The sequence below is a fragment of the Trichosurus vulpecula genome, chromosome 2, assembly GCF_011100635.1.
Source record: "Trichosurus vulpecula isolate mTriVul1 chromosome 2, mTriVul1.pri, whole genome shotgun sequence".
In the NCBI taxonomy this organism is placed as follows: Eukaryota; Metazoa; Chordata; class Mammalia; order Diprotodontia; family Phalangeridae; genus Trichosurus; species Trichosurus vulpecula.
This window is the reverse complement of record NC_050574.1, coordinates 136,431,600-136,503,688: the sequence shown is the minus strand read 5'-3', so window position 1 is coordinate 136,503,688 and position 72,089 is coordinate 136,431,600. Positions and strand designations below refer to the sequence as shown.

The 72,089-nt window shown below is 38.9% G+C and overlaps 1 protein-coding gene, 1 long non-coding RNA gene and 1 pseudogene across 2 annotated transcripts; 2 read left to right on the top strand and 1 right to left on the bottom strand.

The window, feature by feature from the left end:
• Positions 1–3,948: 3,948 nt before the first annotated feature.
• Positions 3,949–7,709, bottom strand: LOC118835404. Its single transcript, XR_005009501.1, has 3 exons — positions 7,632–7,709; positions 4,577–4,689; positions 3,949–4,048 (listed from the first exon to the last, which is right to left on the bottom strand). It is a non-coding gene; the product is annotated as an uncharacterized LOC118835404 (long non-coding RNA).
• A 12,367-nt stretch (positions 7,710–20,076) lies between these two features.
• FDX1 (ferredoxin 1) lies at positions 20,077–65,451 on the top strand. The gene is made up of 4 exons (XM_036744241.1): positions 20,077–20,469; positions 42,570–42,694; positions 59,688–59,817; positions 60,687–65,451. The coding sequence occupies exons 1-4, from the start codon at positions 20,273–20,275 to the stop codon at positions 60,799–60,801; spliced, it is 567 nt and encodes a 188-aa protein (XP_036600136.1). The 5' UTR covers positions 20,077–20,272; the 3' UTR covers positions 60,802–65,451.
• LOC118837386 lies at positions 26,450–27,869 on the top strand (annotated as a pseudogene).
• Positions 65,452–72,089: the final 6,638 nt, after the last annotated feature.

Here is a 72,089-nt window from a genome sequence, read left to right as displayed (position 1 = left end):
GAACTTTCTGAACTTTCCAACTTCCCCTAAGTTCTTCTTCACAGTCTCATTGCAATCACTTACCAAAAGGCATGTTGGTAGAAGACTGCCCCCTTGAATCAAATCTTTCATCTCAAAGGTAAGACTCTTTCAATTTACTACCACTATATCCTGCTTCCTGGGTAGTTCCTCAACATGAATTCATAGAAAGTCATTTAACCTTTCAATATCCTAAGACTATAAATTAAAAATGATTTGCCAGTCTGCATTGATGATGCACAATAAGAATTCCCTATACTAATGAGATCACAGGTCTATACAAAAAATAATTTCCTGTGAGCAAGAGAGAAATTAAGGATTTTTAAAATGCTTCTGTGGCTGATTTAAGACAAATTCCATAACCAGGACTTGATATTCTAGTAGGAAAGAAAACACATAAGCACATTTCAGTGTTGGCTCAAAGTTCTGTTGGCAAATGTTAGGGAAATTTGGCAGTCACTGTCACATTGCTCAATCTTGATTCAAAGAAGGTCAAGATGTGTTACATTCCTCAGGAAGGCAAGCTTTTAATAGTTGCACACCTTGGCTTAATTGAATTTTTAAAAATTAGGTCCTAGTTTGCCATTTTTATTAGAGAGAAAGAGACAGAGAGAGAGAGAGAGAAAGAGAGAGAGAGGGAGAGAGAGAGAGAAGAATGAGAGATTGCAGAGATGGTAGAGATAGATAGATGGTAGATAATAGATATATGATAGACAAATAGGGCATTTATTAAGCACTTACTATGTGCCAAGTTCTGAGGATACAAATATAAGAAAACAAGAGCGTCCACAAATATTATGCATTGAAAAGGAGAGATATTACTCTACTGATACTTTTAAAAGACATTCAAAGGCAAAGATACATGAAAGAAAATTAAAAGTAGAGCTCAATAGGTGATTGTTTCCACAATCCAGCTAGCAGCTGCTGTGGGGGTGTAAGATCCACCAACAGCCAGCACCCAGAAAGCTGCCAGCATGCTGCGAAAGCACAGGTTCTTTTGATCTGCTTTAATAAGAAAAGCAAGGTGAAGTGGTTGACAAGCTTACTTTAATTCGGCACTCAAATATCATTCACTTAGTTCAGAGGAAGAAACCAGCACACTGAACTTCAGAGCAAATTACAAACAAATTACAAACATCAACAGACAGACCAAATACAGATTCATGGTTACCAACATCTAGGTTCAGCCCACATCTAGGTTCAGCCCGGGAGCTCAGAACAAGGGCTGTCCCAGAGTCACGCACCACCACAGCTGTAGGTAGGAGCTCCAAGGAAGAGGAGGCCAACCCCTGGTTTTATATCTTTTTCAGCGTCAGGGGTGAGTCACACATGCGACTCACCCACGTGACCTAGAATCATCACAAAGAGGCAACTTAAACCCACGTGGTCTAAATGCCTCTGCTGTCCCAGACATGTAAACTAGGCCCTCCCTGGAGTTAGCCCCACCTTGGGCCCCACCTTAGTTGCCAATCCACACCTACATTGGTTTTACACCTAATAGGGGTTTGGGCCTGGGGCTTAGCACTTAGTAAGACTCAATGAAATACACTGAATTACTCAAAGCAAACAAAAGCCAAACTCTTCAAGGGCACTTGTTGAACTAAGTGCTAAGGGGCCCATTTTGCTTACCAACACAGTGATGAATCTGTCAAACTGAGATTTATATCAGAATGGTATTCAATAGATGCTTTGGAACCATTCACTTCAAAAACAGAGAAATATAAAGGTCTCAGCTCTGTTTTATACCACCCTCAATATCCCTTCTGAAATACTTCTTTGTGTTAGATCACAATTTGAAATCTCCATTGTATTTGCCTAGGTTTTCCAAAGTTCTCATTACAATAAGATAATGTAGAGTGAAGTATTAGAATTTCTGTTGATAATTTCCTAAAACTTCATGTTGTTTAAATATAGCACTCCAATTATCCAAAACTCAAGGCTGCTTTATCTATCAGACAAAATGGGAAGCCAGCCAAAACCCATCATTGTGAGGAGATTGCCTAGTTTGTGACTCATTGCTCCTTCCTGCTTCTCTTGCTAGCCTTCCAAAGAGCTACCAGTTGGGTATACCCAGAGCTTCAGTTCAATTCAATGAACATTTATTAAGTACCTAGTATATGTCAACCACCATACTAAGTGTAAGGGTTACAAAAATGGAATTGAAAATAGTTAATGTTCTAAAGCAACTTACTTTCTACTGGGGAGAAACTACATGTATGTCGCTATAGCAAAGCAAAATATATATAAAACAAGTATAAAGTAATCACTGAGGGTGAGGAAAGTAGTCACACTCTGAGGGAAATGTTTTGCCTCAGTTTCCTCATCTGTCAAATAAGCCAGAGAAGGAAAAGGAAAACCATTCCAGTATCTTTGCCAAGGTGAGGAATCAAGAAAGACCCTCTGTAGGAGGTCGAATCTTGAATGGAGCTACGGATTCCAAAAGATGAAGGAGGAAAAATACTGTAGGCAGAAGGAGAAAAATAAAAATGTTTTCTACACAGATGGCAAATAAGATAGTTCAACTGAACCATACAATGCATAACATGGTAGCAAATATAGAGGAAAATGCCCTGCCTGATAAAACACAGTCCTCCAGTTAGGTCCCGTTAACAAAGCCTTGGAAACTTTCTGGCTTTCCCTGCTCTAACAGTGACCATTGCAGGACCTTCCACAGAACTGTTTTAATCTGTACAGGCTATTTAAGTACGACGCAAAAGATTTTTGAGAGTACAAACTACATACAGAAGAGATATGATATAAGATCCCAGTCTCATATTTTTGAATTAGCTTCACTTGATTTAAAATATTCATCCGGCACTTTCAACCCCTTTCTACGCATTTCACCTCTTTGATATCGACTAGCTCCTCCTCTAACCCTGACTCTTGCTAGTTTACCCATATTTCTTCCTCTGGTCCAAGGCTGTTAGTGATTTCATCACGGCATGTCCAACACAGTTAATAATTCTTCATTACGTATCAGGGTCATCTGTGGTAAAGTGGCTAAAAGGTCACAAGCCTGTTGCATGCAACCTGTCCTAACACCTAAGTTGATCCTGAGGGTCTCTGCATGCTGTTATTTCCTCAATATTTCCTGACCCATGCACCAAAACCTCTCCATTTTTGGGAACCCCAGAAGGCCCTTTGGAGGCCTTTGCCAAAGCACTGACTCCTTCTTTTGCAGGGATCCAGGGACACAGGGTCGCCACTACGTTGGCTAAGGTATCTCCTTTCTTCCATGCACATTCACAATCACCATAGTTATTTAGTGACAGTTTTACCTTGCCTTGTGCTATTAAGAAAGCAAATCACCTCCCAACATAGTACCCTGTAGTCTACCAAGTAGTTTCTAGCAAGTAGTTTCCCAGAGTTTCTCCAGAGTGTACAGAGAGCCCCTGTCCACATAGGGTATTATATATACCCTTACCTGACCATGCTCAGCCCAAAGGAATGTAAATTTTGATTGCTTAAACCAGTTTGTTTGCTAAGGACCACACCTTAAACTCAAATCACTCTGGCTCTCACTGATTCGACAACCATAGGTCCCAGGCCAAGCCCCATTTCGTGGTAATTGTTTGGGCTCTGATTGGCTCAGAGTGAATGTAAATAGCAATTGTTTCTGTTCTGGGCAGAAACTCTGAGCCTCTTCCCCTCCCAGACTGATTTGTTTTTTAAACTAGGTAAAGAAGCCAGTCTCTACTTCATTTCTTACCTCGCCTTAACCACTGCATGGACATTGCCTCAGTCAAACTGCAACCTGTTAACAATCTTACCTTAAAAAGGCCAAGGTCTCCCACTGCATCCTGCACCATCTCCGGTTGTCCTGATTTGTATCTATCTGGCTACTGGACCCAGATGAGAGAAAGTGGGGCTTGTGATTTTGCACAGCCCTGCTTCACTTAAATCCAATTCATGTGCCTGTCATGGCATCACCTCTCTGATGTCATGATCCTCTTCTAGAATGATGGACAAACAACAACAACAACAGAGCCCTTGGTGAGAGCAGGGATCTTGAGGCCCAGTCAGTTCTGTACTGAGGAAGGAATCAGGAAAGGTCAGACAGGATCAGCCAGAACAATGTACAAAAACCAGTTCATTTTCTATCAGGTAAATCTTCCTAGAGACCGGATCCAAGAAACCACTGGACCAGAAAGTCCTTCTCCTTTCTGAGGTGGTGTTGATTTATCACACAAATGACACAAGGAGCCTAGTTAGGCGGGAATAGCTCCCTCATTTTTTTTTTTTTTGCTGTTTTTTGTTTTTTTGGCAGGGCAATTGGGGTTAAGTGACTTGCCCAAGGTCACAGAGCTAGTAAGTATGTCAAGTGTGTCTGAGGCTGGATTTGAACTCAGGTCCTCCTGACTCCAGGGACAGTGTTCTATTCACTGCGCCACCTAGCTGCCTCCTCCCTCATTTTTAATTAGGGAGATCACATGGTCCCATATTCAGCACAAAATGGCATTGCCACCTCCACGTCCAGATTGCCAGTGAAACCACTTCCCAGCCTCTACTGTTTTTCTAACACCTCCAACCTAGTTGTTTAATTCAGTGTAGAACATACCTTCAGTTCTCTGTAGTCTACTATGGTCTTCCAGGACTTCTTCACAGGTTACACAAGGTTGTTGTAAGGGGAGCAGGCATAACAATGTATTCCAGTTTCCTTCATCTCTATCACTAGAGAAGAAATATCTTTCACTCCCATGAGGACCCAATATCGGTTTGTATTAATTATGTGGATAAATGGTTGAGGAAATACCAGTGGTTTCCATTTGGCCCTACCTACAATAAATTGCAGAGGCTGCTGAAAGGGTCCATACAGATATTGACTGCAAAGAGCTCATGATACCCTCCTCCCTCAGTGGTATGACCTCTCTAGCCCCCAGCCCCACCCCCAACATACACACACATAATCAATGATCCAAATAAGTGTAGAGGTTTAGAAGATACCTTAGTCTTGTCAGGGGCTGAAGGGTGTCTATTGCCCTGGTGCTGGATTTCACTAAATATAGTTTTTATAGCACTCCCATTGGCTGGCCATCAATTGATTTTCTTATCAAACGCATGTTTCAGGAGACACACCCAAAGCTCCCTTTGGGTAATAATGTCATCACCTTATACATATCTGCAAGGATGATGGGCTCTGTGCTTCATTCCCTTATTCCCAGAATGTCTATTTATACTGACAGCAGTATTTACCCAATGCATAACATTCTGCTCAAATTTCACCAGCTAATCAGCCTGTATAGCTGTGTGGCAGGGAAGAATCAAAGTTAAAGTCTAAGACTAGTTGGGGTTCTATCCAGAGGCAGAAACTAATTGTCCCTGAGGTGGCTTGGTCATATAATGTGGCAGACCATGGAGGATTGCCTAGATTTGGTCTATCAAACCTATTTCCTATAGGAACTTCACTCCCTGCTTTGCAGACTCCCAATGGGGAACTGACTATAATGAGAATTCATCTTTATGGAGTCAGGTACATGTAACCACCCATATGAGCCATCTAAAAAAGCAGAACAAAGGGAAGTCTCCATGTGGAGCATGTAACTGATTCTACTGTCCCTGCAATGGTAAATCCTTAGAGAGCTCCCCAAGTCTCTGGAACTCTACATTAGCATTATATTTTATGAGGACATAAAATTGACAAGTTTTCATGCAAACAAAAACAATACAATTAGAATTAGAAGGGAAACAATTGGGGAGAATTTTTTGCAGTCAATTTTACTGATTATGATCTGAAGTCTAGTAAGTGTCAAGTGTCTTGAGATTGGATTTGAACTAAAGTCCTCAACTCCAGGGCCAGTGCTCTATCCACTGTGCAACCTAGCTGCCCCTATACATATTAATACTGTTAAGAAAATCTTAATGAGTGAGGTGTGAAAGTAGGAGAAAACATAAATGATGTAATCACTGGTTGTGTGTCTGCTGTGTAAGTATGCATAGAAAGGCCAAGAGTTTCTGGGTGTGGATCCACAGAGTTCTTCCTATAGACTCCCTAGGAGTAGCCAGGAGGTACTAAGTATGGATCCTTAAGCTGATTTTATGTTGGGAAACGAGTTTTAGATGGATTAAGGCAGGGGTTAAGGGCCCTACCTTGGGCACTGCCCGAAAGTAAAGAGTTTTAGACCTTGAGTTCCATTGCTGATTCTAATGTAGTGATAACAGGTTGTCAATTCTAAAAGATTTGACAATAGCTCAGTTCAGCAACTCCAGGTCCTATACAGAGCTCAAGGCATACCCTATCCCCACCAAGATCTTTGAGCTCAAATAAACCAGGTTTGATCCTGAGGGCCTGACCGCAAAGGGTGTAAGTGTTCCACCAGGTTCAACATTCTCACTTGGATTTCTCCTAAAAAGCCTCTAAGATAAAGATTTGTTATGATTCTGTTTAGGGTTTCCCAAAATGTGGGTAAACTAAGATCCTTCCACAAAGGTACACAATAGGTAGTGGGCAGAGGGCTGCTTTTTATTTCCTTCGCCATAGAAACTGTGTAAGATACAAAGGATTCACAGGCATGTATAAACAAATTCAGGGGGAAAATCCCTTTAATTCTAGTGCCTCCCCTCTATTGATTATCTCCAATTTACAAACATATACATGCAATATAGATATGTACCTAGGCACCATATATATTTACCTATACATGTATGACATAATATTTTTTGTATATATGTGGGTATATATATATGTGTGTGTGCATAGGTGTATATATGTGTGTGTGTACTATATAGAAAGAACACATAGTTATTTGCATCTTGTCTACTCCACTGTCTTTTTGCCTTTCTTTGTATCCTCAGCACTTAGCACAGTGCCTGGTACAGAGTAGGCACTTAATAAATATTTTTGACAGACTAATCAAGAAGTACAAAACAGTCCATTATACTACCACTGGAAGACCCTCTGTGAGTCTCACCTTAGACATGCTCTGTCCAAGCAACTCACAGTAAGGTCCAGAAATCCTGCTCAGCTATGACTTGGCATTAATGCTTTGACTACAGAATCCTCCTACTGGTGTTTTTCCTTTCCTTCAAAAAGCATATGCTGTTACAGAAGTATTCTTCCTCTGACCAGCTGGTGACTGATTCTTGAGTTTAAACACTCTCAAACTCCGAATTATCCCTAAAGCTGGAAATGTCCATTTTTCAGGTTTGGCTGTCACTGACTTATGCTTATAAAAGGAAACAAATAGCAGCCAAAAGAGGGAGGTGTAGGGATTTCAATTTTAGGTGTGCCCAGGAGAGCACATGTTTCCTACAGCCATGTACTTTTGATGTTACTATTGCTGCGAGAGGGAAGGGGAGAAAATTCCTTTCCACCTCTCATTCTGGTCTAGAAATCCAAGGGAGAGAAAATAGTAGTGAAGTGTCCAAAGGGATAGAGCCACTTAGATAGGTGGGGAAAGTTCCTCTGACTAGAGTCTGTTCTTTCTGACTTTCTGTCACAGACTGTCTTTGATTCAACCTAGCTTAACTCTATAGGAGGTTGTCTTTTCCAAAAAAGATCTGTGTTCTGCAGTCTAATTAAGTGGGAGCTCTCTGACCATTGTTGCTATACACATAGGCCAATTCCTTCCACATCCTAGAACATAGATCATCTAAATTTGGTGACTTGAACTCACCGAGGACATCAGAGTGATTTTTGCCGTCTCTTCACTTCTCTGGAGCTTCAGCAAATGGTCAGAATGTTGAAATCTATCCTTCCTAGTTCAAAGCTTGTTCTCCTTGGCAGAGAAAAAAGAAGCAAGATAAAAAAAATTTTGTTTGCCTTCATTCTGTCATCCATTATCATGGTTTGACTGTGCCAAGTAAGAGGTCATGTTCCTTCTTTGATCTTCATCGCTGCTAACATGGTTTTAAAAGCCTTGGTTTTGTTCTTAGTATTCATCACCAGCTCCAATTCATTCTAAGATTTAGCAGTTCGGAAACTAATCAAAAAAGCCTGGGCAACTCTTGTATCTTCAGCATCTTTCTTTTTAAATGCTATCAGTAGCTTTTGTTTTTATATTATTTTCATTTCCTAACATATTGCTTCTCCTTCTCTACCCAGAGAGTCAATCAATTCTTATAACAAAGTGCAATGTACAAACTCCATGAGCTTGCTAAGATGGTGTCATCCTTTTAGAGGATATCAAAGAACAGTTGTTTCTAGGAGAATTGTGAGGACTGGAACATTTGTAGACATTCTGTTACTGGTTCTGACTGGCCTACCACAAGGTCCTAAGTCATCTCTGATCATGTCTCTCTTTGCTGCATTCTCCTCTGAGGGATTGAGGACTCTCCTTCACATATGGGTTTCAGTGAGAAAATCATGCTGTAAAAGGCAGAGTTGCGGGGCCTTCTCTCCTGAGGCCATAAGGTGCCTAAGAATTGGGCCTGGATCCTTGTTCTTTTTGTTTGTTCTTTCCCATTCTAGGTGAAGAAAGTGGAATCTCCAAAGTCAAGGAATCCAGGTCAGGTGTTGAAGCCAGCCCAGCATAGATGCTCTGAAGAGCATGAGTCCAGGAGTACCCTTCCGAGAACTGGAATCAATGGAGGCTTTAAACATGAACTTGGTGGGACCAGTGCTATGTAGGGACTGGGCTAAATTGTGAGTCTAATCACCTCTTCCCCTTTTTACCTCGTCCCAGACCAAGGTTTTAAAGGTGGAGTAATACCCCTAAAGTGTTGGGGGAAAATGTTTATGTATTTATTCCTGCTATATCTATCTATGAAACATTCTTTTGTAACATCTAATCAATGTTGGGCAATTGAATAGAAGTGGGATGCTAGTCACTAGCCCCCTAAAAATTGGGAAAAACCCAGCCAGTAGGGCCCTGAGACAATGGCAGTAGAGGAAAAAGCCACCATATACCCCTCAGAGCACATTGGAACCCAGAGAAACAAAGTAGCAGCGTGACCCTAAGAGAGTTAGGTCATAGTATAACATGCTACAAAAGAAAAATAAAGGAAGCTTAAAAAGCTATTCAGCAAAACCAATCAATAAAATAGTTCTTTATTACATGTTTGTGTTAGTTCCCTACCTATCTTGAATATCAGACCCTTTCTCTGAGATATTTGATAAAAAGATTTTTGGACATTCTGTTCCTAGTTGTATTGATTTTAATCATTCATAAGCTTTTTATTTTCACATATTTGAAATTATCTCTTTTATTTGTTGCTATCATCTCTATCACTTGTTTGGTAAAAGATTACCCCCTAGCCATAGCTGTGAAAGGTATCTGATCTGATTTTCTTCTCATTTTTAGTGGTGTGAATTTTATTACTTAGGTTATTTATCCCAAGTTAGCTATCTTCTATAAATGTCTTTATAAAAAGAAATCTCATTTAGTAAATGAATTATCTGTGCACTCACATTAGTCTCATAAGATAGCTCCCTTTTTTCTTCCACATTAGTATGATGAGAATCTTTCATTTTCCTTTTATTCAGTTTTACCATGCCATTCCTCCTAGGATATTTGGTTAACTGATGTCTATTTTCTGTTAATATTAATCTCATCTGCTGCTGTTGTTTGTCCTTCATTTTTGAAGAGGACCAATGACATTACAGATTGTGGATATCTTGACTGGTCCTTGAATTGATTTAAGTAAGTCAGAGTTGCATAAAGTAATCAGCTTCACTCTCCCTGAGTTACAAAATTCCAGAAGCAAGACAAAAGTCAAGATGACCAGTCATGGCCCAGGATGCAGTGGATAACCTTGATGTCTTTGGGGCCTGACCAAACTCTAACCACTCCACAGCACCTGCTTCAGCCACCTTCAAGGCTATTGGAACAAACTGTTCTCATTTGCCTATTCTGCTGGGGAAAATCTTCATCTGCTTGAGGCAGATGCCCTCCTAACTCACCCACAGGTTTGAGGCCTGTCAGTGCCCTTAGAGTTCTAAGTAACAAAGAAGGCCAACTCTTCTTTCCTTCCCCATCCAATATAAAGACCTGAATGAATTTTTCAACATACTCTTACCACAATCACTTGTTTCTCTTTCCATTGTTTCTCTCCTAAATGCTTTCCATAATACTTTCTACATCTAGCTCCTCATGTAAGTATACCATTTTTAATATACAATGCTACTCTATTTCCCGTTTTATTTCACCTATACCTTTTTGAATAATATTTCATATCCATTAAACATCACAGCAAGTCCTAGTGATGCTTATGTTCTTGCTTCAAATAGGCCTCACTCCTGGACTGTTGCAATAGCCTTTGGAAAAATTTCAACATCTCAAATCTCTCTGAGTTACAATCAATCCTCCACTCAACTGCCAAAGTGACCAAATCTAACCATGTCACACCACTATAAAATAAAAAACAAACTCCAGTGGCTCCCTATTGCTTCACAGATCAAATTTGAAGTGCTCCATTTGGCATGTAAAGTCCTTCATAGACTAGCCTCTTCTTGCCTTTCCAGTCTTCTAATGATTTATTCCCCTCCACTGATTCTATGATCCAGCTACATTGTTCTACTTGAATTTTCCCCATAGGGTGGTATATCTCCTTTCTCTGTACCCCTTCACTGGCTGTCCCTCCATGCCTAGAATGCTCTCCTTTCTTACATTCACCTTTTGGCCTCTCAACCTCTTACAAGACTGTTTAAACCCCACATTTTGCAAGAGGCCTTTCTTGGCACCTTACCCCCTTGCCTTCCCCTCCTCTGAAATTAACTTCCATTTACACACACACACACACAATATGTGTATATAACATTATATGTAATAATTATAATGTGTAATATTTGCACACTGTCTCCCCCATCAGAATGTGAGTTCCTTGAAGGCAAGACCATGTTTTTCTCTTTTTTGTATCCCTAGGTCTTAGCGTAGTGTTTAGTCCACAGTAAATGCTTAGTAAATGCTACTGAGTAACTCATTCATCATAGATTTCTGATTATGGGGGTGCCAAGAGTAATAGACCTGTTCCAAAGTGGACTTCACTCCATCCTAGATACCAAGACTTGAGGCACCAAAGGTACTATCAATAAATAAGCATCTGTAAGTATCTACCACGTGTCAGATAGACTCTCTAAGACTACAAATTGCAGGGCAAATGTTGATTTAAACTGGCATAAGGCATTTACTCAAAAGAAGAGTTCTCAATACTATTGAAACTGAAGATCTGATTCTTTCTCCTCACTCCCAACCCCATCCTCCCAAATTGCCCAGCAATGTGGTAGATGGTGGATATACAAAGAGAAAAATAAAATAATCCCAGCCAAAAGGAGCTTACAAGTGCATATAAGTATCAGGAGAGAAGACATATATATCTATGAGTATATATGAAACATAAAGATACGTATAGTAACGTGTATTACTTTGCATGACCACTTATCAGGGTAGAGGCAACCTGGCGTAGTGAATAAAAATGTGGCCTCAGAGTCAGGAAGAAGGGGGTTCAAGTCCCATGTGACACATAATGGCTGTGTAACACTGAGTACGTCATGTAACCTCTGAGTGCTCAAGACAACTCTCTAAAACCATAATCAGTCATCAATAAATAAAAAAAAGTATTTATTAAATACCTGCTCCATACTAGGCAATGTAAGGTGCTGAAGATAGAAATCCAAATGAATGAAACAATTCTTGCTTACAAGGATCCTACGTTCAAGTAGGAGAGACAAAAAGTATCTAATGTATGCAGGTATTTGCAGAATAAATATAAAGGGTATAAATAAACAATAATTGAATCCAAGGTAGTTCGAGAGGGATCACAGTAGCAGCTGGGAGGCTCAGAAAAGGCTTCACCTAAAAGGTGGTACTTGAGCCATGTCTTAAAGGAAGAGAGGAATTCTATGAGGTGGAAGTGAAGAGGAAATGCATTCCAGGCATGGGGGCCAGCTGGTATAAAGGTATGGAGAGTGAAGAGGAACAGAAAGAATGCTGGTTTGGCTGGATCTGAAAGTGTGGGGAGGTAAAATTGTGTGATGAATCTGGAAAGATAAGTTGGGGCCAGGTTGTGAAAGGATTTAAAAGCTACACAGATTAGTTTATATTTTATACTAGTGGCAATAAGGGAGCACTTGAATTAATTGAATAGGGGAGTGACATAGTGAGATGTGTACTTAACAAAATTGCTTTGATAGCAGCATGGAGGATGGATAGGGAGGGAAGAGACTTGAGAAAGGGAAATCAACTAAGGAGCCATTGTGATATGTTCTGTGAGAGGCGATGAAGGTCTGAATGAGGGTAGAACCAATATGATTAAGAACAGGGGTTAGATGAAAGAGATGTGAAAGTAAAAACTGGAAGATCTGGCAACTGATTGCATATGTAGAGTGAAGGAGGGTGAGGCATTGAGGATAACACCAAAGTTTCAAACTTAGAAGACTGAAAAATTGGTGGCAGCTTTGACAGAAATAGGGAAAATTGGAAGAGAGAAAAGAAGGAATGAAAGAAATGAGGGAGGGAAGGAAATAAGCATTAATTAAGCACCTTCTATGTGCCAGGCACCATGCTAAGCACTTTGGAAATATTATCTCATTTGATCTTCACAACAACTTTGTTGGGTAGAAGCTATTATTATCCCTATTTTATAGTTGAAGAAACTGAGGCAAACAGAAGTTGAGTAGCTTACCCAGGGTCACAGAGCTAATAATTCTATGAAGCTGGATCTCTAGGCCCAATACTCTATCCACTGCACCACCTAGCTACAGGAAGGGGGGGAAATTTGTGGGGTTTTTTTTGGAAAATGTGGCATCTGAGAAATCTTTTAGACATCTAGTTGGAAATGTCCATTCAACAGGCAATTGGTAATTTAGGATTAAATCTCAGGAGAAAAACTGGGGCTGAGAGAGAGAGAGAGATAGAGAGAGAGAGAGAGAGAGTATACCATTAAGGCAGAATTCATGATTTCAAAGAAAATCATGAATATGCCTGAATGGTTCAGAATCGCAAGATATAAGGAATTCTCTAAGTAGAAGGCAAAGGAGTTAAAGCTTTTATTCAAGCTCCAAAATAGCAGACCCAGAGACCAGTGTCCCCAGTTCGATATCCTGGCAAGAACCTTCCAAAACCAATATGCCCATCTCACAATAGTGACCAGGAGGTTACAGAAAAATATTATGGCAGCAAGCCAAGCCATATTGGTGCTTTCCCCCAGTGCTAGGGCCCTCCAGTAAGAAGATTACCTACTGGCCTCAAGTCCTTGCTCAGCACTCTCCTGTCTGCACGAGGGTCACTCCTGCTTTCAGTAGCACCTGCTACTGCTTCCTCCATTGCTGCCACCACCACTGCTTCTCCTTCTCCTGCTTCCACTACGTCTCAATTTCCAAGCTGTGTTCTCTCCTTTTATATAGTCACCAGACATCATTCCATCAAATAGAACATCATCTGAGTGACCAGAACTCAGGTGTCTACCATTGGCTCTGATCTTAGCCACTCCCCCGGGACCCTGAGAGCCCCCCTGAAGCCTATTCAAATGGGCGGGAAAGATCTTCTCATTTACTGATTGCCTTTATGAGAGATAAGGTAAAGAAGATGCCATAAAGCTGATAGGGTCAGAGAGAGTGTGTAGAGAAAAGAGTAAGTGAATGAGAACCAAACCTCGGGGAGCGACAACATTGGCAGGATCTGATATGGATGATGAGCAAAGAAAGGGGACTGAGAGGGTGTTTAATTTTACAGGTAGGAAAAGAAAAAGGAGAGTACCCTCATAAAAGCCCATAGAGACAATATCCAGAAGAGGTTGGTGAACAGTGTCAAATGCAAATGACTTTAAATAGTGTTAAGGAGAATGGGGGACTTTGGGAGCTCCCATTGCATTCCCTCAATTTTTTCAGTAAAGATGCAAGATCCTTGGCTGAAAAAATGTGGGGAGCAGTAGGTATGGGAAGTGTGAAGAAAGAAGAAGTTTAGAAAACCTTTTGTGGAAAGTGAAATAAAGAATTAATTAGGAATGAATAAAAAAAATTGCTTTGTCATAATGAAGGCCCAATTGAGGCTAGAAAGCATGGATTCATAGCCATACTCAGGCAGTAGAGTTGTTTGAGTTGCACTAATATATAACATGCGTAAGACTGCAGGAAGTGGACTGTGGGAGAAATCCAGGGCTAAAGTTTGGCAAAGAATGGTCACTGATAGGATGAAGAGGAAAGGGACTTGATAGTGGAGAGCTGTGTCATGTTGAATTGGGTCAAGACTCAAAAGGGAGGGAAGTCAGAGCAAGAGTAATAACCAGAAAAAGCAGAGAAAGAACTAAGGTTTGGAGGGATTAGAGGTACGGATGAGGGTGAAAAAAAGGCTGAGGAGGGATGAGGCACAGGGAGAGACAGAATGCCAGCAGGAAATGACTGGAAGTTGCTCATTTGCTTCACTTAAGGAAGTTCCCCACTAGGAGCTTCCTACACCGACAAAATCCCAGGTCTAGCCAGAAATAAAAATATATGTTGAGTTTGTTATAGTTTAGATTTCTTCTGCTATGGATTGCAGGAGATGGCCATGAAATCACATCCAACACTTGTAACAACAATGATACTAGCTGCTGCTGTGGGGGTGTAAAACCAATAACACCAGCACACAGGAGGGCTACTAGCACAGGTTCTTTGGTATGCTTTTCTAAGGAAAGCAACTTAAGAGATTAACAATCTTACTTTAATTAAACATACATATATCATTTACTTAGTTCAGGGGGGAGAGCCAGCACCTTGAACTTCAGAGAAAACATAAACATAAATTATATAAACAGAACAAATAAACACCAATCAACAGACAGGCTTCTGTCTGACCATAGCAAACATACATAGTTACCAGAGAGAGAGAAGCACCAACATCTGGGTTTTCAAACCTGGGGGGCTTCTTAACAGCTACCGAGAGTCTCATATGGCCAAATCACATAAACGCTCTTCCAATGAGTGAGCTCCCCCAAAGCAAAATGCTAACCTCAGTATATATACACTTCTTCAGGGTCAGAGGGTGCCACAACCATGTGGCTTAAACCCCATGTGACGTAGGCTTTCTTATGACTTAAAGAGGTCATCAAAGACTCTCGATTCAATCAGAGATTCTTGAATGAAACAAAGACAAGACTCAAAGGCACTTGATTGCCTTAGTGCTGAGAAGCACTCCAAAACAAAAAACAGCAAAAAGTCCCACCCTGCTTGTCATTACAACACTCAAATTTTGTGATTCTGTAAAATATAAGGTAATTCGCAGTAGGGTGGGGGAGTGAGATGTTAAAATCACTAGCAGCTAAGAATATCAGGAAAGGCCTCATTTACAAAGCGGTACTTGAGTTGAACCTTGAAGGAAACAGGATTCTAAGAAGAGATTAGGAAGGAATACATTTTAGGAAGGAATACATTATAGGAATGTTCAATGACACTGACATGGACCATGGAGTATCATATGTGAAAAACAGTAACAACAAAAAAAAGCTAGTCTGGCTCGATCACAGTGATCATGAATGAATGAATGAAGTATATGTAGCACAATATCTGGGTAGTTCCCTGTAATATCAATTAAGTTGGGGCTTTCTTACTGTTTTAAAATGATTGTCTTTGAGTCTTACTAGGTGCTAAGCCCCCAGACCAAACCCTTATTAGGTGCTAAACCTATGTGGGTGTGTATTGGTAACTAAGGTGGGGCTAACTAAGGGAGGCCTGATTAGATCTTTGCTCCTAAGTTTGCCCCAAACCCCTAATTACTAGGTGCTAAGCTGATGTGGGTGTGAAGCTCCCAGGGTCCTAAGGGGAGGTGCTAACTCCAGAGCCAATCATAGGAGCCTAAGTTCTGGTTGCTCAGATGGTGTTTGATAACGTCTGAAAATGTATAAATAAAGGGAAGACAGAGCCATTTGCTCAGGGCTCTCACTCTTGGTGGTGCACTGATGTGGAGACTCTGGGCAGCTGTAGTTAAGAGCCCTCCAGCTTGCTGGGACATCCGGACTTGGTTTTTTTGGTAACTATGAATTGTATTTGGTCTGTTCGTAATTTGTTTGTATTTGCTCTGAAGTTCAGGGTGCTGGCTTTTCCCCCTGAACTAAGTGAGTGATATTTGTATGCTGGATTAAAATAAGCTTGTTAACCCCTTAATGTTGCTTTCCTTAGTAAAGCCGATCAAAAGAACCTATGCTGGCACCATTCTTGTTGTTGTGCTTGTGTTGGTTTTTCACTCCCACAACAGCTGCTAGCCAGATTGTTGAAACATTCCCTCCCAACTTATATTTGCAGGTTGGGTTCCTAGGAGTTGACAACCCCAGTTTTAAGGTACTTTGGGGGTCTACACTTCTAAACTACAGCTCAAGAGTCAACACTGATGCACTTAACTCTAAAGGCTAGTTAACACAGTGATCTCAAAGCAAAGTCTTTACTGAGGTGGTATCATTAGAATAATATATCAAAGAATTCCCTTTCTCATACTTTCTCACAAGCTCAAACAGCATCAGTGGGAAGAATGGACCCTTACATATAGTACACCAATAGAAAGATGTACACAGAAGGAACTCACGTGGCCCATGGAACTGGCACCTCTAGAAGTGCAGAGCCCTGATGTGCTTTCTCCTCATGCTTTCTTCATGTTGTTCCCCTTCTCTGTAGTTTGAATACTGATGGCTAGGTTTAACTTTCTTTTGACGCACGAAACTCTTCCTGTCTTGTGCCTGTTTCCTGTTGGATGCAGTGTTGTCTTTTGGGCAAGTATCTCTGCTGCAAGAATTCAGGGATGATGAAAAAATTTTCCCCTGTCCTCTCCTGCCATTGCCATCTAATGAAGGGTAAAGTCAAAGGGCAAGTCCTTCTTAAGAACTGAGTTCTTCCTCCATATCTGGCTTGATCTTCTGCTGTCAGAAGTCACACTCCTAGTAACTGTTACCTACCTCAGTTTACTCCCTAGAGAATATGTCCTGCTTTTTCAAGGTTCATCAGGGGTGTAGTAGATTCTTTGGCCATTCAATGGCTGGTTCCATCAAGTGTGACTGAACAATTTCTTCACATTCTCATCTCTATGTTGATGATTCCTACATCCATCCATCCATGCATCTATCTATCTATCCATCTACCTATCTATCCATCTACTCAGTCACAGTCTCCTGAACTTCAGTCCCACAACACTAACTTTGTACTGGACATTTGGATGTCTTGTAGACATCTCAAATTTAAGAGAACTTATATTTTCACCAAAATCTATTCCTCTTTTCAGCTTTATAATGGTTTTTGATAGAATCTTCATTCTTCCAGTTACTGAGGTTTGCAACCTCAGTCTTATACTTGATTCCTGACTTTACTTGCCCTACATAGCCATTCAATTGCCAAATCTTGTCATTTCTTTCTCTACAACATCTCTCAGATGTCTCCCCTTCCCTCTCACTTACACAAACACCACCGGGGTTCAGGTTCTCATCATTTCTTTCATGGATTATTGCAACAGTTTCTCAACTGGTCCCTCTGCCTTGGATCTTTTCTCACTCTAATCCAAACTTCACAAAGTCACCAAATCTATCTTCCAAAAATGTAGGTCTGACCATGTATCTCCTCTTCTCCCCCTCCTCAGGGGTGTTCTGGTCAATGTTTAACAACTGTTTATACAGGAAAAAAAATGTACACAAAACACACTTTTAAATTTAATCATTATTATTTTCTCTACCACTTTCTTAAGTCTAGACAATCAATGGAACAATAAATCAAACACTGATTGATAATGTTTGTTGATTGCCAGGGTATAAATGCTGCACCTAAACACTTAACAATGGGCTCTTGGAAGCCAGTTTGTGCTGGCTTCAGTTTGTGTGTGCCTTTCACATTCAATAAACTCCAGTGAAACTCTATTACTTCTCAGGTTATATATAAGCTCTATTTGATCCATAAGCAGGGGAACTATTCATTCATTGGTTATGCAATCCCCAGAAGTGAATGTGGTTGTAGTAGTTGAGGGAGGAGAGTAAGTTTGTTGCTGTTGTTTTTCAGTCATGTCCAACTCTTTGTTGAACTCATTTGGGATTTTCTTGGCAAAGATACTAGAGTGGTTTGCCATTTCCTTCTCTCTGAGGCAAACAGGGTTAAGTGACTTGCCCAGGGTCACACAGCTTATGTCTGAGGTCACATTTGAACTCAGGTCTTCCTTATGACTCACTGCCTAGGGAGTAAGTTTAGCATCAGGTAAACATTAAGTTTGATTGTACTCCGCTCAGAATGAGGTGAGAGAAGAGAGTATACTCCCAGTTTGGGAGGTTTTTCTACTTTAGGTTTTGCTCTGTCTTCTCAGTAAATATCTTTTTGTAAAAGACAATTGATGTTAAGTGGCTATAAGTGACATCAAGGAAATTTCATATGGGCAAAATAATATTGGGGTGATAATCATTGGCAATTGATATAAGGGAAAATACATTAGATTTGTGACAGTACTATAGAGAGACACTTCTCAAACTCTCAGTTATCCCTAGAACCTTCAGGGGACCTATAGTTAGTGTTTTCTGGGGACTGTTAGTCCCCATATGAGTTGGGATAGGAGCTTCAGAGTCTCTGGGCAGCATATACATATATATGTATGTAGGTATATGTGTATGTATATTTATGTATATATGTATATGTATGTGTGTGTAACCATATGAATTGCATAACCAATGAATATGAGCTTCTTGAGGTGGGGGGCTGTTTGGCTTTTTACTTGTATTTATTTTATTTGCTTTTTATTTGTATTAGCACAGTACCTAGCACTTAAGAATTGTCAAATAATTTTCAAATAATTGATTCCTTGGAAGATTAACCCAAGTAGCTGCATGAAGAATCGATTGAGCATGGGTATGGGAGAGAAAAACTGGTGATGAGGAGACCAGTAATGAATGCTATTAACAAGAAACCAAGTGAGAGGTAATAAGGATCTTAACTACTATGGCATAGTGGGAATAGTAAAACAGGGTCAGATGTGAGAGATACTGTTCAATTTAAAATCTGAGCTTCTCAGAGAGCTTTCCTTGCACACCCTGAATGAAACCTTGTTGAATGAGTCTTGACCTAGTAGATGTTTTTCCCCTTTCATCAGTAAAATAAGATACAATTTTGTATGGAATTTTTAGTGTTTCCTATCCTTCATACCATTTTATTTGCTTTGAGATTCTCTGGCCATGTGACCTATCTCTCACCAGAATTTCCTGTCTTCTTTCCTCAAGTATAAGGTACCAGCGGACTACTTCAGCATTCCAATTCTTCTCCAAGATTTGTTTTGTTTTGGCCTGGCAGGAGATGGGGTGGGAGGGTAAAAAAGGGAATTTCAGTGTGTGGAGATGATTTTTCCCCCCTTTAATCTTTTTCTAGTGCAATGAAAGGAATGATGAACTTGAAGTCCAAGTGCCAGAATACAAACTACAGCATTGCTGACTTTTTATTTGTTTGATCCTGGCCAAGTCATTTAAACTCCCTGGGCCTCAGTTTCCCTATCTGTACAATGTAAGGGATAGACTAGATGGTTTCTAAGATCCCTCATTGATCTGAAGTCAGTTTAACTCTGGGGTTCTGTTTATTCATCTCTATGATGGGGCTGGACTTGGTGGCCTTCAATGTTACTTCCAGCTCTAAATACTGTGAACTTTATGACGAATTTTTGAGGAAAATAAAAGAAAAAGGAAGCGGTGTCAGATAGGAAATTAATTATGGTTTCATATACAACTTCAGTGTCCTATTACAAATTTTTTAAAATAAAAAGTAAGCAAGTATAAAATGGAGATTTATAGTTTCCTATATAAGCCACTTTTGTGTTCCACAACAGAAATGCTCTTTTGCCTACGCGTGTTTAAGTTTAGAGTAAAATAAAATAACACCAACACTAAGGTCCCAAATTGCCTAAGAGAAAACGAGTTCTCTAAGGTTACCGGGCAGTATTGGAAAACGACCGATCCTCGGGTCTATCTGTCCATACGTTAAAGAATACGTAAAAAAACAAAGATAACCGTCCCCCGCTCCTCAGAAAAGAAAATTGAGTCACCCCCACGGGGCGGTGCTGGCCATGAGAGTAACCTTGACCCGCAAAAACACAGAAAGCCTGCTCAGGGACACTGACGCGACCACGCGGGGCCCTTTACGTCATCGTTGCCCAATACCCCAAGGGCAGGGGGCGGGTCTTGCGGACGCCTTACTCCAGGCACGCACGCACCTTCCGCAAGTGAGCGCGAACGGGCGGCGCCGGGCCGTGGCGGCAGCCGGTACGAAGCGTATCCGTGCTCGGGAATCGGCTGCGCGTAGGCGGCCCTGCGGCCTTGGGCTACTTGGCTGCCCGGGAAGGAGGCAGTGGGAGGCGGGGTTCGAGGTCGACCGCACTCGACCGTAGTACATTGTTTAGGCGGCATGGCGACTCTGGGCTCTGTCCGGCTTTTGCTGGCCGCGTCGGCGGCGGTCGGGGCCGCGTCCCGGCGCTGCCTCCTTCTGGCCGGAGCCCGAGCGGGAGCCGGGAGGCCGGCCAGGCCAGGGGTGCAGAAGCCGGGGAGCGCTGCCTGCCTGGGGGCGAGCCGGCGTTTCAGCTTGTCGGCCCCGAGCCAGCGCAGGTAAGCGCCCGCCGGCGCAGCCCGGGGAGGAAGGGGAGCTCCGGGAGCGGGGCCGGCCGGGCTCGGCTTCTGTGCGGCCCAAGAGCTTAGCGCCCAGGGCTGGTCCGGGGTGGCTTCGTGGGCCAGCCGGATCACCCCCGTCGCGCGGAGGGTGGGGGCGGGGAGGACGAGCGCCTGGGACTCTGCTGACCTTTGACCTTTGGCCGGCCCCGGGCTGTAACCTTTCACCTAAATCGTTGACTCCCTCTAACTAAGCGGGATCTCCTGAATCCCTGGGACATGTGACAGCCTCTCGGACACACACAGACCGCTGTCCTGCACTGCCCCCAAGCCAGGCTAATCACGTACCGTGGGGCTGCTCCGGGTCTGGCACGGTGTCAGGGCCCTTTTCTTTCCTAGTCCTTGTTCTCTCCACGCTCTGCAAACTGTTGTGGAGCCGAGAGCCGGAAGCACCTTAACAGTCATTTAGTTATTTCTTGAAGCTGAAGAAGTGAAGTGAGGCGTCCCCAGGGTCACATAGTAAGAAGTGGTAGAACCAGGACTAGAATTTAGCTTCTGTGACTCTGAATCCGCTTTTTCTCACTGCCCCTAACTAGCTACTTGGCAGTGATGTGGTGCAGTGGATGGAGTATTGGAAGTATAGTCAAGAGGACCTGAATTCAACTCCTCAGACACTTCCTAGCTGTGTCATCCTGGACATCACTTGAATCTCTCAGCCTCATTCCCTCCTTTGTAAAATGAGAGTCAATAAACATAACTTACTTCACAGGGACCTTGTAAGGATCAAATGAGAACATATGTAATGTGCTCTGCAAAATTCAAAGTACTATGTAAATGCTAACGCTCTCTCATATTCTGCTGAGATGTAGTCTGGATAGGGTAGAGGACAGTCAGACTATCACTTCCCTTGCTCTGTATGCCATATTCTTTTAAGATTTGTTCATCCCTTTGGTTTTTTTGTTTATTTGTTTCATTGTTTTGGTGTGTGTACTGGGCGGAGTTAGGTTTTGGGTTTTTTATTTTTAACCTGTCCTATTGCAGCTATTGATTTGCCCTGTGCTGGCAGCTCCCAGATTTCTTTTCAGATCTTTTCCCCACTCTCCTTCCCTAGCTGTCACAACTTTCTACATTTGTGCCTTGCTGCATGTAAAAGTTTCTAAGATGCTATAAAGAAGTAAAAAAACCAGTTTAAATGTTTAGGGGAGTTCAGTCTTTAAAACAACAATGCAGCGAATGATTTTGTCACATTTGTGAGAAATCATTTCTCTGAGGTAAAGCATATGTATATGAGGCTAGGTCAGTAGTAACGGCAAAAGTAGTGGCATATATTAATATATTAAGCATCGTTGATTCCTTCAGTTTCATCCACAGATTATCAATTCACAAATTAATGGATCTAGTCTATTTATGGAGTGGACTGAGGATGCAGGTTAAGTAACACTTGTAGATGCTCACTCATGCAACTAGTGTCAGAGGCAAGATTTAAACACAGCTATTCCTGTCTTTGAGTGCAGCACTCTATATCATCACACCATGTTGCCTCATGTTTACATAGCACTTGCTATATTAAACTGCAGTTTTCTCCCCAGCATCTCTATGAGTTAAGTGGCATAAGTGATATGGTCCTCATTTCGTAGATGATGACATCTAAGGCCCAGAAGAAGGTTGATTGGTGACTATAGTGTTAGTTCAAAGGAACTGGATAGTCTTGGGTAATGTTTTCATTAGGCTGTACCTGGCAAACTAACCAAAATACTCATTAACTAATCAAGGCAGGCTTTTCCTTGGATAGTGCTGGAGACACACAGCAGAATTCTTCCTTACTCTCCCTTGTTGTATACTCCCTGTAGACCATCAGTGTTCTAACAGAATTCCTTGAGATTTAGTTAGTTAGATCACTATGTATTTTCCATTAATAAGATGAAATTTTGAATTTATCCTAGTCTTCAAAACATAAAAACTTGGGTCTGAATAGATCAAAAGGCATCTAGTTCTACCTCCTCTCCATTGCAGAAATCTTTCATCTACTTCAACCTTCCAGTGATTTGGTACCCACTTTGTTTCACCTTACTCTCTTTCACACCAAATTAAACTATTAGCTGTCATCCTCTTCTTTCAAGGTTTATCCCAGGTGCCACCTTGTCTGTGAAACCTGCCCTGTGTCTTCTCCTTTGCCACCTCCAAATTTACTAATGATTTTCTCCCTCCTCAAATTAGTTTTATATTTTATCCTTTTAGCAGAAGATAATCCATAATCTTCTTAGTCTCAAGGACTTTTTCCTTTTTCTTTGTATTCCTAGTTAGATATTGAATTGGATTAACTTGAAAACATATTTCCTGACTATTGAATACCCCTGCAGATGGCTAATTTCATCGATTTTATGTTGGTACTTAGCCACACTTTCAGAGAATTGAATTCTCTGATCTTATTCCCACATTGTGGGGATGCACAGACTCTTTGGAATGCATAGATGGATCTTTATGCACTGGCTATATTCCTGTGGAACTGACACCCAAGGATGTAAGACAAATCTGCAACTAGCATTTCCCTAATTATTTGAAGCTGCCTAAGAAATTGATTAACAATAGCTGCAGTTTGCATCCTCACTTTCCCCTGGCAGCTTTATCAGTATGCATGCCATTTGATCTACAGAGTGGATGAGATAATGGGTAAGGTACAGCAAGTAATGATTTAAGGTGATGGATTGAATGGTTCATAAAAACTGAGTATTTTAGAGGATCCGATTTATTTCCCAGTGCATAGACTCTGATCTGAATTGGGAAGCAAAAGCTTACTGTTCTTAAATTTGTAAGATAAAATCACTTTGTTGTCTACATGCCTCCCATTTTTCTTCCCCCTTCATGGTCCCTCTGCATCTCATAATATTGGAAAGATTAGGTAAATAAAATTGAGGCTCCTACATACTCTTGCCTTTCTTGTCTTCTCTCATCCTTCAAACCATCATTTTCTAATCTCTAATAAAATATAATTATAATGGCCTTTGTCCAGTTTTTTCTTTCTTAAGGTTATAGTGCTCATTTTTATTTTCTATTTCTAGATGCCTGTTCCTTCCCCAACTTTTAAGACTCCTGTCTGTTCAAAAGAACACTTCCCCTGCTAAGTAGGAGTGTCTTTTTAGAATGTGAAGCATTGTAGTGTATGAACCATATCAGCTGGCATTTGTTTATTTAATGACCCCTGCTACTATATTGCAGTATAATTGTAACATATTATGCAATATCATTTTTTTTACTTCCTAGTTATGATGTAAGTATCAGGCAAACTTTGTTACCCTTTGGATTTTCTAAAAATCCAATTCATGAAGGATACATTGTGTACTTATTAAATATACAGATGACCCGAAGCTAGATGTCAATCAGCATCCTAAAAGATCTAGAGGCTAGATTGATCCTAAGAGCTTGGAATGATGGACTGAATCTAATAAGATGATATTTAATTGGGATATATACATATACATATACATATACATACATACATATATATATATATATATATATATAAAATTTCTGGAAGTTGCTTTGGGTCTTTAAAAGAGCTTTGCAATTTTCTAAAGATAATCTAGCCTCCCTCCTGTTGAATTTTGGGCTCAACTCATTGTCTATTTGAACCACAATATACATATTTTATGCACAAGCTGTCAGTTCAACAACAGCATGTCATAATCTGGGCGATAGACATTTTTCATCCAATTAACTATTCTATGTGGATATTTTAGTCCATATTCTTGTGAGAGTTAAATGGATCTCTTTCAGAAGTCAGCGCAATATATTCCAAGTCTGGATTCAGCTAGCACAGTATCTGGCAACAGGAATATCTAGAAAATCTTAGCATCTACTGGGAATCCCCCTTTAAATTGGAGTCTACTCTGCAACTCCTCCATCATAGAAGAAAGCTTATATGTCCACCTATTTGTGCCTTGCTTAATGTTTATAATCAGAGGGTTGTTGAACTATTATATCTTTCAAAAAACCTTCGATGATTTTGTTGTATGGTTAGACACCTTTTTGGACTAGCCTTTAAGTCAGAGATTCTTAATCTTTTCTGTGTCATGAACCCCTTTGGTATCTGGTGAAACCTGCGGAGTTCTTGTGAGGATAATGTTTTTAAGTGCATAAAATAAAATACATAGGATTACAAAGCAAACCACTCATATTGAAATAAAGATCAATTTTTTAATGGATCCCTTGGATTATGTCCATGGATTCTATGAATCTCTTTGGACCTTGTCTTACTATTTTACTCTACTTTATCAAATGCTTTTTCATAATCAACTAACAAAAAAGACATAGTGTGATCTTGTATTCTTTACATCTCTAGTCCATTTCGGAATGTGTGGTCCTTTATAAAATATTTTTTTGTGAAAGCTGGTACCTGGTCTTCAGTACCCTCCTCAAAGATACTTATCCCAGAAACATAGACCCATAATTTTAATGCCAGTATTTTACCAGTGTTGCTTAAAAGTTTTGCTTAGTCCAGAGGGCAGAACTAGGAAGCAGTGGGTAGAAGTGTCTGAAGGTCAAGTTTAAGTTTAAGTTAAAAACAGCTTTCTAATAATCACAGTTAATGAGAAGTGGAATGTGTTGCCTGAGGAAGGTAAGAATTCTTCAAGTGAAGTCTGGGAGACCACTTTGCCAGCAATGTTGCAAGGCAGTTCCTTTTCAGCTGTCAGCTGGATTATATGACCATTGGCAATTCTCAAGTTTCTATACTTCCATAAAAATATCTGTAAAATAGATTAGTTGCACTTATTAGATGAATAATTACATGACCAGTGACCCTGATGTTTCATATTACCTTTGAATATCTGTGTTGAGGGAATAGCGACTAGACCAGTTTGTTAACATTAGAGGTTATTGAGCTTCAGAGGTCTGAGGCTTTAAAGGCTTTGTTCATAGGTAAAAGTGATATCATCTAAGTAATAGTCTTTAAACTAGGTGCCTATTCTCTTGCCTCTTTACCATTTCTGTTTAGCAGGGGCTATATTGGGGACCATATTTGGCTGTTTTGGCAGTTGGCATGATGGCTTAGAGACATAGGAAATACTGACTCTTTTAGTTAAATTTAAGAAAAGTTTATTGAGTATCTGTTATGTGTAATTCACTGTACTAAACTCTGGATATACAAAGGTGAAATAATACACAGTCTCTGCCCTCAAGGAGCTTATATTCTACTAAGGGGGATAAGGCAAGTATATAAATAAATATAATACATATTCAAATTAAGTACATAGGACAGGTCCAAAGAGAGTGGTATGAGATTCAAGAAGGGAGTGATCACATAGCTCTTACCTCTTCTGTGTCTACTAGTTATTTTCCAGTCATGAGACTCATTCCACCAGATTTCCATGATATCTTTGAAGGTAGTTTTTGCCTTCTGATTTTAGTATCTCTAGTTTCTCTTCCTTGTCATCCATGCATTTGTGGGGATTATATGTAGACTTTGAAAATTATGGACTTTATTGCTGTTTCCTTTATCAGATTTTTTTTCCCTGGAGAATCTCAAGATTCCATGCAATACAGCTTGGTGATATATGTAAGCAGTCTTCTCTCTTTCCACCTCCCTACCCCTCCTACCTCTTTCCAGTTTAAAGCCCTATTTACAAGACTTCAGGCAGATCTTCTCTTACCATCCTTTTTAAGGTATATCTCATTCTGGTCAAGCGCCTGTCATTCCTATCTCAGGTATTTTATTCATTCAACAAGAATTTATCAGCACCTGCTGTGAGCCAGGCAGTGGGGCTAAAAAAAACAAAAGTAAAACTTTCTACTCATTTGGTGAACTGGCTTGTCAGTCAAGGGAATGAGCCTACACTCAGACAGAATGTGAAAATAGCCAATTCTCAGAGTATTTGCTGAAAGTTAAGCTTTCAGCAGCCTTCTTTAAAAAAAAAAAAAAGACAAGAAACAGAAGCCTCAGTTGACCTGGATGTGGACAGTGCCTATGGAGGGTAAGAGGAAGATGTATCTGCTGGTTCATGTGTTTAATTTGGAGGGAGCAACCCATGCAGATTGATGTCACCCCTCAAGAGGATTAGCAGAATAAACTAGACATCAACTATGTGATGAAAAATCCCACCCTGGACCTGGAACAGTATGCATCCAGTCACAGTGGGTGAATGTGCATTGAGCAGCTGCAGTTTATGGAAGATCACTGCCCACAGCTTAGCAACCCTAGTCCCTGAAGATGGCATACTCTTTTGTGCAGAAGACCTTCAATATGGATGTTTATGAGAAGATCTACTGGAAGCCCTCTGAGGCCACCAGAAAGCTATAAAATGCTCCTGATGCTGTTGGTGGGGGAGGGGTAGAGCCCCCACCTCTGGACACAGCCTGGGTGGAAGCCACTAGAAAAAAGGCACTGCTAAAACAGGAGAAGCTGGAGATAGGCTTGAGGAATTACAAAGAGAACTCCATCAGAGAAAGCATCAAAGAGGGGCATGATGACCTAGGTGACCATTATCTTGACCGCTGATCTCAGCAATCCCCTCAAGTGTTACTCCCGTATTTGGGATTATTGTACCAGAACCAAACATGTCATCAGTATGTGCTTCAATGTAATCAAGGTCAGTGTCTACTTGCAGAATTGGTCCCATGTCTTTGATCTGTATTAGCAAAACTGAGTCTATTCCTGAGATTGTTGAGCATAGAGAGGAAAGGGACAGCCAGGCCCAGGCCATTCTTACCAAGCTCAAGTTTGTAGTCAGCCTGGCTGAGTTGGCTGATCAAAAGTATAAGCAGATGGCCAAGTACTTTCTCTTAGCTTCTTTGATCACTGTGATTTCCCTCAGCTACTGTCTCCCAGTAATATGGCTGTATATGGTGGTGGGCTGGCTACCTTTGATTAAGAAGAGCTACAGCCCAGTGACATTTCTAGCAGCTCTTTCAGATTGTTCTTGGAGCTGGAACCGCAGGTTTGGGACGTCATCTTCAAATCCTGTGAATCCAAATATTCCTCATGCCTAAAGATGCTGGATGAGATGAAGGACAACTTGCTACTGGACATATATTTGGTCCCCCACATCAGGACCCTCTATATCTAGAATCAGTGCCGTGCCCTCATCCAGTATTTCAGTCCCTGCGTCCTTGTTGACATGCATAAGATGGCCATAGCCTGCATCACTACCATGGCTGCACCAGAGGATGAACTAACATAGCTTGAAGGGCTCATCAGTGCTTGAATTGACTCCCACAGCAAGATTCCACTTGCCCAGGGTGTGTCACTGCTCGTGGGCAGAGAATTCCAGTATCCTGCAAAAGCAGTGATTCTGCAGGCAACTGTGCTGCACAACCAGATCGATGTCACATCGCTTCCTCAAGAAGAAAGACAGGGTGAACTAACACTGGTCAACAGCAATCCACAGATGAGCAGAGACGTGTGATTGGAGTTTGATGCCCCCCTCCACCCACACACACACCTGGACCCCAGGACTCTGAGTGTCCACCCCCAACCCCATGCTCCCCAAGTCTCCTTGGTTCCAGAGGTCCAGCTTGCTTCCTTTTTTGTTAGTCTAGGAGGTTTCATCTTTCAATGCAGAGAATTCCTCCTCCTTCCCACTGGGCCCTGGGACTGTCAGACTGCTGTCTCAGTGCCCACCTTGCCAGTAGAGTTGTATCCCATAGATCTAGTAGTGGCAGATGTTATCAGGGGTCACCTGGAGTTTGCCCCTCCCCACACAATATTTTTCTTTTCTTTCCCTCTGCACAGCTGGGAACTAGAAGGCATCGTGCCGCTGGTTCCCCTAGCTGGCCCACTGGGGCACTGGGCTGCTGAATTCCCTGGCTACTCCCAGGGCTGACAGTTTCAGGTGTTTTCATGGCTACATAGATTCCTGGTGACCTTAACCTTGGTTGTCCGTCCCCCCCCCCCCCTTGCTAGGGGTGAGGGGAACAGGTAAGGTTGGACTACCTCTTCTGGTGCTGTTCTGGAGTGGGAAGAAAGGGGAAAGGCCTGGCTTGTGCTGGTATTTGTTCCCAATGAGTACAGTGACATGGGGGCAGTATCTTCTACACTGCCCTGCATTCCCACACTCGTTCTTGTTGGTACTTTTTTCCTGAGTTAGAAATGAGTTGTTGAATCTTTAGACATTAAGAAGTATAACAGAAAGGAAGGAAGGAAGAAGGGAAGAAAAGAAAGAAAGAAACCCTAAAACAAACTGCCTTTGACTTTTATGCAAAAATATGTTTGGAAGTACTCAAATTTCTTAAGTATACAGGGGCTTTTGTTTTATAAAGGCTTGGTCAGTGTATGACAGTGATGATGAAAATATATCCATTTAAGGGTAGGTAAGTGGGACTGAGCATATGAGTTGAAGAACTAACCAACTGGCTAATATGACACTGGTGGAGGAGGGAACTTAAACCTTCTTAAAAATATGTATAGACTTTTAAAATGTCAACAAGAATTTTTTTAAGTTAAGTTGGGGAGGATAGCCTGTTTGGAAAGCTTTTTTACCCTTCATTTTCTTTTTCTTTTTTTTTTAAATCTACAAATGTTCCCTCAGACTTTGTGTTAAAGACGAGCAAATCAGTTTTATTTTGTGAAAGCAAAGTTCAGAGGAAAAATAGGTAGGATCCCATGACTAAGTTGCAATAGGGGAAGTCAGTCCAGCTAGGCTGAGAGTTGCTCAAGAATGATATTCTGGAAGATAACAAAAGGGAACCGGTTCAGTGAGAAGGAAAAATAGCATTTGTCTTAAGAGACTGCTGTGGATTCACAGGAAATTCACCAACCAACTTAAATTTAAGTAAAGAAATGTACCAAAGAGGGTGAATATAAGTAAAAGTTTCTGGGGTGAGCCTGTAAAACAATGAGTTGTGCCAAAGCTCAAATGATCTTGAGACTTTGGAGAGAAGCTAAGAACAACAAAAGAGTATTTGTCTTTTTTGCTCTATTGAGGGGGCAGGGCATGGAGAAGGGAAAGGATCTTTGCTTGGGGGAGATGGGACATTGACTGATCAAATGGAGGAGATGGAGTCGTTCAATTCTTAATTTACTTTTGTTCTCCTTGACAAAGACGACGACTTTGGAACTGACAACAAAGTGACAGAGCTAAAAATTACTTGAATTGGTTCCAAAGATAAATAAGGAAAAATGGATTCTAGCTGTTCTTGATCAATTCCAGATAATAATAATAGTATTAGTTCTAGTTTTTGAGTGAAGAGAAGTAGATATGGATGAGAGATATTGTGAAGGCACCTCAGAGCCCAGTCACTTCAACCCCCCCACCGTGTGTGTGTGTGTGTGTGTGTGTGTGTGTGTGTGTGTGTGTGTGTGTCTAGAAGCAGGTGTTGAGAGGTTAAATAATTTTCCCAAGGTCATATAGTTGTCCATGTACTCAAAACAAAAAAACCTGACAGATTATATGCTGAGCCATTATCTGTAATATTTGAAAGATTGTGGAAAGCAGGGGAGGTATAGTAAGGTTGGAAAAGGGTAAATATCCCAATTTTCAAGAAAGAAGGACAGTCTTCAAACTGTAGGTTAGGGAGTTTGGCTTCAAATTAATAGGAGCAGCTTTAGTTTATCCTTGTCTAGATTAAGAGGAGGTATCCTCAGTTTTCAAGAAGAAATTTCTTCCATTTGGTTGTGCCCACATTACTGTTGCTTACTTTGATTAGTAACTCCTGAATCATAACTGTAAACTATATACCTTTGGATTTTCATTGCTACAGAATTGTATCTTTTAAAAATTACTGCTATACCGTTTGAGCTGGATATTGCTTAATGTTGAGGATTTTTCTGATTAACTGAAGAAACTATTAGAATCTCTCTAAATAAACTTCTTGTATATTAATAAAATGTGGTTTTGTCAGATTTTAGCTAAAATGCAAAATGTAAATTGTTTTTCTCTTACCCTGCTACCTTTCTCCATTCTCCCCTTCACTGACACATTTCTAGAAAGAAAAATCTGCGCTACTAAATCCATCACCCTAGTGAAACACCTCAATTCACGGTTAATAATGACTTCTGTAACATTAAATCTAATGTCCTTTTTTCTGTCCTTGCCTTCTAAAGATCTTTTGACCCTGGCCTCATCTATTCTTTTTTTTTTAATTAAGATTTTTATTTTTTAGTTTTCAGCACTCAGTTCTGAATGGTTTTGGGTTCCAGATTTTCTTTCCCTCCCTCCCTTGCCCTCTCCACCCCAAGATGGGATGGAATCCAATATATTTTCTACATATAGTTTCTCGTTAAACTTATTTACACAATGGTCAAGTTGTAAAGAAGATTTATGACCAATGGAAGAGCAAAACCAAAAAAAAAAAGGAGAGCAAACAGTTTGTCTCAATCTGCATTCAGACCCCATAGTTCTTTCTTTGAATGTAAATAGCTCTTTCCCTCCTGAGTCCTTTGGAGCTGTCTTTGAAGCTTGTATTGCTGAGAAGAACCAAGTCTATCAAAGTTGGTCATCACAGAAGCGATATGTCTGTGGTTGTGTACAATGTTCTGGTTCTGCTCCCCCCACTCAGCATCATATCATGTAGGTCCTTCCAGGTTATTGTGAAGTCCGTATTCTCCCCATTTTTTATTGCACAATAGTATTCCATTACATTCATATACCACAACTTGTTTAGCCATTTGGGCATCTCTTTGATTTCCAATTCTTTGCTACCACAACAAGTGCTGCTATAAATATTTTTGTACATATGGGTCGCTTTCCCACTTGTGTGATCTCTTTGGGATATAGCCCTACAAGTGGTATTGCTGGGTCAAAGGGTATGCATATCTTTATAGCCCTTTGGGCATAATTCCAAATTGCTCTCCGGAATGGCTGAATCAGTTCACAACTCCACCAACAATGTAACAGTATTCCAATTTTCCCACATCCTATCCAGTATTTATCATTTTCCTGTTTTGTCATGTTAGCCAATCTGACAGGAGAGATGTGGTATCTAAGAGTGGTTTTGATTTGCATTTGATTTGCATCTCTAATCAGTAGTGATTTAGAGCATTTTTTCATATGCCTATAGATATCTTTAACTTCTTCCTCTGAAAACTGCCTGTTCATATCCTTTCACCATTTCTCAATTGGGGAATAACTTGTATTCCTACAAATTTGGCTCAGTTCCCTGTGTGTCTTAGAGATAGGTCTCATCTATTCTTAATACTTTCTCATCCATGAGGCTGAACTCTCATGATTCTTCTCTTATCTTTGACAACTCTTTGTGTCTTACTGGCTCCTCCTCCTACCACTCCCTTGGGTGTTCTTCAAGGTTCTGTCCTCAGTCCTCTTCTGTCTTCCCTGGGATCTCAGCTACTCCTCTGACTTCAACAATCACCTTTATGAAGATAATTGCCTGCACAATATTTCTTCCCTCCCCATTGTCTAGAGCTCTAGTACTATATTTCTAGCTGCCTGCGGTGGGTCTCCACTTGGATCCTACTGGCACTCCAGATTCAGGATTCCTTAAACTCAACTTATCTTCCCCCCATAACCTGCCCCTCCCCCTAGCTTCTTTATTTTTGGTAGTGCCATTATCTTTCCAGTCACCCAGGCTTGCCACCACATAATCATCTTTAACTCTTTCCTCTCTGTCACCCCTCCCATAAAGTTAGCTGTCTAGTCCTATACAGTTCATCTTCCACTCAGCTGTCTAAGTGATCTTCCTAAAGTATAGATCTGACCATTATGCCTCTACTCAACAAAATCCAGTGGCTCTTCATCACCTCCAGGATCAAATATAAAGTCTTCTATATCGTGTTCAAAGCCCTTCATAACCGCCCTACTCCATATCTTTCCAGTCTTGTACCTCACTCATCCCCATGTTCTCTTCGATCCATTGATTCTGGCCTTGCTATTGTTTCTGAAAAACAAAATAACTCCCATCTCCTGACTCTGGACATTTCCCCAGTACATGGAGTGGAACACAACATGTAAAGGGGAGATGTAAAGATGGGGGTCAGTCAGTAAACATTTATTAAATGCCTATGTGCTAGGTATACTGCGCTAAGTGCTGGGGACACTTCTTGCCCTTCAGGAGGGTAAAATCTGTTAAGGAAAGACAACACAAAGGAAAACAGAAAGGGGGTAGGGGAGAGGAAGGGAGTGGGGAGCCAGTGTGTAGTCAGGCAGATGAGAATAATTGAGCAGCATGAGTTGGATTTCTGATGATTCCAAACAAGGACACACCAATCATTAGTTCAGCTTTAGGACAGAGACATAAGGCAGTCTGTGTCTAGAAGGAGTAGACTAGAGAGTAAACATGGAGGAAAGTACATAGAGTGATAGGCAGTGTAAATAACCGTGGAAGCAAGAAGACTTGGGTTCAAGTGTTACCTTTGACTTGACATGTTTAATTGTGTGATCATGGAAAATCATTTAACTTCTCAGTAGTCCAGATGGTAACACTCCAACACTATAAATTACAGACTAGTCATCACTCTGTGTTGGTTTGAGGATTTTCCCACACTGATAAAATCATGGATTTAGACCAAAAGAATTAGATAAATAGAATGAGGTACCAGGATTAAGAGAGAGACTTACCCAAGGCTAAACAAATAGTTAAGTATTGGAGCTAGAGCATTAGTCTCCTCAGGTAAATGTGTAGTCCCTCCCTTTCCCCACCCCAAAGGTGAAAATGATTTCTTCCTCACATTTCTCCTAGAACTTTCTCCTTTGCTTTGTACCTCAGTTAATCTGGTATCATGATTATTTGTGTACCTTTTTTTCTTTACAAGATTTCTGAAAGCACATCCTCTGTTGTGCCTTTCTATGTGTCTGCATACAAGAGTGCTTAATAAATGTGTGTTGAATTGACGACCCAGAGGATCTACATTCCTTTTAGTTCTAAGAACCTTCTGTGATTATATGTCCCTTTTTTTAGGAGTCGTTGATAAAGAAACCATCTATTGCTGGTTGTTGCCATCTATTGGCAGTTGTGAACATTGCAATAGAATTATGTTATGGACTGATTTTGCATATCTACCATAAAAATTAAGTTAGCCAGAAATTATGATAAAATAAAGCTGAAACGTTTGGATAATTTATCTGGCCATCTTGGTGGATGAGGAGAGAGAACATTATATTGGCAAATATCGTTCATACTTCATTCAATCACTGATAGCATTGGTATCTTGATGCTGTCAATCATCTGGATAAAACTACAAGATTAATTATTTTGTTTTATTTAGTTTAATATTTTTTAATGAACAAGAAAATCTATTTTCTCTCCTACTTCTCTCTGCTTTATCTGTAAAAAAAAATCATTGTAACAATACAATAGTTTTTCAGGCAATAAGCATTTATTAAGTGCCTACTATGTACTAGGCACTGTGCATGCTTAGTCAAGCAAAACAAATTCCCACACTGACCATGTTAAAAAAATATGTCTCATTTCATACCTTGAATCCATCATTTCTCTGTCAGGCAGTAAGTAGTATACTTTATTAATGCTCCTTTGGAATTGTGGTTGCACATTGATCATAGTTTTTAAGTGTTTGGAAGTAGTTTTTTTTTCTTTTAACAATATTTTATTATTTAATATTTTAGTTTTCAACATTGATTTCCACAAGATTTTGAGTTACAAGTTTTCTCCCCATTTCTACCCTCCCCCCACTCCAAAATGGCATATATTCTGATTGTCCCGTTCCCTGATCAGCCCTCCCTTCTGTCACCCCACTCCCAACCCCCAATCCCTTTCCCCTTACTTTCTTGTAGGGCAGGATAGATTTCTATGCCCCATTTCCTATGTATCTTATTTCTCAGTTGCATGCAAAAACTACTTTTTTTTTTAAGCATCTGCTTTTAAAACTTTTAGTTCCAAATTCTCTCCCCTCCTTCCTTCCCACCCACCCTCCCTAAGAAGGCAAGCAATTCAACATAGGTCACATGTGTATCATTATGTAAAAACTTCCACAATACTCAGGTTGTGAAAGACTAACTATATTTCCCTGCATCCTATCCTGTCCGCCTTTATTCAGTTTTCTCCCTTGACCCTGTCTCTTTTCAAAGGTGTCTGCTTTTGATTACTTCCTCCCCTTATCTGCCCTCCCTTCTGTCATCCCTCCTTTTTTATCTCCTTCCCCCTACTTTCCTGTGAGGCAAGATACCTGATTGAATATGTGTGTTATTCCCTCCTCAGGTCAAATCCGATGAGAGCAAGATTCACTCATTCCCCCTCACCTGCCGCCTCTTCCCTTCCAGCAGAATTGCTTTTTCTTGCCACTTTTATGTGAGATAATTTACCTCATTCTATCTCTCCCTTTCTCCCTCTCTCAATATATTCCTCTCTCATCCCTTAATTTGATTTTTTTTTTTTAGATATCATCCCTTCATATTCAGCTGACCCTGTGCCCTCTGTCTAAATATATGTATATTCCCTTCAACTACCCTAATACTGAGAAAGGTCTCATGAATTACACACGTCATCTTTCCATGTAGGAATGTAAACAAAACAGTTCAACTTTAGTAAGTCCCTTATAATTTCTCCTTCTTGTTTACCTTTTCATGCTTCTCTTGATTCTTGTGTTTGAAAGGCAAATTTTCTGTTCAGCTCTGGTCTTTTCACTGAGAAAGCTTGAAAGTCCATATTTTGCCTTGGAGCATGATACTCAGTTTTGCTGGGTAGGTGATTCTTGGTTTTAATCCTAGCTCCATTGACCTCCAGAATATCGTATTCCAAGCCCTTCAGTCCCTTAATGTGGAAGCTGCCAGATCCTGTGTTATCCTGATTGTTTTTCCACAATATTCAAATTGTTTCTTTCTGGCTGCTTGCAGTATTTTCTTCTTGACCTGGGAGCTCTGGAATTTGGCAACAGTGTTCCTAGGAGTTTTCTTTTTGGGATCTATTTGAGGAGGTGATCTGTGGATTCTTTCAATTTCTATTTTACCCTCTGGCTCTAGAATATCAGGGCAATTCTCCCTGACAATTTCTTGAAAGGTGATATCTAGGCTCTTTTTTTGATCATGGCTTTCAGGTAGTCCAATAATTTTTAAATTATCTCTCCTGGATCTATTTTCTAGGTCAGTGGTTTTCCCAATGAGATATTTGACATTGTCTTCCATTTTTTCATTCCTTTGGTTCTGTTTTATAATATCTTGATTTCTCATCAAGTCACTAGCTTTCACTTGCTCCAATCTCATTTTCAAGGTAGTATTTTCTTCAGTGATCTTTTGGACCTCCTTTTCCATTTGGCTAATTCTGCCTTTCAAGGCATTCTCCTCCTCATTGGCTTTTTGGAGCTCTTTTGCCATTTGAGTTAGCCTGGGGCCAGAAGTAACTGCAGCTGTAGTTCTGTAGCTGCACCTCCCCCGCTGCCCTTGGGGTGGTGGCCAAACCTCGAACTCTGTCCGCCGCAGCTTTTCCCACTAACCTTCTCTGTTGTCTTTGGTGTTTGTGGGTTGAGAAGTCTGATAACTGCCACAACTCACTGATTCAGGGTGCTAGGACCTGTTCTGCCCAGCTTCTGGTCTGGCTGATCCTGCTGCCTCTGCTCCCCTCTACTCCATGCGTGATAGACCTCATCCAGTGACCATCCAGGCTGTCCTGGGCTGGATCCCTGCTTCCCCCTGCTATTTTGTGAGTTCTGCGATTCTAGAATTTGTTCAGAGCCATTTTTATAGGTTTTTGGAGGGACGTGGTGGGGAGCTCATGCAAGTCCCTGCTTTTCAGCCGCCATCTTCTCCAGTCTAATTTTTAAGGTAGTAATTTCTTTAGTGGTCTTTTGGACCTCCTTTTCCATTTGGGTAATTCTGCCTTTCAATGCATTCTTCTCCTCATTGGCTCTTTGGAGCTCTTTTGCCATTTGAGTTAGTCTATTTTTTAAGGTGTTGTTTTCTTCAGTATTTTGGGGGTCTTTTTTAGCAATTCATTGACTTGTTTTTCGTGGTTTTCTCGCATCCTTCTCATTTCTCTTCCCAATTTTTCCTCTACTTCTCTAACTTGCTTTTCCAAATCCTTTTTGAGCTCTTCCATGGCCTGAGACCAGTTCATGTTTTTCTTGGAGGCTTTTGGTGTAGGCTCTTTGACTTTGTTGACTTCTTCAGGCTGTATGTTTTGGTCTTCTTTGTCACCAAAGAAAGATTTCAAAGTCTGAGACTGAATCTGGGTGCGTTTTTGCTGCCTGGCCATGTTCCCAGCCAACTTACTTGACCCTTGAGTTTTTCAGCAGGGTATGACTGCTTGTAAAGAGCACTTTGTTCCAAGCTTGAGGGGATGTGCGGTTGATTTCAGAGCTATTTCTATACAGCCGGCTCTGCCACACCAGCACTCCTCCTTTCCCAAGAACCGCCAACCCGGACCTGATGCAAATCTTAAGCAGGCTCTGCCCTCCTGCTCTGATCCGCCATTTAATTCCTCCCACCAGGTGGGCCTGGGGACAGATGCAACTGCAGCTTTAGTTCTGTAGCTGCACCACCCCTGCTTCCTCCGGGGCGGTGGCCGAACCACGAACTTTCACTCTGTCCCCCACAGCTTTTCCCACTAACCTTCTCTGTTGTCTCTGGTGTTTGTGGGTTGAGAAGTCTGGTAACTGCCACAGCTCACTGATTCAGGGTGCTAGGGCCTGTTTCCACCTGGCTCCTGGTCTGGTTGGTCCTACTGCCGCCCACGCTGGGCTCCGCACCCCTCCACTCCGTGCGCGATAGACCTCATCCAGTGACCACCCAGGCTGTCCTGGGCTGTCCCCTGCTTCCCTCTGTTATTTTGTGGGTTCTGCAGTTCTAGAATTTGTTCCGAGCCATTTTTTATAGGTTTTTGGAGGGACCTGGCAGGGAGCTCATGCAAGTCCCTGCTTTCCAGTTGCCATCTTGGCTCCGCCCCCTAATTCTGCCTTTTAAGGCATTCTTCTCATCAGCTTTTTGGAGCTCTTTTGCTGTTTGAGTTAGTCCATTTTTTAAGGTGTTATTTTCTTCAGTATTTTTGGGGTCTCCTTTAGCAAGTCATTGACTTGTTTTTCAAGGTTTTCTTGCTTCGCTCTCATTTCTCTTCCCAATTTTTCCTCCACTTCTCTTGATTTTCCACATCTTTTTTGGGCTCTTCCACGGCCTGAGACCAATTCATATTATTCTTAGAAGCTTTCGATGTAGGCTCTTTGACTTTGTTGACTTCTTCTGGCTGTATGTTTTGATCTTCTTTGTCACCAAAAAAAATATTCTTGAGTCTGAGTCTGCATCCTTTTTCACTCTCTGGCCATGTTCCTGGCCAATTACTTGACCCTTGAGCTTTTTGTCAGGATATGACTGCTTGTAGAATAGAGAGTACTTTGTCCCAAGCTTTAGGGTCCAAGCACTGCTATTTTCAGAGCTACTTCTACTCCACTGTCACCCCAGGCTGTGTCACAGCAGCACTCCTCCTCCCGCAAGAACTGCCAACCAGGACTGCAATACAGATCCAAGCAGGGCACAGCAAGAGAATTTGCCTTTGTGCCCACAAAGCACTCCTTGCACTCCTGCTCTGATCCGCTGCTAGATTCCTCCCACTGTGTGAGCCAGGGACTCGGGAAGCAACTGACGCTGGAGCTCTGGAAGCAGCCTCAGGAGCTACCTGCTGCTGCCACTGCCACCACTGCACCACCTCTGCCACCCCCAGGGCTGGCAGCCAGAATGCTCTGAACTCGATCCTGCAGTTTCCCTCTAACCTCCTCTTTGGCATTTGTGGGTTGAGAAGTCTGGTAAATGCCACAGCTCACTGATTCATGGCCCCAGGGCCTGTTCCGGCTGGCTGACTCAGGGTCTGGTCTGGCCTGGCGTGGCCCACACTGGGCTGCAGTTCGCTCCCAGCACCGCACGATAGACCCTTCCTGGTGACCTGGCTCTGCCCCCCTGAAAATTGTTTTTATGATGTATTTATGACATATAAATTGTTCTCATTCTCCATTATGCATAAAAGTCTTCCAGGATTCTCTGAAACTATCCCTATCTTCATTTCTTATAGCACAGTAATATTCTATTACATTCATGTTCCATAATTTGTTCAGCCATTCCCTAATTGATGGAGCTGCTATAAATATTTTTATATTTTGGGTTTTTTTTTTCCTATTTCTTTGATCTGTTTAGGGATTAGGCCTAGTAGCCGTAGGATAATCCATAAACACATTTTCTAGCTCCTATTCCATTTTAGTAGTAACAGTGGTGGATACAAACAGGATTATTTGTGCGCTGCCAGACTATATTGATGCTTCTCAGTACCAATACCCTAGTCCAGCATAGAATTTTAGAGAACTTCTAACAGTGGGGAAATTTTGTTTTTCTCTGTGGAGATAACCGTACTCCATGATTCTTTGTCTAAATGACATGTACCTTGGCTGAACTCAGTACAGTGTGAAGTTGGACTAGATTATAATTCATAAGTGCTATATAAATGTGCTGTTGACTAATTTCATGGAAGCAAGATGTCTAGTGAAGGAATGTGTGAGAGGGAACTCCATAGAAACAAGTTGGAGATAGGAGAGATGGAAGGGAAACCATACAGCATCCAGTGGTGTACTAGTGTTATATATTAACATTGTTATTATAAAACAGAATTAGTTCACATTAGCAGAGTTAGAGCCGGGTGGAACCTTAAATATCATTTTGTTCATTCCCTTTGTTTTACATGTGAGGAAACTAAGACCTACGGGATCAACAGTTTGCCCAAAGTCATACAACTAATAATGAAGTTGAGTGTTAGGTCTTTCTACCAGCATTCTGCAGTATTATGGGATATGGCTTATCCTCATGTTGTAGATAAACTTTTGGTGAATGAGGTCCTCGTTCCTGACCACTACGTATCATTTGAATTCCTAACATGGTAGCTGTGTTTCAGAGAAGTGAATCTGATTCATTTTTTTTTTTAAATGCAATTTATTTATTTAACATGTTTGGTTTTCAGCATTGATTTTCACAACATTTTGAATTACAAATTTTCTCCCCATTTCTACCCTCCCCCCCACTCCAAGATGGCTTATATTCTGGTTGCCTTGTTCCCCAGTCAGCCCTCCCCTCTATCACCCCCCTCCCCTCTCATCCCCTTTTCCCTTCCTTTCTTGTAGGGCAAGATAAATTTCTACGCCCCATTGCCTGTGTATCTTATTTTTTAGTTGCATACAAAAACTTTTTTTGTTTTTGAACATCTGATTTTAAAACTTTGAGTTCCAAATTCCCTTCCCTCTTCCCTTCCCACCCACCCTCCCTAAGAAGTTGAGCAATTCAACCTAGGCCACACATGTATCATTATGTATAACTCTTCCACAATACTCATGTTGGTGAAAAGCTAACTACATTTTGCTCCTTCCCAACCCATCCCGCTTTATTGAATTTTCTCCCTTGACCCTGTCCTCTTTCCAAAGTGTTTGTTTTGATTACCTCCACCCCCATCTGCCCTCCACTCCATCATCCCCCCGCCTTTTATTTTTTTTTTATCTTCCTCCCTCTTCTTTCCTGTGGGGTAAGATACCCAACTAAGTATGTATGGTATTCCCCCTCAGGCCAAATCTGATGAGAGCAAGGTTCACTCATTCCCCCCTCACCTGCCCTCTCCCCTCCTCCCATAGAACTGCTTCCTCTTGCCACCTTTATGCGAGATAATCCACCCCATTCTATCTCTCCCTATCTCCCTCTCTCAGTATGTTACTCTCTCATCCCTTAATTTCATTTTATTTCTTTTAGCTATCTTCCCTTCATCCTCAACTCACCCTGTGTCTGCTCTCTCTCTTTTACATATATATATATATAAAAACACATATATATATATACACATACATACACATACATATATATACACATACATACACATACATATATATACACATAGATATATACATACACATTCACTTATATATATACATAAACATATATATATATATATATATATATATATATATATATATATATATATATATATATATATATGCATATTCCCTTCAACTACCCTAATACTGAGGTCTCATGAATCATACTCATCATCTTTCCATGTAGGAATGTAAACAAAACAGTTCAACTTTAGTAAGTCCCTTGCAATTTCTGTTTCTTGATTACCTTTTCATGCTTCTCTTGATTCTTGTGTTTGAAAGTCAAATTTTCTATTCAGTTCTGGTCTTTTCACTGAGAAAGCTTGAAAGTCCTCTATTTTATTGAAACTCCATATTTTGCCTTGGAACATGATACTCAGTTTTGCTGGGTAGGTGATTCTAGGTTTTAATCCTAGCTCCATTGACCTCCGGAATATCGCATTCCAAGCCCTTTGATCTCTTAATGTAGAAGCTGCCAGATCTTGGGTTATTCTGATTGGGTTTCCACAATACTCAAATTGTTTCTTTCTGGCTGCTTGCAGTATTTTCTCCTTAATCTGGGAGCTCTGGAATTTGGCAACAATATTCCTAGGAGATTTCTTTTTGGGATCTATTTGAGGAGGCGATCGATGGATTCTTTCAATTTCTATTTTGCCCTGTGGCTCTAGAATATCAGGGCAATTCTCCTTGATAATTTCCTGAAAGATGGTATCTAGGCTCTTTTTTTGATCATGGCTTTCAGGTAGTCCAATAATTTTTAAATGATCTCTCCTGGATCTATTTTCCAGGTCAGTGGTTTTTCCAAGGAGATATTTCACATTGTCTTCCATTTTTTCATTCCTCTGGTTCTGTTTTATAATATCCTGATTTCTCATAAAGTCACTAGCTTCCACTTGCTCCAATCTAATTTTTAAAGTAGTATTTTCTTCAGTGGTCTTTTGGACCTCCTTTTCCATTTGGCTAATTCTGCCTTTCAAGGCATTCTTCTCCTCATTGGCTTTTTGGAGCTCTTTTGCCATTTGAGTTAGTCTATTTTTTAAGGTGTTGTTTTCTTCAGTGTATTTTTCAGTATTTTTTTGGGTCTCCTTTAGCAAGTCATTGACTTGTTTTTCATGGTTTTCTCGCATCCTTCTCATTTCTCTTCCCAATTTTTCCTCTACTTCTCTAACTTGCTTTTCCAAATCCTTTTTGAGTTCTTCTATGGCCTGGGGCCAGTTCATGTTTTTTCTTGGAGGCTTTGGTTGTAGGCTCTATGACTTTGTTGTCTTCTTCAGGCTGTATGTTTTGGTCTTCTTTGTCACCAAAGAAAGAATCCAAAGTCTGAGACTGAATCTGGGCGCGTTTTCGCTGCCTGGCCATATTCCCAACCAACTAACTTGACCCTTGAGTTTTTCAGTGGGGTATGACTGCTTGTAGACTAAGGAGTTCTATGTTCTACGTTTGGGGGGGAGGTGCCAACTCTGTCAGAGCCGCACTCCTCCTTCCCCAAGGACCCCCAGTCCAGACTGGGCTTAGATCTTCAGCAGGCTGTTGCACTCCTGCTCTGATCCGCCACTTAATTCCTCCCACCAGGTGGGCCTGGGGCCGGAAGTAACAACAGCTGTAGCTGCCCCACCTCTGCTGCCCCTGGGGCTGGAAGCCGAACCATGAACTCCTTCCACTCCCGCAGCTTTTCCCACTAACCTTCTCCGCAGTCTTTGGTGTTTGTGGGTCGAGGGGTCTGGTAACTCCCGCAGCTCACATATTCAGGGCGCTAGGGCCCCCTCCGCCTGGCTTCTGGTCTGGATCGTCCACGCCGCTCAGGCTGGGCTCTGCTCCACTCCGTTCCCAGCTCCCAGCTCCGTGTGGAATAGACCTCACCCAGAGACCATCCAGTCTGTCCTGGGCTGGAGCCCTGCTTCCCTCTGCTGTTCTGTGGGTTCTGCCGTTCTAGAATTGGTTCAGAGCCATTTTTATAGGTTTTTGGAGGGACTCGGGTACGGAGCTCACTCTAGTCTGTGCTTACCCTCTGGAGTCTTTTTCTACTTTGAATAAGTTTCTTCTTTGCAGGGTAGATGCAGTTGAGGTCATCATCCTAATGCCAATAAAGCAGAGATTTTTGAATCTGATTCATTTTGAAAGAGGTTATCAGGAGATGTTGAACATACACAGTGCTGGTTGATGAGAAGTTTGTAAGTCCCAGCATTTGTGATTTGTGCCAGTGTCTTCCTACTAGATGATCTTTTGAAAGAGAAAGGATGAGAAGTACAGAGGTACATTTAATGATATCTAGTTACATGGTTATTTGTTTGGCCTTATAGGCTTTAAAAAGCTTTATTACAAATACTTATTAAAGGTTAAAGAATACTAAAGATATGCTTTTTTTTTCTAGCTCAGAAGATAAAGTAACCATTCATTTTATAAACCGTGATGGTGAGAAATTAACAACCCAAGGAAAAGTTGGTGACACTCTGCTAGATGTTGTTGTTAATAATAATCTAGACATTGATGGGTTTGGTAAGTAGAAATCATTTAATATAAAAAATATTCAATGGAAGCATAAGTTATAATTAAACTTTAGCCCATAAAATTGACCAGAGAATTATTAAACTCACAATCAAGCAGCAACAAGCAGTTACTAAGTGCCTACTGTGTGCCTAACGCAATGTACATAGTACTCATAACCTTTGAATCAACTAATCTGACAACCTTATATTACACGTCTGCAAAAGAATAGCATTTTGGTAGGGCTATTCTTGGACAAGTCATTCACCCTCTCAGTACCTATAAGTTACCTATAGTTGTCTGTATTGGTGTTGGGAGATCCCTGCACTGATGAAATCATAGGTTTGGACCAGAAAAGAAACTTTCCTTGTGTTTTTTACATTTAAGCTCAACTACTTGCAACTGCACTACTCATCTGGTAAGAACCTAAACCAGGGAAGTTTCAGAGAATTTATCAGGACAGGGAAAATGAAAGGTCTTATTCAAAGGTAGGGGCAGCAAGGTAGCACAGTGGATAGAGTACTGATTCTGGAGTCAGGAAGACCTGAGTTCAAATCTAGACTTAGACACTTACTAGTTGTGTGACCCTGAGCAAGTGACCTTTGCAAAGTTTTTACAATTGTAATAATAATTAATTATATTATCGTATTATAATTGTAATTGTAAGGTGGTGAGGCCTGAACTTGTGAAGAGAAGGGAACACATACAAGAGGATTGTAGAGTGATTTGATAAGAGGGAGAGGGAAGAGTCAATGATGACTCCAAGTAGTTATAAGCCTGTGTGACTGGAAGAATGATGGTACTATCAAGAGAAATGGGGAAGTTTGGAAGGAAGGATGGACTTTTGATAAGATGTAAATTCTGTTTTATACATATTGAAATTAAGATGCGGTGGGGGGGATCTCCAGATGGAGATGTGCATTGGTATATTTGGGAGTCATTTGCATAGAGATGGTAATTGAACCTGTGGGAACTGATAAGTATAGCATTTAGTCAGGAGTAGAAGGCCCAGACAGAATTTTGGGAGGTGTCGGAGAAAAACCTCTTCTTGGTAGATGGGAGGATTCAGCAAAGAAGAATGAGAAGAAACAGTCAGATAGGTAGGAGAACCAGGAAAGAGTAATGTCATAGAAACCAAGGAAGGAAAGAAGATCCAGGAGATTGGGAGGAGGGGGGAGTCTGAAGTGTTAAATGCTACAGAAAGGTCAAGCTGAATGAAGAATGTAAAAAGATAATTGAATTTAGCAGTTCGTAAAGACCGCTGAATGTATTTGAGTAGTAGTTAGTCCCGGGTAGAGTTGAGTGATAGGATTGCAGATAGAATATCTTTGCTCATGTTGCTCCCCCTACCTGGAATTCCTGCTCCTCCAAACTCTTAATTTTCTGTTGTGTTTGATTATGTACTAATAGAATAACAGGTCCTTAAAGTATGAGTTGAGGGGTGAGGTGGGGGGATGAGGATGGTGGGAGACAGAAAGGATTAGGAAGTAAAAAAATGGAGACAGCCTGGCCTGGGAAATGAAGAAGAGCACAGGACAAGAGCTTGAGGGGACGTCAGGGTCAATGGGAAGGCTTTTTAAGAATGGGGAAGACCTAGTCATATTTTTAGGTGTTGGAAAAGGAGCCAGAAAATAAGAGAAGATTGAAGATGAAAGAAAGAGGAAATGATCTTGGGGTTGGTGGGATAGGAATAAGATTAGCTTTGGCAAGGAAAAAGCCCATTTTTTCATCAGGATTTGTACAAAGGAGGATCAAATTGTAGATAGAATTGTGGGTGCTGACGAGCTTTGGAGGTGTGGAACAGGATGTTTACAATGGGTAGCCACTATCCGTTCATAATAAATTTATTCGTAATAGCTGGAGTCATAAAAATAGATTTGAATTATATGTGCTCTTTATAAGAGACAGGCAGATATATGCTTTATTTTAGAAAGGTTTCTTCTGTAAAGTTTTATCACAGTGTTAAAGCTTCATTTGCTGAAAAAATTGTCATTTTGTAGTTGTCATTAAACATTTATTAAGCCTGTACTATGTGCCAGACACTGTTTAAGTGCTGAGGACACAAGTACAAGTTAAAACAAAAAGATAGTCCTTGCCCTGAAGAAGCTTACTGTTTAGTGGGGATAGACAACACCCACAAAAATAATGATAACCACTAACATTTATGTAGTGCTTACAGTGTGTGAAGTACTTTGTAATTATTATCTCATCTGATTCTCACAACAACCCTGGGAGGTGGGTGCTATTATTATCACCCTTTTGTAGTTGAGAAACCTGAGGTAGACGGAGACTTGCCCAGGGTTACACAGTAAGTGCCTGAGGCAGGTTTTGAACCCAGTCTTCTGACTCCAGGTCCAATGCTGTATCCACTGCATCATGCTGAAGCCAGAGGAGAATTCAGGTGGGCTGAAATGTGATGCTTCCTACCCCAGTTCCAAGCCTATGGTAAAGAACTCCCCTATAAGAAGTAGGAATCAGGCCAGTAAACCCTATATCCCTCCACATGAGGAGAATGAGGCAGCTTTGCAGCTTGGTCTTAGGAGTCTATCCACCAGCAAAGGGGGAGAGACCAAAAAGTAAATGATAGGGAACAAAGCTCAAAAAAAAAGAAAAAAAACACTAAAGGGGAATAAAGTCTCAACCAAAACCCAAGATATACACAGAGAAATCAAGAGATGATCCTAAAACCAGAAGGAGGTATGACTAAAGCCACCAAAAGAATACAAAGCTCACTTCATAAATATTATAATATGAAAGAAAGTGAATTCATACCTGATGAGACAATCCTGTGCATTACACAGAGAAAGTGAAATAATGGGAAGAGACTCCAGAATGGATTAAAAGAGCCATGAAATCCATAGGAGAAGAAATTAGAAATAAATATGGGTCATGAATCAAATAAATTAATCTGAAGGTGTGTAAAGGATGCTAGGAGTGTCATCTTTGGCTTACTTGTTGTCTTTCTCTACTCATAAATTCCATTTTAAGACATCTTGTGCTTTTCTAGTCTTTGTAGCCTAGTTACTGTGCTGAAATAATAAGGAAACTTCTAAGTGCTCTTTGTCTACCCATGTGAATTTGGATGTAAAGAAGCTGCCTTTAAGCCTGTCTAGATGGCCACTTTGTAGAAACTTTTAAAAAGTACTTATCACCTTCCTCTGGTGCCTAAGATGTTCCGAAATAAAATGTTGGAGGCTTCGAATGTATCAAGCACTAGACTAAGAATCAGGATACCTGAGTTCTAGACTCAGTCTACTGTCACAGCAATACTGACCACATCACATCCCTTCCCTGAGCCTCAATTTCTTCATCTGTGAAATAAGGTTATTGGACTACATAATTTCTTTTTTTTTTTTTTGCTTTTTGGCAGGGCAATCAGGGTTAAGTGACTTGCCCAAGGTCACACAGCTAGTACATGTGTCAAGTGTCTGAGGCCGGATTTGAACTCAGGTCCTCCTGACTCCAGGGCCGGTTCTCTACTCACTGCGCCACCTAGCTGCCCCGGACTACATAATTTCTAAGGTCTATTCCATCTCTAGAAATAGAGATTAATTGTCTTACTTATTTTTAGATAAATAAAATAATTTTTCAGGTTATTGGATTAATATGCTTTGTGCTACTTTATATGCTAAGTGAGAATCCTCTTGTCAATTTTTCCTAAAAGCATGTGTTTGGGGTGGCAGGGGGTGGGGGGATTATAATGTGTATATGCTTTTCAATGCACTGTATTTTAAGCACTGATTTTTTTTTCAGTGTGAAAGTTGAGACCTAAAGTCAGATATTTTCATTAAAATTTTTTATTCATTTTGAACTTAAATACAAAAAGACACACAAAAGGAAAATTTCCATGTACACAGCACAACATGAAAAGAAGATTCAATATAAAACCATGAATTTCAATTTCACACTGTTTAGTTTTTTAAAAAATGTAATAAACACTACTCATCATTTTCAAAGCTACCTGCTTTTTTGTGCTTTCTTCTAAGTTTTCTTTTGTTCTCCGGTGTGTGCTTTTTTTTTCTCCCTCTCTCCCCACCCCACCCTACAAAACGCTACCATTAGACACAGATATGTGTATATATATGTAAAGAAAAGTCTCCATATACACCAAAATATTTATATTAGCACTTTTTTGTGATGGTAAAGAATTGAAAATAAAATAGATGCCCATCAATTGGGGAACAGCTAATCAAATTGTGATCCATAAATGTAATGGAAAATTATTGTGCTGTAAGAAATGATGTGTGTGATAAATACAGAAAAGTATGGAAAGATCTACATGAATTGATACAGAATGAAGTAAACAGAGCCAAGAAAACAATATACAGTCACTACAGCAGTGTAAATGAAAATAATTGTATATATACAAATCAGAAATAAATGTAGCAAAATTATAAAGAAAAAGTGCATCTCAAATGAAGAGATATGAAAAGACACTTCCACACATTTGTGAAGATGGGAGGTCCACAAGTGCTGCACACTGCATATGTTTTCAGATTTTTTTCAAGGTATTGATTGGTTGTGCTGATTTTTCTTGTTTTCCTTTATTGCCTTTAAATACCATTTGTTTTATGGGATGGCTGTCTGGGAGACATAGGGTTACTGGGGAAAGCTATGATGGTGCAAAACACAAAAGACATCAATAAACTTTTTTTTTTTTTTAAAGAAAGAGTACTTGTAGGGGTCAAACACTAGGCCCAGTTCAACACTTGCCACTTGGTTTAGGTGCCAGTAGGATATCTGTTTTATAGAAGGAGTTTAGTAGAATTCCTTTCCTTTGAGAGGGGAAGGTTAAAGTCCTCTACTATTATAGTTTTACTTTATATTTCCACCTTATTTCATTTAACTTTTGCTTTAAAAATTTAGATACGATAGCATTTGGTGCTTATAGGTTGAGTATTGATACTGCTTTATTGTCTCTGGTACCTTTTAATGTTATATAGCTTCCCTGTTTCTCTTTTAATTACATCTATTTTAATTTTAACTTTGAGATCATGATTGCTACCCCCTGCTTTTTTTACATCAGCTGAAGCATAATAAATTCTGCTTTAGCCCCTTATTTTAACTCTTGTGTATATCTCTTTTTTTTTTTAAAAAAGTGTTTCTTGTAAATAACATATTGTTGGATTCTGATTTTTAATCCATTCTGTTACCTATTTCCATTACGAGTGAGTTCATCCCATTCATATTCAAAGTTGAAATTACTAGTTTTGTATTTCCCTCCATCTTATTTTTCTTCACTATATATCTTTTCCCTGTATCCTTACTCAGAAGTCTAATTTACTTCTAACCACTACTGACCTAATCTGCACCCTTTTAAAGAATCCTTCCTATATCCTCTCCTGTTGGCATCCTATTCCTTAATCTATCCTCTCATCTAAGAGTCCTTCCCTTTTATTCTCCTCTCACCCTGCTCTTTCTTGATCTACACACCCTACTAAAACCTATCCCTTTGCCCTCCTATTTCTTTATAAATTTAGAAGACTTTTATACCCTTCTAGTTATATATGTAATTCCCTCTTTAAGCCAGTCAAGATTCTAGCACTCTGAGCTCACCACCGCACCTGCTTCCACTGCAACATTTCTTCCATTGATTCCTCATTTATATAATTTATCTTTGGTTGAGTTCTTTCTCTTTTGCTTATTTATTGTTGTTATTCCCATTTTTAGTGGCTTATTTTGATTTTTATAGCCAGGTTTTAGTTCCATAGGTGTGAAGGTTCATGCCTCAGGCTTCAGCTTTTCCCTGCTGTTGTTTCTAAGCTCTTGTCTAGGAGCTGGACCTGGGGGACTCCTCTCCACCCTACCCCTCAACCGTGGCTAGGGCCCCCAGCCACACAGTCTCTTGTCCACTTCAGCTCACCCCTCTGTCCTGGAACGAGAACAGAAACCCAAGATTCCACCCTCCTTTTAGTGCCCATAGCCAACAGGGTCCCTACTGTCCCACTTACTGGGCCTCTGCTTGTTTCTCCTCTCCCACAACCACAGCCTGTGACTGTATCTGGTCAACACACCTGGGTCTGGCATCCAGCAATTGCAGAGGGTCCTTTAGTCTTCCCCCACTCAGTTGTCTGATCTCTACACTGTCTGTGATGTGAAAGTTTCTACAGTGGAGCCTGCCACCTGGCCCCAGGCAATATTTTTTATCATGTTTGTGGGAGAATTCCTTTGCCATCTTCCTAGAATCCTGTCAGAGCACTGATTCTTATGCAGTGCTCTATGCCAAGAACCATGTCTACAAAGGTAAAGATATCCTTCTCTTCAAAGGATTTACAGTCTAGTAGTAGGAATTAAACAAGTACATAGATAACTTTAAAATGAAATTTAATTTGTTAAGTGTATTAGAAGTCATATAGAGGGTTGGAAAATTGCTGATAGATGCATGGCTTCTAGACAGGGAGATCAGGGAAGTCATCATGGAGGAGGTAGAACCTGAGTCGGATCTTTTCCCTCTATTAAGTATTTTTAAAACTTTGAATGAAGTCTAGGATTGATAGCCAGGGTTTTTAATCATTGACTGAATTTTACAGGCATACCCAGGTCAAAATTTGTGCACTAATTATATAAGCACTATCCAACTTTGTAGTTTCTGAATGAAATTAGAAAGATCATAAGTTTGGAAAACAGGTCATAATTTATCTTAGGATATCCTGATGAAATTTTCTTTAATTGACATTGAAAATGCTTGTGTTGCAAATCCGAATGCCTCAAAAAAAAAATTGACAAAAAATTACAGGATCTGGCTTAGTGCTCAGATAAGACACAGTAACAAGATTATTAGATCATGAGATTTAGAGCCACAAGGGATCACAGAGATCATCAAGTCCAACTCTGTTTTCTAGATAAGGAAACAGAGGCCCAGAGAAGTTCAATGACTTGCTCTAGTCACATAGTAATATAAGTTACAGAGCCAAGATAGTTCCCTATCATGATCCCTTGCTCTTAACCCCATATTGCATATAACTCTTCAAACAGATGGGTCATTGTATCTTGTTAAAAAAATAAAATAGAGAAGCAATGTGGTGCCCTGGAAAGAGTACTGGATTTGGTATCTTAGGACCTGGGTTTGAATCTCATTTTGGCTTCTGTGACCTTAGCTAAGTCACTTTAGCTCTCTAGGCCTCAGGTTCCTCATCTGAAAATGAAGGAATTAGACTAGATCAGTGGTTGTTATTTTTCAGTCATTTTAGTCATGTCCAACTCTTTGTGAGTGCTTTTGGGTTTTTCTTGGCAAAGATACACAAAGTCACATAACTAGTATCTAAGGCCAAATTTTAACTTGGGAAGATGAGTCCTCCTGACTTTTAGCCCAGCCCCTCTATCCGCTGAACCACTGTATGGCGCAGATTTGCAAATTAAAGAATTAAAGCAAAGGCATCTCAAGGCGAAAGTAGAAAGGAAATTTTATTACAATCCCATGGGAAAGGGCAACTCAGGCAGCAAGAGCACCCCAAGGGTCCTCTTAGTGTCAGAGTGCACCAGACACAGAGAATTGGGGTGTTTATATAGGTCCCTAACCGCAATTCCCCCTCCCAACCTCCTTCCTCTCAGCTTGAAGACGCAAGCTTTGAGGGTACATTCTGGATGCGATAAATCTATCCCAGGGACAATGGCAAAGAACAAAGTTTTAATTATCTTTGACAAGCAGGTGACGTACCTTAAGTGACATATCTTAAGTGATAAATCTATCTCAGTGACAATGATGAGGAACAAATGGTTTGGTTATCTTTGACTGACCGGTCGGTAGTTTGATACCTTCCCTTCACATCTGTGATGAACTAATCTTTCCTCCTCCTCCTTGCCTCTGTAACGGATATCCCTCAAACTCCTTACATTTGCCTCCCATCATTCTTACACCTAAATAGTCTCACACGTCTACATTGCACCTGGCTTTCCAGCTTTTCATCCATTCTTCTTCTGAGCCGAGGGTCCCTTATCCTGGGGTCAATACATGGGAGGTGAGCATCCTGTGTCCTATCCTTATTCTCCAGAGGATTTTATGGTTGCTGACTTGTTCACCTCTACCCTTCTTTCTTTTGGGTCTCTCACCCTTAGGTAAATACACAGGATGTGAGCATCCTGTGTCCTATTTTTATTCTCGGGAGATCCTATGGTTACTAACTTGTCTTCCCATGGTCACTAACTTGTCTTACAGAAAAACTTAAGTAGAAAGCTGAAGTTTAGATTTCATGAGAGACCTTACTATGTTACTTATTCCTGTTTATTTAATTTGTCCCTTTTTATGAGAGGTCTTCACTCGTTCCACTCACCACTTAGCTGTATCAAACTCAGATAGATACAGGGGACACTAAACTGTTCATGTAAGTCCCTGTGGGCCACATATTGACATAGAAAACCATGTATGTTTATATATTTCTTTTTATTAATATACCGACACATTAAAATCAGATGGAAACTGTTTTAATTTGATTTGGGCTATGCTCAGGAGTGTTATGGACCACATGTGGCCTGCAGGCCATGTATTTAATACCTCTAATAGTAAACTAGTTAGTTTATCTCTGATGGCCCTTTCAGCTCAAACACTATGATCCTGTTAGCTCCAAATTTGTTCTTTGAGAGATAGACAGACAGACAGATAGGCAGACAGGTAGATGGAAAGAACATTGAGTGGTTACCGAGTGCCAGGCCCTGTGCTAAGTGTTGCTGATCCAAGGATCAGAGGAGAAAAGGGTCACTACTTTTCAAGCAGCTCACTTTGTAATGGTGGAAGACAATACATTAAAAGGGAGGTGGGGGGCAGGAGCAGGGGAGGAGGCACTTTTTGTATAAGTGAAACAAACAGAATTAGCCGGGTGGGGCTGGGACTTTTGACAATAGGTTGATTCCTGGTTAGCCTCAGGGTGGAATCACCCAGGGGAGGCCAGCAGCTGGTATTTGGTAGTGGGCCAGGAGGGAAATTATGGTGTGGGAAGAAAAGTTACTCTGTCAGATTTTTTGGAGAACTCTCTTGATAGGAGTGGAGAAAGGAGGATCAAAGAAGGCTTTCTAGAAGAGATAGCATTGGCGTTGGCTAGATTTGTGATCCTGGGCAAGTCACTTAATCTCTGTTTGCCTCAGTTTCCTGATCTGTAAAACAAGGAAAATAATAGCATCTCCCTCCCTGGGGTTGTTGTGAGGATCAGATGAGGTAATGATTGTAAGATGTGTAGCACTGCGCCTGTTCCATAGGAGTGCTATATATATGTATGTATGCTAGCTGCTATTGTCATTGTGGTTATTATTGAAGAGTGTCAGAAACTAAACATGGAAAAGAAGGATAATCCAGGTATCTAGAACAACCTGAATAACACCATGAAGGAATGAGGACACTGGAGATTCAAGGGCCAGGGAGATCTGATCTAGAGTGCTGACTGTGTGGAAGAGAGTAATAGGAGGGAAGATTGCAAAGACTTTGAATGATAAAAGAGTATGAACTATGTTGGAGACAATATCCAGTGAAGATTCCGGAGCAGAGAAATGTGACCAGAAATGTGGGTTAGAAAGTTCTGGTGGCACAATATTGATGATAATACCAATAAATAGAGGGCATTTGTATAGTGTTCTAAGGTTTGCAAAGTGCCTTGCATATGTTATCTTATTTAATCCTCAAAACAATCATGTGAGGTAGGTGTTATCATTAGATAGCTAAGTTACTTTACTGTTGAAACTAAGGCTCAGAGAGGTGGTGATTTGCCCAGGGTTGCATATTTAATAAGTATCTAAGCAGGATTTGAACAGAGCTCATTTCCTTTTTTAAAATTTTATTTTTATTTTCATTTCTAAATTTACTTACTGTGTACATCGTTTTCTTGGTTCTGCTCATTTCACTTTACGTGAGTTCATATAAGTCTTCTCAGGTTTTTCTGAAACAATCCCCTTCATCGTTTCTTACAGCAAAATAGTTCTCTATCACATTCATCTTATTCAGTATGAATTCCCCAATTGATGGTCATCCTCTCAGTTTCCATTTCTTTGCCATCATGAAAAGAACTGCCATAAATATATTTGTTTATATGTGTTCTTTTCCTTTTTCTTTAATTTCTTTGGGTATACATCTAGTAGTGGTACTGTTGGATCAAAGGCTCTGGCAATGAGAGCCTGAACTAGTGTGTCCTGCCAAATGTTCATCCAATTTCTACTTGAATATCTATAGTGTCAAGATACCTACTGTCTCATGAGAAAGTAAACTGTGTCAAGTAAATTCACTAGCCTATACAGGAATCACCTTGCTTCCCCTTATTGGAAATTATGACATTTGCAGATCCTGCCTCACTTCTTCCATTCCCCACTCTTTCTCATTGATCACAGGTAGCAATTCAGCAACCTTATCTACAAGTCTTTTCTGTGTCTTAGGATGATATTCTTCTTGACTAAGCAATTTAAAAGACATTGAACATAGGCTCTGTGCCATCTTCTCACTTATCTTGGATTTCAGTTTCCTATTAACTATCTTGGTTCTAGCATTCATTGTCAGAAAATAATTCTTGGTAGAGAAGACAAAGGAAGTAGAAGCTGAATAGTTCAGCCTTCTTTCCTCTAATCTTATCGTCTCACACCATCCCCAAGTAGTAATTCTTTCTCTTCCTTATTCCTTCACTTGATGACATCAATTGTTTATTCATTCATTCGTTATCCTTAGAATTTAATATAAGTTTCAGTTCACATTGGCTTTAGCTACTTTGAACCACTCAACAATTATTAAGTGCCTCCTGTGTTCCAAGCACTATGCTGAGCTCTGGAAATACAAAGACAAAACTAAAACAGCCCTTGCCTTCAAGGAGGTTACGGTTTTGTTTTGTGGAAAAACAGTGTATACACAGATAGATTAGTGTTTGGTACTTTTGTTGTTGTTCTACCTATGGTTTCATTGGTTTAAGGAGCTCCTGATGAGGAACTTCTTTTCCCAATGTAGATCTGCAATTTACAGTCCTAAAGACTGTAAAGATGAGGAGCCATGTACGTAGTTGTTGGGAGAGGGTAAAACTTCGTCAGAGCAGTTACAGTAGGGGAGGAGCTGATAACTGGGAAGACCCCTACTACTTATCAGATTCCCACTATGACTTTTCTAGTGCAGGTGTTTCATGCTTAAAGCATTGCTGATGGATTAAAAAGTTGAGTGCTCCATACTCTTTAGGGACAGAACCCTTAAAAAGCTATATCTGTGGGGTACTTTTCCTGCCGTAAACTGTCTCAAAACTCTCTAGACCAGATTCTCTCATTTTCTTTCCTCCTGACTGTTAAAAGTCTTTATGCCTTCCACTGTCTTTTGAGCTAGGTTACTGATATGTCAAGCCAGAATTTTGCTTTCTCTAAGTAATTGTGGAGCTGGACAACCTGTAACAAGCCTTCAGTTAACTGTTTCTGTTTGGTCCTTGTGTCCATCTCTTCATGACACCATTTGTGGTTTTCTTGACAGATATTAGAATGTTTGCCATTTTTTTCTCCAGCTCATTTTACAGATGATGAATCTGAGGCCAGATTTAAACTCCACAAGATGAGTCTTCCTGACTCTTAGGCTGTAGTCCACTACACCTCCCATCTGTCCCTTTAGATAATTATATCCGAACAATTTTTCTTTCTCTGAGATAACTTCAATTTAAGCATCTATTAGTTTCCATTCTGAATTATTAGCTTCCCCTGTGGTCAGATTCAGTATTTTAATCTCTGTGAGTTTTTGAAGTCAGATTTCTGTTCATTATTATGAACCTTTATTATTATCCAATGCCAAGAAATAGGGGCAACTAGTTGGCATAGAGCACCAGGCCTGGAGTGAGAAAGAACTGAATTCAAATGTGGCCTCAAACATTTAACATCTGTGTGACTCTGGGTAAGTCACTTAACTTCCATTAGCTTCAGTCTCTTGTAATGCCAATCAGTGATTAAAGATCTTTCCCACCCAAAATGCCTCAGGTAGGGCCAACAAAGAGTGGCTTGATTAGAGGCAGGGTCACATCTTTGTGATGCCAATCAGGGATTAAAGACCTTTCCCACCCACTCAATAGACCTCAAGTAGGGCCAATTAAAGGAAGCTTAATTAGAAGTTTGTTTGTAGGCAGGCCTAATCCCTTTACTTACTAGGCACTAAGCCTCAGGCCCACACCCTTTTGCTGATGGGGCGTGAAGCCCTTGGGCCCTAAAAAGAGTATATACACCCAGAAGGTAGCCATTGAGAACTGAGAATTCAGAAGTCAGAAGTGAGAATTCAGAATCCAGCACAAGGAGAAGAACTCCAAGAAAACAAAGTTTCAGAAAGAGTGCTGAGCGAAGAGTGAAGTGGAAATCAGGGTGCTTCAGAGACCAGAGAACTGAGGGGGGAGAGAACTCAGGCAAGCAGACAGTTAGGAATTGTGAGGCCCCAGCAAGGAGGAAGATTATAGGATGACTTGATTCCTTGCTATAATACTGCATTATAATCTCATTGTTGTGACAGTGAGGTGGGCTTACTGGTTTTGGAATATAATTACTGCTATATCAAGTTGGAGTTACTGGTCTTGGGATTTGATACTCTGTTGTCTAAATAAATGTTATACTTCCTCTGCCTTCTACCTAGAGAGTTTTTTACACTTTGCAATTCTGAACCATGCAGGTATGTTCGTGGTTGTCCTTGAAGTCAGGAATCTTGCCTTAGTGATACATCTCCTCATTTGTAAAGTGAGGAAAATAATAGCACCTACCTCCCAAAGTTGCTGTGAGAGTCAAACATATTGTGGTTATTTGCTTTGTTTTCTCCAATTCTCTGTGACCCCATTTGGGGTTTTTTTTAGCAAAGATACTGGGTTGTTTTGCCATTTCCTTTTCCAGCTCATTTTCCAGATGAGGAAACTGAGGCAAGCAGGATTAAGTGACTTGCCCAGGGTCACACAGCTAGTAAGTGTCTGAGGGCAGGTTTAAATTCAGGTCCTCTTGACCCCAGCTGCTGCTCTATTTTGGCAGTCTAGTGAAGAGTATATACCCCTTCTCAGAATACTGTTTTTAAATGAATAAAATACATAGGATTATAACAAAAATCCATTTACAGAAATAGTTATTAAAATATTAAAAACAAATTCACAGATCCCAGGCTAAGAACTAATGTTCTAAGGCTTCTTGAGAATGCTTCCTTCATCTCTCTCTCTTGCCCTGTTCCTTCATCCAAACTCCAAAGACCTATTCTTTTTCTTAGTCTAGTAGCCTTACGTATTCGAAGGTTAGGTATACATACCAGATCTGAAACTATGCTACAAGGCAGTAACCATCAAAACACTTGCAGAACAGATTAGGCACACAGCATAGTGAAGCAAGCAAACCTAGTAGCCTAGTTCAGTAAACTTGGAGATTCTGGCTATTGGGGCAAGGACTCACTTTGACAAAAACTGCTTTGAAAAACTGGACAGCAGTCTGGCAGAAATTAAGTTCAGACTAATACTTCACAAAATGTATAAAAATTGGCTCCAGATGGATACCTAGATAAAATAGGTCACATCATAAATTAGAGAACCAAGGAAGCAATTACTTGTCCGATCTAAAGATAAGAGTTTATGACCAGAGAATCAAAGAAAAAAAGTGAACAATTTTAGTTATACAAAGTTAAAAAAGTTTTGTACAAACAAATCCAGTTTAGCTAAGATTAGAAGGGAAATAGCTAGGAAAAAAATCTTTGTTGCCATTTTCTCTGAAAAAGATCTCATTTCCAAAATATATAAGGAATGGATTAAAGTGTGTAAGAATAAGAGTCAGTTTGCCAGTTGATAAATAGGTTATGAACAGGCAGTTCTCAGGAAAAAAAAAATCTAGGCTATCTATTAAATGGGAAAATACTCTAAATCACTAATAATTAGAGAAATGCAAATTAAAGCAACCCTTTCCATACCCCTCAGATTGGCAAAATTGACAGAAAAGGAAAAAGACAAATATTCGAGGGACTTCAGAAGAATAGGCACATCAGTGCTCTGTTGATGGAGCTGTGAATTGGTATATAATTCTGGAAAGCAATCTGAGACTATTCTCCTAAAGTTACTAAATTATGCATACCCAGTGGTATTGTGACTAGACTTATACCCCCAAAGATATCAAAGAAAGAGGAAAAAGCCCTATATGTACAGAAATATTTATAGCTACTTTTTTTGTGTTGGCAAAGAACTGGAAACTTAAGGGGATATCCATCAGGTGGGGAATGGCTACACAAATTTATGACATATGAATGTGAAGGAAAGAGAAAAAAATTAATGCTCAATAATTTAAAAACAAAATTTAATTAAAAAAGAATACTTGGCACAGTTACTGCTAACATGAGTTATGTCTCATTTAAATAAATTTTATCATCGCGTCTAAGCTGTACCTTAACTAGCCAAATCATCTCTTCATCCTAGTTTTTAGATAACATTTCCAGTTTTGTATGAGAGTTGCACTCTTGTGGAGTTGGATGTACCTGGTTTTCATCTTCTGCTGCAATATTCTTGGTGTCTCTCTCCTCTCCACTCACTCACTTGGTGAATATTAATGTCCAGTCATTTTAGTTAGGTTTGTCATATTGGTAGTAGCCCACCTGAGACACAAGCTGTAAGTTGTTACATCCATGACGCTGTAGGAAAGATCACATGTCCTTCCAAAAAAAGGAGAGAAATCCTTTTCTGTGGTTTTCCTTTCTCCTAGGCTACAACTTTTTTCTTTGTAAACTGCCTTTTTAAATGTCTCCATTTTTGTGGCACATAGCTCTTGTGGATATTTTTACGGTATTTCAAAGGTTGATACTGAGGTTTTTAATAGGAATCAGACCCTTAAGTATCAGAGAATTGGATCTTTGCAACCCTCTGATATTCCATCATATAGAATAGATGTTTGCTTACTTTATTCACATGTAAGATATCTCTGTAGAAGTTTTTAACTTTAAGATATCAGATATCTAAAGTTTGGTTATAATTCTACTTGAATCTAAGATGATCTTTATAGACCATGATGTTCAGATAATTCTGTAAGGCACTTACTTGAGTGAGGCAAAAAGATCCCTGCCACTCCCCAAAGTAACCTCTCCCTTTTCCAGAGAAGGAAAAAAAGCAAAGAAACCTTGCTAGAATTAATAAGAAGAATGGTGCTAATTTTAATAATAGAGATATGTAAGGAACAAATAAAGGAACTGTGGATGTTAATCCCAGAGGAGATATAGAAAATGTAATTGCTTTCAAGTATTTGAAAGACAATCAATAGTTCCAGGGGGCAGAACCATAACCAATGGTTAATGTTACAGGGAGATATTTTGGCTCAAGAACAACCTTCTAACAATTAGATCTTATCAAAAAGTGGATCAAGCTTCTTCATGAGTCCCCTGTCCCTAGGTGTGTTGATCACTTGTCTCTAGTTGTGACAGAGGGAATTGGTGTTGAAGATGAACTCAGATTCACCGATTCTGTCACACTGGAAGGAGTGAATTTAGCATAAAGAGTTTTACTTTTAAAATGAAATTTGACTTGTTAAGTGTATTAGAAGTCATGTAGAGGGTTGGAAAATTGCAGTTAGATGCATGGCTTCTAGACAGGGAGATCATGGAAGTTGTCATGGAGGAGGTAGAACCTAATTGAATTTTTCCTCCCTATTATGTCTGACAGTATTTTAAGTGTTTTTAAAACTTTGAATGAAGTCTAAGATTGATAGCCAGGGTTTTTAATCATTGACTCTGAATTTTATAGGCATACTCAGAGTTTTTTGCCTTCTGGATTTTGTCTGTATATGCAAGATTCCATTTCTCCCATGTCCGTGTCTTTGAACAGATAGTCCCCGTATCTAGTCTGCGCTTCCCCCCTCACCTCAACTTCTACCTCCACCTGCCTTACTTCCTTTAAACCCAGCTCAGTGCCACCTTCTCTATAAGGCTTCTCTACATTGACCTAGTTGTCACCTCTTGTTTAAAATTACTTTGTATTATTCTGTATATACTTTGTATGTACTTACTGTATATGTGTTGTGTTACCCCCTTAGAATGTAAGCTCCTTGAGAGCTTTTGGTTTATTATCAGCATCTTAACACAGAACCTTGAATATGACAGATACTTTATGAATATTTATTGAATTAAGTGGGAGATGTAATTATGTGTGTGTGTGTATACACACACACACACACATATGAAAGTAAGAGTTTTGAAACTGGAATCAAATTAATCAGTGAGCTTGGAGAAAATTTGTCTGGTTGTAGTATACAGGTTGTGTTGGAGATGAGGAAAGACTAGAGAAAGGGAGCCAAGTTAAAAGGTATTATAGGCATGAGATACTGATACTGGGATGATATTGGTGGTCATGGAAAGAATGGAAGGAGTTAAAACAACACTGTGGAGGAAGAATCAATAAGACTTGCTGATTGGGTGTCTTAGGTCTGTCTCTAGGATTAGAATATATGGAATTATAAAAACAAGGTTTCTTTTTGAAGGTTAAAATCCATCATGAGAAACATGCCCCGTCCCTCCCCCCCCCCCCCGTAAAATCATATAATTCATAGTGACACATTTGATCATTCTCTGACCATGTGGAATGATATATTGATACTTTTTTCATGTTTTCTTCCTACAAGTATTTTCATATTTTCTTCTTACTAGTTCAGTTTAAGTATTGTAAAACTTAATTAATTTTACTGAGTTCTGGGGGAGAAAACGTTAACTAATGTAAAAAATAGCATGTGTTTTCTTTTTATGTGTATATCTTATTTCCCCTTTAAATTTTAAGCTCTGTGATGGCATTTACCCTTACTGTATTTTTTTTTCTTCTGAATTCTCCACAGCTCTAACACAGTGTCTTTTACATATTCAACAAATATTGGTTGGTTGGTTGATTCCTCCAAACAGAAAATATTGGCGGAAAAAAATTGCAAATTTTTTTTTCATTCCTCATTCTCATCCATAATTGAGAAAAGTATTCTACTATTTTTAAATTCTAAATCAGAAACTGAAACCTTTTATGAGAAATCTTTAACTTTAGGGAAACATTGTATTTCTTTTAGTCTATAGAGATCAGTCATTTCAATCTTTGTCCCTCTTTTGTAGGTGCCTGTGAAGGAACATTGGCTTGTTCCACCTGTCACCTTGTCTTTGAAGACCACATATTTGAAAAGTTAGAAGCAGTTACTGATGAGGAGAATGACATGCTTGATCTGGCCTTCGGACTAACAGACACGTAAGATTTTAGGACTATTATAGGTCTGAGTGAAAGTTAAGTGGTTCTAAAATAATTTTATTTCCAAGGCTAGGCACATGAAAATAAGGTCTCTTTCACCTAATACATTATACTTACAGTTTAAGTAGAATGATTCTATACATATGGCATTTCTGTTGGATAAACTGGAATCATAAATATTTGTAAACTCTAATTAGTTTTAGATTTCACAGTATAGTAAAATTTTCATTAATTGAAATAATTTATTTAGAGTCTTGTGGTAATTTATTTTGACTGGGTATATATACATATACATATACATATACATATACATATGCAGATATATATGTATATATATATATATATATGGCAAATTTTAATTGAGAGACAACTCATGACTTTTTAAGAACTTTAGCATATACTAGTAACTATAAATAATTTTTATCTATTCAAAAATCTCTACCATATAACACATTACCAGCAAAGTTATTTTTCATTCCAGTCAAAATTGGAGTTGCTAAAAGTCTTAATGAAGTTTTATTTAATATTTAACTATATATGATCCTACTTTTTTCATAGTCTTTTTTCAAAGAAAAATTAGGAGTAGATCAGGGACAAAGAGTCATTTTAAACAAAGAACAATTTAACCCCTTGTTGTTAGGAAGTGAGACAAGACTGCTGGTTGACTGTGGGGAAAGATGTTTTCCTTTAGGATTTCAAAATAAAGCAGCGCACCTAAGTTTTGTTTTATCATCTGGATCTTCAGGAGCCATAATCCCCACCAAATCTTTCTTCTATAAGAAAATGTCAGAGTTATCTGTGTAACTATCATATCATGCAAGTAGTCAGCTAAAACTAAAGAGTATGGTGTTTTGTTTTGTTTTTAACAGATCACGGTTGGGCTGCCAAATCTGTTTAACAAAGTCTATGAACAATATGACTGTCCGAGTACCTGAAGCAGTCGCTGATGCTAGGCAATCCTTAGATCTGGGCAAGAATTCGTAAACTGCAGTCAATAAGAATATTTTCATGGAATATAACCTAGGTTTTTGTAACTATAGTTTATGTAATTAAATGAGAACTTGCCAAGTAGAATTTATTGCTATTCCTAGCTTTACTATTTTAATTTACCTTATAAAACTACTGTATTTTGTAATTCTTAAAAATTATGCAACCTTTTTATTTTGGTTAAATTTCAGATTGTCTAACAGTTGTTATAAAAATTCACATATTACCTTACATTTGTGTAGTGTTTTCAACTTTTCAAATTGCTTTTACATTACCTCATTTTACACTCATCATGCCCTATGAGTCAGGTGGTATTGTCACTATTTGAAATGTGCTGAGGCACAGAGCAGTTGTGATGTGTCCAACACAGCTAGTTAGTTACAGAGCTGAGACTAGAAAGAATGTAGGTCTCTTGACTCCTTGAGTTTTTCTAGTAGACTCTTCACCATCAGATTAAATAAAACAGGAGAAATTACGAATATTCTATTAAGAATAATTTCTGAGTATGTGTATTAATGCAGAAAAACACATAATTGCTTAGTGAGCTACTTCATTTTCTGAATAATATGTTAGAACAGATAAAGATAATTGTCTGCCTCTTAATATGATCTTTTAGAATTACAAACATTTAAGATAATTTGAACATAGGATGTGTCCTGTGACGTCTGGTCTTGATACTAAAAAAATGGAGGAATACTTTAAAGGAAAGTGAAATTCTTGATTCTTTTCTAAGTTACATAATATTAATGTTTGTAATTTTTCCTAAGTGTTTGATTTGTAATATTCCTTAACAATGGGACGAAATCCTCTTAAAATTCAGCCTTTTTCTGCAGAGCCAGAGAAGACCAAAAAAAAAAAAAGGCAATAATTTTAATGGGCATTGCAATATGTTGGTTTGCATATGGAAGCAAGTTGGAATTTTCATTTTGCCTTACAATGAATAAATTCATTAGTAGGTTACACAATATAACTTTTAGAACTGGAGTAAAACCTTATGAATCTGGACTAATTGAGGGGGAAAACTAACCTTAATTAAATTGATAACAGTTTTAAAGAAATACATGATTATTACCTTAAGTCATACGTAGCAGACATGAGCTAATGTCGCTTAACAAAGTTATTTCCATATTTATTTAATATATAAAAATTTGTAGGTATATTGTTAACATATGAATGATGTATTTAAAGGGCTTAAAAAACTTTAATTAAACATTCCTCTCCTACCCTTGCTTACTCTATTCATTTGCTTAGCAATCTCTTTATCATAGTCTTGAAATGAACTTAAGTCTAAATAGTAGCTAAATTTATCACAATTTCCAAATTAGTGGGGTCCAAATTAAAAAGGTTCATTGAATTCACTCTAGAATCATAGAATTGAAGAATTGGGGAGAAACCTGTAAGGTAACCTCATCCAATCCCCCTTACCTGAATCATGAATTTTTTCTTATCTGATGCTTGGAGACCTCTAGTGATTAAGACCTTATTGCTCAGTAAGTATTTTTGATAGTTCTAATTGTTAAGAAGCGCTCCTTATTTTCGGGTACAACTTGCTTCCTTATAACTTTTACAACTTTCACGGCCAAACGAAACAAAAAATCTTTTGCTGATTTTCATAAAAATCATAGCACTTTATTTTTAAAAATTTGAAGTTCGCGTTTATAGAGATAAATTAATTTTTAAAGAGCTTAATTATGGGGCCTTTCATCCACATATAAAAAATTACTTTTTTCCTTATCATTGTCCTCTTGTACTGGTTAATCTTCTTCCCTCTCTAATTTTAACATTTTGAAAGATCAGTCATGGTGGTTTATTTTGGTTTTGTAGGGAATATTCAGTTTTAATTTGCAGTGTCTAACATTTCTTCTCTTCCAGTGCAATACTATTGATTTAAATGGCAAAGACTGGGAGAGATGTACTTCAATTACATGCAACCTTAAGTTGTATTAAAAATGTTTCACATTCTATAAAATCCTGCTAAATTTAAGCCCCATTTTTCCCTCCGCATATAATAATATACTCAACAAAACAACATGGTTTCTTTTCTTATGCTGTATTTGTTTGGCGCAGTCTAAACCACATGATGATTAGGATTCATTGTGATGTTACGGACTAACTTTCCTATTCCAAGTAACAGTGTTCCTTCCATTCTAGCTTTGTATCAGATAGAATCACACAGTGCATAGAAGACAAGCCTGGGAGTCAGAAAGTCTTGCCTTGAACACACACTAGATGTGTGTTCATGGGTAAGTTACTTAATTTCACAAGTGCCTATGTAACTCAATAAACTTAGAAATTATATGCAATTTACCAATGTTTTCTCTTCTTCAAAAGGAAAGGTTTGAGCTGGGTGACCTATATGGTTCCTCTAAGCTCTTAAATCTGTGATGCATCTGGGATTTGAGTTGGCGAAGGAGAGTTTATACACTGGGAGTTTTTTTAAAACCAATAAAATTACAGGTCCACACACAAAAGTGATTATTTTAACAATTGTATGGTAATATTCTCATAGTAAAAAGAAGATCAATTTAATATATATCATAGATGTTCACAGTTTCATGGTGCAATTATAATTTAATATCAGAGCAGTTATTTAACATGAATGTTTCATTTTTCAAGGTTATAGGGAATAGTAAAAGCTATTAGAAATACAGTTTAGTATAACACTTTTTTCTTTAATTTCGATTCATTATACCTTTTTCCATTTTTTCCTCTTTTTCTTTTTCTGTTGATTGCTTTTTATAAACTTTTTAACTACTTGAAATTTTGTGATGAACCATATCTTGGATCACAAGTTTTCTTAAAGGGAAAGATGTTTTTTTCTTCACTATGAATAAGAATATCTTAAAAATTAAAGAACCATGCATCTGAACAAAGTATATAACACTTTTAAATGTAATCACAATGAGATATTTGACATACTTTACCATAGTTTCCTGTTGAGCAAATACACAGGCATAGCAGTGTGAATATAGTTGTGCAATAGGACTTCGTTTCATGTGTCAATATATTGCATTATATCAAGTTATTTTTATCTGATTTTCTTATGTTTATAAATATCCAGAAACTGAAATTTTAAGATCCAGCTAGCAGAAAGTGTGCCTAACTAGTAGCACACACAGCAAATATATCCCAAACTATAAGGGGACCATAGATCTGAGGTGAAGATCAGATAGACACACCACCAACTTTTCAGGAAGGACATGTGGGATTTTCATGGTAAAAATCACTTTTCTTAAAATTGCCAATTATAAGTCTTCAAATAAATTTTATTATTAATTAACTGTGATTTATTATTCCATTTATAGACATTTTTGAACATATTTTAAGTTCATTCCTTGAAGCAGTCATCTCCAACAGAGAATCGTAAGTTTTACTGATTAGCTCAGAACATTATGAACGCCTAGTCATGCAAATTGGAAGAAATTTACAAGAAACCTTGAGTGAGCTTACACAGTTTCTTCTAGGCAAGAATAATAAAAGTAATGCCTGTAGAGAAGATTTCTTGGAAGACTTCAAAAAATGACAAGTTTCTGTGTCTGTAAAATGAGGAGACTTGGACTAGATAACCTGGTTATTTGGTCAGTTCAACTCTATACCTTGCTTTACAGTCATGGCGTGACTTAATTAATCTTAAGATTCTTAATAGAATCATTGTCAGGTCCAAGGTAAGCCTAAGACAAGAATCTTGTCCTTGTGCTTTTACTTTCTGACTTCAAAAGGTTATGCATACATGTTAAATATATTTCAGATATGGAGTATTGTATAGAATATTGGACTTAGGAAGACCTGGATTCAAATCTTACCTCAGATACTAGCATTGTGACCTTCGGCAAACCGCTTAACTGCTCTGTGCATTATTTTCCTCAACTGTAAATGAAGAGTTTGCATTTCATGGCCTCTAAGGTCCTTTCCAGTTCTAAATCTATTATCTTGTGATCTAGATAAATTAAAAAATAAATTTTTTGGCTGTGATTTTCTCATGCCAGTGCTTCAGAACTTATTTTTGTTGTTAGATATCATTTGTAGTTACTAATTGATAACCTTTAGAAAGTTTTGTTAAAAAATGCAGGTATATGATTTCCCTTTCTCTTGGTAATCTCAATCAACAAGTGTTGATTAAGTATTTATTATGGGCCAGGCACTCATTCTAATGAGAGAGGTAACATGTAACATGCATTTCATCCATTAGCTATACCTCTACTCCATTAATTACTGAATCTATTTTTCTAGCTGACTTCCAAGTCTGTATTTCCAACCATCCAATGGGCAAAAGCCTGTAGCACCCCAAAATTAATTCTGAAACCAAACTTAACCATTTGTCCTTTTAGACTGTTGTTTTCTTCTTTCCCATGAGTCACCTACACTTGAAACCTTGGTATTAAATACGAATACAAAAAAAAATACATGGAAAGATAGAGGAAATGATGCAGGGAGAAGAAAAAATGAGTACAACTATATACAAATAACAAAACATTAAAAGTTTGCAAACAGAAGAGGATACAAATTAATGTTTATTTCATAAAAATGTAATGCATAAAGATTTTGTAGTTTTATTTGGAATTTCATTTTGTTTGGTCGTAGTTGTTGAGATAATAATCTTTGTTTAATATGTACAAACTTTATAATAAACTTAAAAAGGAAATAAAACACATCAGTGTCATCTTTGACTCTTTCCTTCACCTCATAGCTCATAAATTACCAAGTCCTGTCCATTCTATCTCTGCAATTTATTTCTATTCCCATAACTACCATCCATCTTTGGGTCTCCCAACTTCTCCATGCATCTAGTATTTCCCCTTTACTCTTCTAAGTCACTCTTCATATGCTTTCCAGATTAACCTCCTTATTCGCATATCTAATGATGTCATATCTTTACAACACCTTCCTCTAGTGCCTATATATGGTAATTGCTTAATTAACTGAATTTCATGGTTTTCCATTGCCTGATGTTTAAGGCCCTCCATAACCAGGTGCCTCCCTACCTTTCCTTATGTCAAACTGTTCTCTTCCAGTTGGGTTATGCTCCACCCCTGGTTCACAGCATTGCTCTCTGGCTTTCATGTTTTGCTTGTGAAATTAACTATGTCTGTACTTATCTCTGCTCACTCACGTTTTTGTCTTAAAGTTAGATGTCTAAGAGCTAAGTAGAGATAGATGCTTTAAGAATTTGAATGGTTTTCAAAAGGATCACAAACTATAAAAATCCATAAGAAAATACTCCAAATGTAAGAGAAAAATGCAAATTAAAATAACCTGGGTTTACCCTTCACGACTTTGCAAAAGTGACAGAAGTTGGTATTGAAGGTGCCATGGAAAGATATACACACTGACATGGCTGGTGGAACTGAATTGGCCCAACTATTATGGAAAACAATTTAGTCTGGGGGGTGGGGGTTGGAAACTAAACTTCATACCTTTTGTCCTTGGGCATATCTGTCTTAGGGAAGGCAAAGAGTGAAGCAAGAGAAGAGATTTAGTATATGTTGAAATACTGAGAGTACTTTGGTGGTACCAAAGAACTAGAAATAAAGTGGGGACCTATCAAATGGGAGATGGTTGAAGAAAACATAATTGTAATGAAATATTGTGTGGTATAATGATAAGTATAAGGAATTCAGAGAAACATCTGTATGAACTGGTAGAAAGTAAAATAATGAAAACAACAATATATACAATAACAATCACAATTGAAAGAAAAGTTTAGGACAAGGAAATGCAGTTGGGCAATTGAACTAGTGAAATATATTTCCTTCTACTTGATGTAGAAGTAGGGTGCTACTAGGACAAAATGTATACATTGTCGTTTACTGTATTGGAGTGAACTCTTCTTGCAAGGGTGGGTTTTCTTTGTGTCTTGTGTGCGTTGAAAGTGGAGCATTGACTGATGTAAAAACAAAGGTATCAAAAAATTGGCTATCAGTTCCTCCATCAAGCTTTCCCTGATTCCCTTAGGAAATCGTATTTCCAAAGGTTTTGTATTTTCATCAATATGGATATTTGTTCCTGTTGACTCATTTGGTTTAGTTTTTTTTTTTTTATGCTGAAAGCAATCAATGAGACGACATTTGGATCCTAATGGCGTTTATTTAGGACTTAAAAAAACCTCTAGCTGTACAACAAAGATACTGCTCACATGGTGTTCATTTGTTCACCTTATTAACTGCATACTGTGTGCCAGGCACTGGTATAGGTGCAGAAAGTGCAAAGAGAAAAGATGAGACAATACTTGATCCTCTAAGGATTCATTCAATTCATTTAATACATTCAAATGGGTGAAGCTAAAAGACCATCTTTCAACTCTCTCCCCATTCCACATGGCTGCCAAAGCAGTATTCTTGAAGTACATGTGTGACCTTGTTACTCCCCTACTCAGTAAACTCCAGTGACTCCCTATTACCTCTAGGATCAAATGCGTGCAACTCGATTTGACATTTAAAGCCCTTCACAATATGACTCCAACCTGCCTTGTGCACTATGTAGTACAACCAAATTGGTTCTCTTCCTGTTCTTCACACAAAAGAAACCTTGAATCCAGTCTTCTGGTTTCTGGAGGCACAGTCAGTTATAGCTGTCATGGCTCAAGGCCAGCTGTTCAACAGGCTTGCCTTTAAGCTGTGGAGCTAAGTTTTTAGTTTTCCAAAAAACATCATTGTGTTTTCAATCATTTGTCTTTTCAAATATTGCCTTTTACCCAATAATTTACATAGTTTATGCTGTACTTAAGGAAAAGGTCATTTCTGGAGCAACCTCAACCACTCAACAATAATAGAGTACAAGCACATAATTTTCAGATCTACTTATTCAGCCCCAACTTCTCTCCTAATATCCAATCTTGCACCTCCAGCTGCCTGTTGGACATCTTGAATTGGGTGCCCTATAAATATCTTTCTCTCTCTTTATCTTTGCCCCCCAAACCCTCCTCTGTTCCTAACTCTCCTCTTACCGCCAAGGGTACCACCATCCTTTCCACTCACCTGTCCTTGTAACCTAGGTATCATCCTCACTGTCTCACTGTTACTGTCCATATTCTATTGCCAAATGTTGATTTTTCCCTTTACAGCTTCTTTCGTGTATGTGTGTGTATATACATGTATATGCACATGTATATACACACACATGTATATATGTTTATATGCAAATGCACGCACATATATATATATATATATATATACACACACATACACGTTTACGCTTGTGGGAGAGCGCATTAAAGGTTTATGGAGGAAATGTCTTGTTGCTCTTTTTCTTTAACACTTCATTAAATGCCTTTTCTTTGGAGTAATCATATCATCTAGCTGATTATTAAAGGTAAACACTTTGGTCAGGGCTAGTGAACTATGGTTTTGTTGGCAGAAGATCCAGAGAGTACATTGAACCTGGGGGAGCAATTTGACAGTGGACCTTCCCTGCACATTATGGAATGCCACCACACTTAACAGGAAGTATCTCTTATGTAAAACTTTTTAAAAAAAGTCATATTTAGGAAAACATCTGTAACTCTTAAGAATGTTATTTCTTGGGAGTTTGAAAGAGTATACATAGGTAAAAGGCTTGGGGTTGAGTTGAGTATGATGGGATTATCCTAAGAAATAAAATTGGGCAAGGGAAGTAAAATGGAGCAGTTATTTCATACGAATGAGGTGTAAATGGAAGAACTGTTATAGTGGAGGCAGGAGGGGGTGGAGGGCTGGTAGTGGTAGAACCTTATTCTCATCAGAACTAGGTGAAAGAGCAAATAACACATCTAGAAAGGTATACAGGTCTTCTAAATTTATAAAGAAATGAGGGAATATGATAAAGGAGGGACTTTTTAGAAGGGTGTGCAGATCAGTAGGGTAAGGGGAGAGGATAGGAAGGCATTCTTAGAAGGGGTTTGAATTAGGCAGTCATTAGAAGTCAATGAGACTTTAAGGAGGGTTAGGGTAAAAAGAGGGAGAGGATAAACAGTGACAGGATGAAGGGAAATGCACAACTAGTAATTAGAACTTTGAGTGTGAATGAGATGAGCTCACCATAGAAGAGAAATGGATAGAAGAATGGATTAAAAACCAGAATCCAACAATACGTTATTTACAAGAAACATATCTAAAAATGAGAAATACATAGAGTAAACATAAAGGGCTAGGGTAGAATTCATTATGCTTCAGCTGATGCAAAAATAGTAGGGGTAGCAGTCAGGATCCCAGATAAAGCTAAAATAGATTAAATTCAAAGGGATAAAAAGGGAAAATAATGTTAAAAGGTGCTATAGATAATGAAGCAATATTAAATATTATTACTAAACCAATAAGCACCGAATACTATAGCACCCAAATTTTTAAAGGAAAAGCTAAATGAATTACATATGGAAATAGCAAAACTCCTATAATGGGGGACTTCAATCTTCCCCTCTTAGAACTAGATAAATCTAACCAAAAAATAAATAAGAAAGTGAAGGAGGTAAATAGACTCTTAGATATGATAGCTATCTGGAGAGAATTGAAAGGGAATCTAAAGACCTTTTGCTAGTGGTACATGGTACTTCTACAAAAAGTGGCCACTTATTAGGGCATAAAACTTAATAGTTAAATGCAGAAAAGTAGGATTATTAAATATAGCCTTTTCAGATCACAATGCAATAAAAATTATATTAAGGGATCACAGAAGCACATTAAAAACTAGTTGGAGACTAAAACCAATCTTAAAAGGGATAGAGAGCATAGTGAGATATAAAATGGATAATTTTGATTACATTCAATTAAATACTTTTTGCACAAATAAAACCAATGTAGCCAAGATTAGGAGGACAGCAGTAAATTGGGGGGGAGATTTTTATAGACAGTTTCAGATAAAGATCTCAAATATATAGATAACTTTGTCAAATTTATAAGAATGTGAATCATTCCTCAATAAATAATCAAAAAATGAAGTCAGTTTTGTGATGAAGAAATCAAAACTATATATAGTCATATGAAAAAATGCTCTAAAGCATTATTGATTAGAGAAATACAAGTTCAAACAACTTTGAGATTTCATCTCACACCTATCAAATTGGCTAAAATGATAAAAGGGGAAAGTGACAAATGTTGGAGGGGATGTGGAAAACTTGGGACATTAATACACTGTTGCTGGAATTGTAAACTGATCCAACCACTTTAGAGAGCAATCTGGAATTATGCCCAAAGAGTTATAAAACTGTATACTCTTTGACCCAGCAATACTACTATTAGGTCTATTTCCCAAAGTCATTAAGGAAAAAGGAAAAGAACCTATATGTTCTACAATATTTATAGCAGCTCTCTTTGTGGTGTCAACTGGAAATTGAGGGGATGCCCATCAGTTGGGGAATGACTAAACAATTTGTGGTATATAATTGTGATGGAATAGTACTGTGCTGTAAGAGTTGATAAGCTGTTTGACTTTAGAAAAATGTGGAAAGACTTGTATGAAATAACCAAAAGTGAGCACAAAAGAATATTACTGTAAATGATAACAGCAATATTCTTCAAAAAATAATTGCAAATAACCAAGTTATTTTGAGGAATATATACTTGAGTCAATTATAAAAGGCCTATGAAGAAAGATGGTCTCTACCTCCAGAGAAAGAACTGATAAGTAGAAGTACTCATAGTATGGTTTTACATATATTTATAAATCTGTGTCAAATGGTGGCCTCTAGTGTGGGATGGGGAAGGATGGGAGGAGACAGTTGGGAACTTAAAATGTAACCTCCAAAAAAGAGAGAACACAAGCAATATGATACCCATCGTGTAAAATCATGCAAAATATTTTCATATTGGCTAAGAGATATTTTTTCCAGTCACCCTGGAGCCACGTCTAATCTATTACATAAATGGGGAGAACCTTAAGCTTAGAAACCAAACGACTTGTCTAGGTCATATACTAAGTCGGTGACTGAACCAGGACCATTACTCAATACCTAGTAGCATTAGGCATGGGGCAGTATTCACAAATAGTGAACAAATAGTGAACAGTCTGTAAACTAAGAATAGACTGGCTCCCGTAGTTTAGGGTCAGTCAAAAGAAAATACACATACATGGTTTATGTCAAATCAATAACTATCTTGTCAAAATAGTAGTCTAATGGAAATGTTTGTAAAATGTTTGCAATATTATATACAATGATGGAAAGAAGCTAATAGTCTCTTATTTTGGATATTCCAGAACAAAGTGGGAAATCTAATATAGTCCAGTGAGTTAGATTTTGGTTCCTGGAAAAATTCCAGGATGCATTACTAAGTGATTGATTAGTGAATATCTAGAAAAATAATGGTGATCAAAGATCTGGTATGACTTTATCAAGAACAGATTATGCCAAACTAACCTAATTTTCTTTTTTTTTTTTTTGAAAGGTTTTCTAGAAGAGAAGTTCAGGGAAATGCTATAGATAGAGTTTACTCAGATTTCAGGAAAGCTTTCAGCAAACTCTAATGCTGTCCTTGTTGGACAAGATAAAGGTATTTGGGGCTGATCAGTGGTTTCCAGTGTTTTCTGTTCTGAGAACTTTCAACAACAAAAAACACTGTGAATGCTCAGGGTAATGTAATGTACTATTAATAATATTCTTTTAGATATATTCATGAAGTGTTTACAATAACTACAATAACTTTTGCCTCTGAAAGTTCCAAATTAAAATTTAATTATATAATTGTTATTTGAATATAATATGAAATATAATTCTATCTATAACCATAAAACTTTAAAAATACTTTAAAAAATAAAGTTATAAAATAGTGACAAATATTTTATGTGGAACATAAGAATTTTTAAAAATAAAATGAGACTTCATATGCTTACTATTATCTACAAGACTTTATTTTAAATTTATTTCATAAATTTTGTTGAATATAAATTCTATTTTAATAAAATAAGTTACGACTTAGGAGATGTTTAACATAATGTAACAATTTTACAAACTGAAGATGTTTTGATGTTGGAATTTTTATTTGAACAAACGTTGGCAATATTTAGTTCAACATCAGATAAACACAGTGATTGGTTCCATATCAAATTAATTTATGTATTTTCATTTAAAACAGGTATGAAGTGAAAACGTTAGCTCACACAAATCTGGTGGAAAATGGTAGGAGAATTTTACAAGCCCTCTTGCTGAGAGATAGAAATCCATTTTTTCCATGTTTTGTTTTTAGGTATTTAAGCATTGACGAAAATGAATAACTAATTACAACATAAAATATTTACCTTTCTTCTGCCTAATGACAAGGGCTGTGTTAAATGACAAATATATATGCAGTGTATTTTCATATATTTTTTCATTTTAACAA

Coding starts and splice junctions, on each gene's coding strand:
- FDX1 (XM_036744241.1), top strand. CDS start 20,273: ATGGCGACTCTGGGCTCTGTCCGGCTTTTGCTGGCCGCGTCGGCGGCG. Junction 20,470..42,569: donor TCGGCCCCGAGCCAGCGCAG/GTAAGCGCCCGC, acceptor TTTTTTTTCTAG/CTCAGAAGATAAAGTAACCA. Junction 59,818..60,686: donor GCCTTCGGACTAACAGACAC/GTAAGATTTTAG, acceptor TGTTTTTAACAG/ATCACGGTTGGGCTGCCAAA.